The sequence below is a fragment of the Ruditapes philippinarum genome, unplaced genomic scaffold, assembly GCF_026571515.1.
Source record: "Ruditapes philippinarum isolate M1 unplaced genomic scaffold, ASM2657151v2 ctg292_1_1_1_1, whole genome shotgun sequence".
Taxonomy (NCBI): Eukaryota; Metazoa; Mollusca; class Bivalvia; order Venerida; family Veneridae; genus Ruditapes; species Ruditapes philippinarum.
The window spans coordinates 14,464-86,552 of record NW_026861516.1 but is presented as its reverse complement, the minus strand read 5'-3'; the positions used below and the strand labels follow the sequence as shown (position 1 = coordinate 86,552).

General features: G+C 31.6%; 3 protein-coding genes and 1 long non-coding RNA gene across 4 annotated transcripts; 2 read left to right on the top strand and 2 right to left on the bottom strand.

Annotated features, from left to right (window-relative positions):
* Positions 1–12,445: 12,445 nt before the first annotated feature.
* Positions 12,446–14,144, top strand: LOC132715901 (uncharacterized). Its single transcript, XM_060699010.1, has 2 exons — positions 12,446–12,704; positions 13,041–14,144. Exons 1-2 carry the CDS (start codon positions 12,607–12,609, stop codon positions 13,675–13,677), a joined length of 735 nt encoding a protein of 244 aa, XP_060554993.1. The 5' UTR covers positions 12,446–12,606; the 3' UTR covers positions 13,678–14,144.
* A 14,252-nt stretch (positions 14,145–28,396) lies between these two features.
* On the top strand, positions 28,397–30,107 carry LOC132715900 (uncharacterized). Its single transcript, XR_009623742.1, has 3 exons — positions 28,397–29,036; positions 29,533–29,609; positions 29,822–30,107. It is a non-coding gene; the product is annotated as an uncharacterized LOC132715900 (long non-coding RNA).
* Positions 30,108–35,330: 5,223 nt separating this feature from the next.
* LOC132715902 (uncharacterized) lies at positions 35,331–36,815 on the bottom strand. The gene is made up of 2 exons (XM_060699011.1): positions 36,080–36,815; positions 35,331–35,914 (listed from the first exon to the last, which is right to left on the bottom strand). Exons 1-2 carry the CDS (start codon positions 36,813–36,815, stop codon positions 35,331–35,333), a joined length of 1,320 nt encoding a protein of 439 aa, XP_060554994.1.
* A 10,855-nt stretch (positions 36,816–47,670) lies between these two features.
* LOC132715899 (U-Asilidin(12)-Dg3b-like) lies at positions 47,671–49,911 on the bottom strand. The gene is made up of 4 exons (XM_060699009.1): positions 49,828–49,911; positions 48,901–48,975; positions 47,993–48,132; positions 47,671–47,744 (listed from the first exon to the last, which is right to left on the bottom strand). Exons 2-4 carry the CDS (start codon positions 48,965–48,967, stop codon positions 47,727–47,729), a joined length of 225 nt encoding a protein of 74 aa, XP_060554992.1. The 5' UTR covers positions 48,968–48,975; positions 49,828–49,911; the 3' UTR covers positions 47,671–47,726.
* Positions 49,912–72,089: the final 22,178 nt, after the last annotated feature.

Sequence of the window (72,089 nt, the reverse complement as noted above, 5' to 3'; positions counted from 1 at the left end):
TTCTTTTATGATCCTTGAATAAATGTTTTCATTACAAAAACACAACATAGTTATTTGAATGTAAAAATAACCCGAATGAAAAACAACTTTAAAATGAATAACTGTACCAATCAATTTACGAGAGACTTTGTATATAAAATTATGACACATGCAAAGTTTCAATTACAACATTTATCTGACTCTATTTGTACTTCTACTTGAAATGCATATGATATTTACAGTTTAAGAAGCATCAAACATGAAAGGACTGGCGATATAAAAAAATATTATACATGTACTAAAGTAGTTTAATGCAGAGGCAAATATGATTTTTTAAATAGCAATGAATGAACGTATAAATATCAATGAAATATTTGTCAGATTTTGTTTACTCAGACAGATCGGGTCATTATTGACGCCTCATTCAGTAAATATTACACGCTGACAAGAAGAGGTAAGCAAACAAAAACCAACGTTTTCGCAATTCAAATTTTGACTTTTTTTATTTTTAACATCAAAACATACAAATGTTACATTATGTATTAATAAATGAATTTCGTATTAATATTTAGTGATACAATCTCAGAACCTGGTGATAGAGGTTTAATTCGTATCAGCAGTTTAAACATCAAAGACAACATGTACTCTATTAGGCAATGTAAACATTTCATTGAAGAAAATTGAATTGTTTATTGTTACTGAAAGTAATTATTAATATAATGCTTTGATAGTTTCCGTAGAAATTCAATTACATTTAGAAAAATAGCCAGAACTAATGATTTTGTTGTATCGATTCGAAACAGTGAAACAATGTTATAGCTATGTAACCAGTTTACAAATTTGTAAAGTTAAAATATTAAAGGAACAGGAACAACATTAACAACTTCATAATAAACATGAATTGCACTGAAAGCATGAACTTTCTTAGCACCGGTGCAAAAAGACATTGTCTCGCAATCGGTGGCAAACTCACAGTGACTCATGCAAATGTACCAGATGAGACATCACATTTTATCTGCTCTATGTGAAATGTCAATATATCACATCTTACTATGATGAGTGTTATAAATGTACAATTTTTATGAGTATTATTCCGGTATAATAATCAAGAGAAAACTGTTACAGCTAGAATATTGCCACAGTACACATTTTAAAGGATTTATCCTTCGAACGTCACAGTCATGACTTTTGTAAGACAAATTTTAATAAGAGCATGCAAATTAAGTCAACCATTTCAGACGTGACATTTTGGTGACAAGTAACTGATGAGTAAGTTCTAGTACAAGTAAAGGGTTTTTGCTATATTTTTATAGCACGTGTAGCTGTACAGTTTATGATAGTGAAAAAAATCAAACTTTAAAACAGTTTCAAGAGATAATTCTAATATTGTATTATTCGAATTGTTCGTGTCACCTTTCTACTATATAATACCTTTTACAATGAAAGTTGTTTTCCTATTCTCTTATTGAGGTTTCATAATTAACCGTCGTCTAAAGGTTAATTACACACATACATTTTTTCATGTATCGCAAATGTCATACTTTTTGTTGTCTCGGTTTCGTGATATTATACATCCATTTTTACATTAAATTTCTTACAAAAGGTTGAAAGTGAAAACTTTATTCACATTTTTTAATACTCCATAAATTATAATAATTTTCAATTCATTTGACGTATCATTTTTTCCTATTTTCATTTCATAATCAATTTGCAGCGTTTGTCGTATATACTACTTCACATATTTGTATAAAAAAGTTATCAAAATGAGTCGGATTTATGGCATTCTAAATTCACAACAGAATTATGCAAATGTTACTGTGGGGTTTAAATTGTAGTTTTAACTCCATATATAATAATGTATGCCACTTTGAATGAAAAGCAAAATCGCGCTGATATAGTGTAGAATATTGCATGTGATGATACCATTACAAATTATGAAAATTTTTGTCAAACATTTTGGTAAAAATATTGATAAAATCTCAGTAAAACAATTGGCAAATCAGCATTTTAACTGAAAACGTGTGAACAACATATCTCAGGATCAAAGATTTTTCCCTTTTAGTACAGAGATCTAGAGAAATAAAGAGATGAATTAAAAGTTTGATTTAACTATTATACACAGAAATGTCAGTTTGCAAGAACAAATATCGCAAGTTATCATAATCATCAGATAAACAATGCAAAAATATAATGATCATGATATACTCTGGGATAGTCGACACAGAAATGAAATATCAGCTTTGTAATTTAATAAAGCAAAAATAGCACCAATACATACGACCACAATTTTATTAATGAATGACATAACTAACAAGACAATAAACTAGACAATAAACTAGTTTATCTGTATGTTCTAAAATATCTATATTGTTTAACATTGTAGATGGTATTAACATTCTGCATGAATGCAGAAAGTTCTAGAAACTTCAAAGTACTTCCGCATTTATCTTTAGGGGTTGTTTAGGAAGAGTCTTCGTGTGAAAGTATTTTGGACATAATAGTTATAGATTGAACTTATTCCAGTGTTTATAACCAGAACTTTTCTAATCATATTAAATTTATAATGTGTGGAATTTATTCAACTTCTCAACAATTTTGGGAATAGTATACTAAAAGTTATTCTAAAGTTATTCTGGACACTTGTGAGGAATACTATCAACACGTGGACATTTATTAATTCATCAGGGTATCAGAACTTTTATTTTGAACCAAACTGTCATTATTGTAAACATTTTGTAATTTTTATATTGTAATTTTATGATTGGTTTTGGAGAACAGATTTTGTTATTATTTTTAAGTTTGTTACTGGTTTTTGTTCACTTTTGGATCGTAACAACTTTTAGTTCTATTTTACATTGTTCTGATAACTAAAAACTTTTAATAAACTTTTTTTCTTTTCCAGTCCATGAATTTTCATTGACAACTTATTTATATGAATGGTTTTGTACCATTTTCTTTGTAGGCAAGTAGGCTGCTGGAGACTGAGCAATGTGTCTTTTCCATTCACAGTTTATGTCATGTGACTTTATTCGCCGCTGCCTTTAATACCACTAAAGAAGTTCTAAAATTAGCAAAAAATATATTTATCACTGACATGGCATCAGTTTCACTTTTATATACGCTATTTACTACAGCTTCAAAATAATAAAATCAACGATTGTAAATGTTATAATTGATATTGATATCAGATATTTCATTTGATGATAATGATTTATGTAATTGTAAAGTACTTGGCATTGAAACTACTGTTAGATCATTGTCATTTATTATTTCCTTCGATTTACCCAGTAACATGTTTTTTAATTGATAATGGTATTGTTTTTGTTATTGGCACGAAGTCTGTCTGTGAAAATACGCCTTTACTGTAGTTGTACGAAAATATCAACATAAACAGAACCGTTTGTGCAACCCTTTTATAAATAAATCATGCCTTAGTTACTTTAAATATAAACCTTGGGAATTTTTGTGTAGTATGAACTAATTTACATTAAGTAATAACAAAATACTGATATAATTACCTAATTGCTTTAACAGAAGTAGAAGAAATAAAACATGTCATCACAAATAATGAGACTAAGACCGCAACGAATATATTTTCTGCCGATACATCAAGCGGCCATTTCATATTTCTAGAAATGCACAAGAAAAGACTTAATAAAAGTAGGATTTTCATTGGTAACATTTAACATTTCTCCAAACAAACGACCAAGTAAATTATTTACTATTACCAGAACAAAAACAAAATCGTATATTTTACTACCCCATGCGAACACCGGTTATGCAGTCAAATGAATGGGAAAAATACCTTCTCGGGTTGCGTTGTTTGAAAAAAAAAATGTTAAATTCAGCTTGTCAAAATTCTTTAATTTCTAATAATATACAGTTAGAGTAGTTATGTTTCTTACTTGTAATTATCAAATGTACAGAAAAGAGAAAATCTTGAAATTAACCTGAATATTGAGCTTCTTTATATTTATTGTTGCGATATTAAAAGATTAACTTTCAGTTATTTGTGGAAAAAAGCAATTTAAGTAGTGTTCACCTGTTAAGCGAAAATCAATCATATGCAAATTCGTTACTCCTGGGGCTTGCTCAGATGCTCAGAAATCGGCTTTTCAATTTAAAGGGTTTGCTAAAAATTAGAATGCTTAACAATGAGGTACAGGACACAGTCCTGTGAATGTTATCTTCAGATAATATATAGTTTGTACATGAAAATACAATTATACATAAAACTGTTGTAATCTTTCTATCATTGATAGGAAAAAACTGTTTAGGGGGCGGGGGTGAAACTGATTTTTGCGTTAAAAAAACACCCACACACATAAATCCAGGTATGTCAAATAGAACACTTGAAAATGAACATGATATATTGTGAGCTACTTATGTTAATGTTAAAATGTGAAATGCATATATTTCAGATGGTATGATTACATACTTGTGTATATGTGTGTGATTTTGAGTCAATGTCAGTTCTTTGTCGAGAAGCATTTGGAAAAAAAAAGTTTCCCTACACAGTCGCCATCTTTTCTCAGAAATGCTTAACGAAATAATTTTGTGACATGCATGTGGCTGAGTTGTATTTTGCTTAAATTTATGTCATGTTGAAAAAGTTGTATTAAAGCTCGAAATTTAGTAAAAAGAAATTGTGAAGATAATGAAGTGTTTTAATGTTATTGAGTTATTTCTTTTAACTGATAATCTAATTCTCCATTGAATTAGGTCAATCATTTAAACCATTTTACGCAGATAGTACATGGATGTAGTTGATTTATTTAGCTCTAGCTGGGGATTTGAAACACTTCTATATTTAAAGCAGTCTACTGTAAAACTTTCTTCAAGCATCAAATAGATGTATCGCTTATTTCATCAAAGATTCTATCGACAAAATTTATTAAGAAATCTTTTTAGATATGTAAGACAAAATTGATATAATTATAGACAATAGATCAGTACAACATCTCAACAACAATGCTGTTGGCAAACACGTTTTAATTTTCTTATTATAAGACTGAATTGTGTATATGATCTAAACATATTGGTTTTGATATGTGTCTTACATTAGCAAACAAATTTTTCAATTCTTTTAAAACAATATTTTAACGACGAATTTCATTATATTTCAGTTTCTGGTTTGAATTCAATCTCAAAATATTTGGAAAAAACAATGTTTTACAGTACGTAACCGATGATTACATAAAAACCTGAAAAATTTAAGGCAGCAGGTAGTATGTTAAAGATAAATGAGTTAAGTATCTTTTTGATTTGGTATAATGATCATATTTGAGCAGCAGATACAAATTTAGTTCTTGTTTTTAGTCTGAGAAATACTTTCTAAAAGCTATGAAACTGTTTAAATCAACAACAAGAACAATAACATCTATTAAGCATTAAATACACGAAAGGTGCAAAGTCAATATTTACAAACATATACTGATGTTGACTTGAAAAGAAGCTATACAAAGGACAAGACACAAAAAAGACAAAGCCCTTTACATGATCGTAAACAACCTTTATTTTAATTATTGGCAAAGTATATAAATTTTGCAACGTTAATTACTGTAATTTCTAATCAATAAAACTAAACCCGTGCATTAATAAAGATTGCATGATAAACATATTTTCTTTGAAAACAAAGTTTATTACAACAACACAATATTTTAATTAAATCTAAAAGAAACAACTATATCATAATTAACTTTACTAATCAATTTACGGAGGACTTTTCATAAAAAGAAGAAACGTGCAAAGTTTCAATTACAATATTTATCTTATTATATTTGTACTTTTACTTGAAATTCATAGAAACGATGCCAATCCTGAAAATACTGGCAATATAAAGTATTGATATACATGTCTTACACTTGTTAAATACAGGGGAAAATAATTTTTTTTCTGATAAATTGATCAATAGTAATGAATGAACGTATAAATATCGTCTGATTAATGAAATATTTATCCGACATTTTGTTTACTCAGACAGATAGGATTATTGTAAACATAGGACGCCTTCTTCAGTAAACATCACATACTGGCAACGAACACCAACGCTGTCGCAATTGAAATCTGTCTTTTTAGTTTAACAACAAAATATACAAATTGTGCGTTTTGTATAAATAAATAACTGTTATATCGTATAAGCATTAAATAATTAAATCTCAAATCTGGCTGGTGATAGAGGGTTCACTTGAATTAAACATCGAAGACTACTCTATTTGGCAGTGTTAACATTTCATTGAAGCATAATTGGATTGTTTATTGTGACTGACAGTAACTATGTATATGTAATGATAGTTCCGTAGAAATTCAATTACATTTATGAAAAATATCAATGAAAATTTATGATTTTATTGTAGAAAATCACCTTTGTACCGATTCGAAATAGTAAAACAATGATACAACTATGTTACCAAGAAACTTCCAAAAATATAAAAAAAAATAAAGAAACAAAAACAACATTAAAAACTTCTTTATATACATGAATTGTACTGAATTCATGAAATTTCTTAGCATCGTTGCAAAAAGACATTGTCTCGCAATCGATGTCAAAATCACAGTGACTCATGCAAAAAGTATTGTACGAGAAATTACATTTTGTCGTCTGCTTTATGTGAAATGTCAAAATGTTATGTTATGTGTTATGACTGTTCAATTTCTTGAGTATTATGCCGGTATAATAAGCAAGAGAAAACTGTTATAGCTGTATAATAATCAATAGAAAATTGTCACAGTAGATACATTTTATAGGGTTTTTATCCTTTAAATGATGTCACAGTCATACCTTTTGTAACGCAAATCTTAGTAAGACCATGCTTATAACGTCAAATGTTTCAGACGTAACATTTGGGCAACAAATTACTGATTTATAAGTCCTATAATAAGTTAACGTTTTTGGCTACATTTCTTATTGAATTTGTAGCTTTACATCGTGAAAAGGTCAAAATAATAGACAAATAACGCGGGAAATCTTTGAATACAACCATATCATTGACTTGTCAAATGTAGTTCTTTGTTAGCGGCCATGATGATTGAGTTTAAATTCTACATCGGAATTTATAATCTCCTTTTTATTGGCTTGCAGCCACGGCTGCAAGCCATTTCATTTGGAAAACTTGTTCCGGTTAGGTGGTTTCCTGCTTACATCTGTTGGTGCATGATTGAACGGGAAACCAGCTGCAATCGTGCCAATCGCAACTTTTCGACTTTTTCCGTCACTCTTCGGATTAATGATAATAGCCGATGTAGTTCCGATTGCAATCGTGACAATTCGGGCGATTCCGTCATACTGCGGAATCAGACGAAGTAATATTACGGAAATCTACGCTATTTTACTTACTTCGGTAATCCCAGTTTGTTTATAAAGCAAAGGAATGATTTCGCTGCGAAAAAGGGGAAATGAAATGTGCACACTTGTTTTCCTTCAGTATCACGTTAGTATTTTTTCGATTGATCATTTTCTTTATTAGTTTTATACAATAGAGAATAGATTTCAAATCGTTTTGACAAAAAATATTCGGTTTTCCAAAAAAAAACTACTAAATATAAACCCTTTATGATATTCAAAAAAATGTGATAATAAATTGAAATAAAAAAAAACAATTTTAAAGGGTTGGGATGAAGGCACAACTGTGCAAGCCTTGTCTTTTAAAAGGAAACTTTATTTTAGATTGAGCACAACTGTGAATTTTATAAAGATAGATGAAATATGCTTAGATTTCACAAAAATGACATCTCAGACAAAGAAAAATGAAGAAAGGCGACATTCGATGAACCTAGCCCCCAACGAACATAGACAAGAATGTACTACCGACACAGAACCCAGCAACAAACAAACACAAGAAACAGAACTGAATTGTCAAGTTAAACAAACTTCATAAATGATAAAAGAGCCAATTTGTATTGTGTTGGCTAAGCCTAAGTAAGGCTGACGTGTCACATATTAGAATTCAATGGTGATTAGAAGTGCATCTGCAAGCAATAATGAAACGAAACATAATTATACCTAAAAAAGATTTAAAAAAATAAAGATATATTTTAATGTCAGTTAGAAATTCTGTAGTTGAATAGTGTGTTTCTTAATTTAAGGGAAAAGAAAGATATCAATTTTGATTTCTTCTTAATTTGATAATGCAATAATAACTGTATAGTTTTAGTAGGACAAAATCCCTTTCTTATTACTATTAATATATGTCATTTAAATAACCTTTATTTATCTACATATAAATTGAAATCAAATGATATATTCGAACAATTAAACCGAGTCTGCAATTTTCGTGTAATTCTATTATGATTAATGCTTCCGACGGATCACCCTTCTTTAAGATTTTTCTCGCCGTTTCGTTTCTTAAATTTTAGATCAAAAGTAAAATATTTTTATAAATCAATACTTTCTCTAAAAAATGTGTACCATCTATCTATCAGAAGCTTAACTATCTGGTAAAATTTTAATTAATACATTGTAAATAACATCAATAAACTCTTGATGCGAACAAATTGATACCCAATTCTGAATAACTCAATCGAAACATCACACTGGCTTAAAACCAGACAATTTATTAACAAATTTTGGAAGTCTGGCTCCTTTTTATTGCTTTTCCGACACAGTTTATTTCAGCGTATATTACCTTCTCTTTCATCTTAGCTAGGAGTTTAATTCTTCAAATCAGGCGTGATTGTATTCGATACCATTGTGTAATGGAGGATCTCCTCCGTTGATCTTCAAGTTATAAATCTTGAAATTTTTCAAAGGTAACGGATTGTGATTGAATCGAACTGATTCATTGTTTCTTGGGTTTTTTTTTTTCAAAGAAGGTAACAGTATATTTAAAAAAATTACAATGAATGTTTGAAAGATTTGAATGGTGTTTGAAAACTATATTTCATAAAAAATGCGTTTTAATCTAAGCTTTACAAATATTGAATGTTTGAATGGTCAAATTGGTGTTTGAAAAATATATTTCAAAAATATGTGTTTTAAACTTAGCTTTACAAATATTTAAAAAGAATACATTGTAATGTGAATGTTCAAAGATCAGGACTTTCTTTTGAACAAAGAAATGTAATAGTTTCACGGAATGTTATTCAAACATTTAGATTATTGAAATTTAAAACCTTAACAGCCATGTATGATTTTATGTTTGAGGTGTCTTCCTCTAAACAAAGAAAGTGTAGGGAAAAGCATCATGTGATATCAGTCCTAAATTTTTACAAAAAATTATTTATATAAGTTACTAGAACTTGTTTAAGTGAATATGTGGAAACTAATTCAAAAGATAAACTTTTATTATTTCTCTGGCAAGCGTTTACAAGCCTTCGTTAGTGTCAACAAGGTTTCTGACAGACAAAGTGTACGACCGTTTTTGTCTGGACCTAGTGTGATTAATTTGACACTGGTATTTTATTTCATCACCATTATTGCTATGACTTCACATATACATAGATTTGTAAGTCTGGGAAAAGTTTTCATGTCTGGAAATAGCAACATATCAAAAATGATAGCAATGTATTAAAAGTGCTACTTTTTAATCAATTGGTATTGAATTTCTAGCTTTCTGAGATGTATTTTCATTAAATTAAGCGAGAGTGATATATTAAGCTTAAAGATGCGGATGCTTTTAACTGGCTTGTCCACCTTCATTTTTGTTTGAACTATTCATTATCAATTTGGGGATATCAAAATAAAAATGTAATGTTGATCATCTACACAGTACAAGTACAAATGCAGCAATTGAAAAGCTCCGCGCAAAAAAATGCTCTCATCACAGATACCTTACCAAATTAGTCCTTCGCACAGGTCATGTTATATTCAGATTAAGTACTATTGCAGATTTTTCCCGAATGTGTTGTAAACCATTTTTTTACATAATTATACTCATCTTATGCACTGTCCATAATTAAAAAGAGGGGCCAGATATTTAATTTTAAAAAAAATGCTTTCAGTGATGTCTTCCTGGTAAGGAAAGTAATTCCATTGAAAACAAACAAGGCTTACAAGACTTGTTAATGTTATGTGACATGAATGTAATGTGTTTTGGTTGTGTCACTACTGTAGTCAGTAACATAAGATGAAAAAAAATATCAAAGTCTGTTTTTTTATTATGATAATTGTAACAAATATACAAATAGTAACAAAAGGGACTAATATTATAATATAATAATATAACATGCATTGTTTTCATGTGTAATAAAAAAAATGGTTTCTTTCAATACTGAAAGTAGAACACACTCTGGAATGAAAAATTTGGATGATTTTCAAAAAGATCAAATTCAGGAATTTCTGTTTATTATACACGCGTTACATTGTGATAAAGTATTTATCAATATAATAGAAGACTGTTACCGGAATTTTAGGCAGATATAAGGAAATTCACTTCATGTTCGTGCAAGTCAAAGATATAAAAGCTACTTGACATTGGTGATATATAAAAAAAAAACTATTGTTAATTGATTTATTGGAAGATCGATATACTTTTTTGTTGAATTGCTTTAAAACCATTCATAAAAAACAACATTACATCTCATGTTCAAACTGCAGATCAAAGTTTCTGTTGTTACCAATGATGACCGCTATCTATAGTCTATGCTTAATGAGGGTCTATCCGACCGTAAGGGCACAAAATACAGCTTTCGCTGTAAGTACGGACCCCGGACATGTCACCGGTCATGCCCTTAAAGAATTAATTTTGATGAACAAAGTGTTTGTAATTTACCTCCATTGCAATAGCAATGATGCCAATGAAATGTAACCTTATATACTAAAGTAATAATTATTTCAAAACAACCAATATATCAACATGTTATTATTAAACATTTAGTGTCATAAATATAAATTAAGAATAATTATCAAAAGCAAAATTATTAAAGTCTTATGCCTGAAATCTTCTTTATATTGACAAATTCAAACACTAATAGTATACTTGATATGCTGTGTGTAAATGTAATTCAAAATGTAACAAATTATAATTTCATGTACTACTATATAAGGGAAATAACAAATTTATAACCCAAGTGTCAAAAATAAGAACATTTATTTATATACAAAGAAAGGAAAACAACCTGATATACTGCATAGCTATCTATAGCTTTCGAATTCATATACAGCAGAACTGCTTTCCGGTTTTCATTCAATAATATGACATGCTGCGAATCACCGAAGGGGAAACAAATATTATAGAAATAGTAAGGAGTTCTTGAATCCGAATTTTTTCTTAGTTGTAAATCGAAGGGATTAATTGATAAAATCCGGGCACATGGACAAAAAAAAGTAAACACAAATAGCTCCGCGCCTGTGGGCGCGGAGCAATAATGTCAGATCAGACTGTACACATACACGGACAGGTGTTACACTATACTGGTGGCCGAAGCTAAAGACATTTGGTTCGAGCAGGGAAATTTACACAGAAATGGAGATTGAAATCATGACAAATGCACAAGATATTTTAGGATGCAATAACGATTATACTCGATGAATGTCACATGGTAAGTTGTTCAATCACAGTTCAACCAAATGCTAGCTGTTTGTTAGATGTTATGAAAACTATCATATGCGTTCCTTATTTTGTCTATAATATATATTTCTCAAGTTATATAGTGGTAAATTTTATCGGACTTCGTTTTTGTCATTACATACTCTTCCATTAAATCTGTGAAAATAATGCGATAGTTTACTTTTGCCAATATTTATAGGATGCAACATGTTTAAAAGATGAAACTTTAGAATAACTATGTGTCTATTAGAAATAGTTATAATTACAAGTAGTCACCTTCGGCGAACTAGTCAGTATAAAGTAGCGCTTAGCTATTTAACTGGGATAAAAGTTACGTAAGGCAATTACTACTCCAAATTATAAATGGTAAAATTGCATCAATATCACTTTAAGCACAAGTCTTGTAAAACATGCTCAAAATATTGTGTTTAATTAGATTACTAAGGCTCTGTTTATTTATTTAAAAAAAAACTGAATTTACAGCTTCCCAGTAGTTTTCGATAATTAATTACATTTCATTAATGCTCCTATCCTGTGATGCCACCGGCTGATTATTCAGCAATAATTCTTTGTTTAACACGAATATGTGTCGCTAGTGGTGGGGTAATCGTACAGCGGCATGTGTATCTTAATTAGAAATGTTGTACCATCATATGTGATCAGTATCTGTCGCATACTGTTGGTTTAATATGACTGATAACCTAATGAAATATCAACAACAGCCAAGTCACTTCGGCGGATAAGCTTAATTAATTGTAGCATTCAAGAAACTTACATAGATAGTTTATTAATCAGCAATATCAATTTCGTCTGCAAGTTTTAATTTGTGTGTCTTTTGTTGAACTTGTGAATATAATCTATATAAATATTGTGCATCAATCAACAAGTTATTGGCATCAGCTTGATATACACGGAATATAGTTGAAATATTACATTGAAATCCCAAAACATTGTATCGTAAATATTATTTAATTTACTCTTTGTGTAATAAAATAGAGTCTTAACTTTACGGAAACTTATTAGAAAACAAAAAGAAATCAGCTATACGTTAGACATTCAATGCATACGTTATTTAGAGAAATTGCTTATTTGGAATAATAAATATCGGATGATAAATTAGATAACTAAAAGAAAGGCAAAGATGCCAGCTCTCGACGGATTAGCTGGTATTGTTATTCTTGCGATATTTGGATCAGCATTTGTTATCACATGTGGAATTTCTGCAATTAAAGCCATTAGGTAATTAAAATATCATATTATATAACAAATACAATGGATAAAGAAAAATATTATCTTAATTATAAAGCGATTTGGTAATAAAATGTAATAAGTTATATACATTGAGCCATTAGGATTTAAAATAAATATTATAAAATAAAGCTAATTGTATGTTTATTTTCATTTTGATCATCCTGTTTCTTTCAATTACATTTCTTGTGATCTTAAACGGATATTTTCATTTACACACTAGACTTAAGACATTTATGTGAGTATAATTATGTTCACAAAATATGGTAACCGTTTATATTTACTTCTTGAATTTCTCAAGTTAAAAAGTCATTTACTATATTTCAGGGACAGAACACGGTTGAAGAAACGAAAGAAACAAACATCTCGTCGGAAAAATGGAAAATACAAAACGGAAAATGAATGTAAGAAAACGGAATCACCCACCGAACAAGTCCAACAATCAAAGGTAGAATCTAATAAATGCCAGTCGCTTCAATCTAGTAATAAACGATTAAAAGATGCATCTGCTGGTGTAAAAGACTCATTTGAAAAAGTTGATTTGTCAGTGTACTCTATTAGTGAAGGAGTAGATAACTTAACTTTCAATCATAGTGACGCTGATATACAAATTATTGATGAAAATAATTGTTCATCAGAGAAATTGCAAACAGACAAGAATGTGAATGTGTCGACTTGTCAGAAAACAGGACCAAAGAAAGATTTATCATACGAGAAGACATTCGAGTCAGACATGGTTTCCAAACGTCTTTCTAACGACCGTTTTGTCATAAGGAAAATCATGCGAAGGCATTCATACGAGCTTGCAGTATGTGAAGATTCCTGGATGCCTTTAGACAGCCCTTGTTGTTCAAGGACTAAATTAGAAAACTCACACATTGAAGAAATTAAGAAGGATAAGAACACATTCAATGTTTCATTTGAAAACCAGGCTTACGATAAGGATGATTTGGAAAATACATAAACTAAACAACTTTTGGTATAGATTCACTCGTATACTTCAATGTTAACTTTCAAACGTTTGATGAATTAAACGGAGATTATTAAACGATATGAAACCTATCACAAAAAGAAAAACCGATAACAACCGATTGGTTTAGGAAATATGGCAAATGGAGTCAAACAGCGGGGCAGTTATATCATGTTTGATAATGTTGAATACCGACAATTGAAAGTATATAAAGTTTGCAGACTTTTTAAAAAGATTAAAAGACTTAAAAATGTTAATAAGACTATAAAAAATGCATAAATCAGTGTTTTGCAGGTTTACAACGTTGCAGGTTGACAGCGAAATGATATTATTCTTACTCCATACCTTATATTTACTTGGAAAAACAGTTACTTGAATGATAAGTCCTTTTTCACTCGTGATGAACTCGTCTGAATGACAGAAAGAACATGTTATACAATTGTACAGGAAACCGATTTACATGTCATTTAAAGTATAAAGTAAATCTTATATGAATCTATAATCATTTGTTTTAAAAAATGCATTTGTGCTCTTTTTATAATAATTCATTTACAAGTTTACAAGAATACCATAAAGATAGAGAAAGGGTTTAAAAATAGCAATTTAACGATAAAACTTAAACATGGATAAGTTTATCTTTCTATATGTTGTTTTATTTTTTAAGATTTCGTTGTTGTTTAAGAAATATTATGGTTTTAAGAATTCTCATTCTTAAATGATCATGATATTCACATAGAAAACAAAACAAGAACTCCTTTATAAAGAATGCCCAAAAAGCAGGATATTAAAACTGTTGCAGGCTCAGTTTTATTGAGCCTGTTTATAGGCGGTAGTGGTACGTACAAGCTATTATTGAAAATGCCCCTCACCACCGGCATAAGGAGTATTCAATTATTTGTAAACGACAATTGTGAAATTATTAATTGTTGCTATAAAAGCGTTATGTCGTAAGTTACAGATCTATAAAAGTATTTCAATAATAGATAATCAAAATTATTCAACATATTGAAGTTTTTGCTGGAAGTTTGATAAGTCTTAATATTCTGAAACAGGGTGCTTATTTTAGAGTTTGAATACATCAATAAAAGTGAAAGTTTTGTTAATGTTTTAATATTCTGAATTGTGCAATCCTTCCGATTAACGTAAGGACATAAAACCAAGTCATCTGGAAAAAGGAAGACCTTTGAGAGCTAATAAGTAATATGAAAACTGCGGACTAGTTCTGGTTGAGTATGTTTATGAGAGATCATGAAAGTGCAACACCTCCCATGCTCCCTGGCACCGACTTAAGCAGTATTTAATCTTTAGTTCTTCATATATATCAAACCAATAACTCAACGAAACTGATTGCTTAATAATGCATTTAATCACAGTCGTAACACGGTTGAAATCGTACTAAAATTTGGGTAAATGGTAATTTATATGGTTTAGTTATGAAATCAAAAAGTAACTTACATACATTGGCTTAAAATATTTGAAATAATTATTTTACTGCGTTTTTGTGTGTTTACGTCCTAAGCATTGACATTAATTGCTAATACCAGAACATTAAAAGTACTTTTCCATATGCCATACTGCACGACACATTCCCCCTTGACAATGTGTGGTGTTTCTATTCCTTTTAATAATTCATAGTATCCATTATTAACAATGGGTATAAAATATGTTGTTTTGATATAGCGATCCAGACACATCTCCCGAAATCCACTGGGGGAAACTGCATGCAATGAATTGGGGAGGAATTATCAAGACAAAAAATTTGTAACAACATTGTAATAATTCACTGGAAGAAGATGAATAAAATGAATAACATCAATAAAGCACAATTTTGAGGTTCTCACACTGGCAGGTATAATATAGGATAAGATTTTTATATAAAATGTGTAATTTAAATTGGCAAACAATATAATTTTGTATACCAAATGGTTAATTAATAAAAATATTGATATATTGTTAATACCGAAATCAGAGGGGTGCCATGCGAAAAAATTGTCTTATATTTTACTGTCTTCGATAATTACTTGTAAAAATTAGGTGAAGCAGAAAGCATTATTTAACACAATAATAAAACACAATAATAAAAACGCCGGAAAACAAAATGATAACGTGTGACAACGATATAATAAAAAAAAAAAAAAAAAAGAATAAAACTTTAACTCGATCGTAGTTTTTGATTTTATTCTAGAATATTCTAAACAAAAGGAGAGTAAGTGCGTTATTTTAAATCTTTTACCCTTCAGCCCCAGGGAAAAAAAAATTATGATATTTAAAAACAACATACGAAATGAATTAACACAAAACACGACACAAAGGGCAAACAATACCAAAATTTTTTTCAAGGATAAAAAAAAACATTTTTAGGTTAAAACAGAAAAAAAAACCCCCAAAACCCGAAACAGGGGAGAAAGGTTTTCCCCAATTTAAAACATTTATAAAAATCCAAAATATAAAAACACGAAATAAACAGCCCAGTAGGGAACACAAAAACCTTTTAAAAAAATGATTTTTAAAAATTTTAAAGTCTTTTTAATTTTAAAAACCGATATTCTTTCCGAATTCCACTTGGGTATAAATTAATTTTACAATAAGAAAATTTACAGTGGTTTTAGAACAAGATATCTAAGGTTCTTTTTATCTGAAAATAAATCATGTTGTGCTAAAGATAATGAACTACAAAATTACAAAGACAGTATCGAGTTTCATCTAAAATGTCATATTTGTCAAATCTAAAATATTTTGAATTTTGAGTAGGGCACATATTGTAAATTCCGAGTCAAATATAATATTATACCAATTTGAAATTTGTAGCCTGCTAACGAGTGACGACGTAAGGACATATTTACCTTAGTATATTTTCTTACAATACATCTTAATGCAGATTGATACAACTTTACGTTTAATGTTACTGTTAACTATAGACAAAACGTGCTATGTCTAAAGATTAATTTTGTAGCAGAAACAAATACACAATATGTTTAATGCAAAAAAAAATCATACATATTCTAGAAAGTTCATGTTCCTCAATATACAGGTAATGACAAACTGAAGAAAACTATTATGTTCTGGAAACTTTTTATAAAAATATCTGCATTCTCCTTGTCCCAGACAGCAGAGTATTATCTTTATTCCTCTTACCATTCAACTATCAATATAAATAGATACTTGTCTTCTAAAGCTTAATCAAATACATCGACGTTCGCCTACTACTATTTGTGTTTTTGTTTGCTTATTTTGTTAGCCATGACAAGTCTCTGTTATTTGCCAAACCTTCAGAAATGTCGCAGTACTGAAATAAATTATTAATTATAATAAAAATAATAAGGATTTTAAGTCCATCATTAAAAAAGTAAATGGTAGAATATGTGTCTAGTCAATGTAAAGAAAAATTGCAATTACATTTTCTACAGAATTGAAATGTAAATTCTCGGACATGAAGTATGATATATTTTTATTTGTACCACTGCTGTAATCCGATGCGTAATTGATTGGTTAATAATATTAAGTCATATTGAGAAACATGAAAGGTCATATTGATAAACATTAAAGGTCAATGAAAATCATAGATTCTCCAGGAAGTCTCATTTTCTCACTTATGATTGGCTAAAATAATATTTTTACGTCAAAGAACTTGATGCGATTTGAAAGAACGTAGTTTAATATACCTTAATCATTAGTAATAAAACAATGATATACGAGATAAGATATAGTTTAGTTCCATCCAATATTTGCTATCACGAGAGGCATGAACATTTGTTTTGAATATCTACTGGAATTAAATGTAACTTACAATGCACATATTATAATTTTAGTTTGATAAAAGATACGTTTCCATATGCTTGATAAAGTCCTTACATTTTCATCAAAATAAATGCACATTTCCCAGTCTAAGCTACGCGGTATAAGAAAAAAAAATACTCATAAGTATTTTCTGGAATTAGATGTATTGCATCATGTAGCAATTAATACCAGTCGGGCTGTGACCTTATTAATAACTTTAAGAGTTTTTACTTTTTAATGAATTTTCACGAGTGTTACGATTAAAATTAAATTGACATCACCGTTTCAAAGTTATCATCCAGTTGATATCCTGTATATGTCACTGTTTAGTTATTAAAATTGGATGCATGACATGTGTGTATGCGTGTGTGTTGGCATGTGTGTCTGTAGTTGTTGTTTTGGTTTGGTTTTACGTCACACCAATACAGTAGAGATCATATGGCGACTTTCCAGCTTTGCCTTTAAGAGGAAAACTGCACATGTCCATTGCACAAACGGGCACTATGAAGAACCAGAGACGTTCCGAAAGCTAGCTCTTAGTAAAAAAAATTCAAAATATATGTTGAATCTTCTTAAATGATATCAAGAGATTTTTTTAAAAAAATATAAACTGTATAAAGCTTGAGACAAATGCCAGAACGAATACACAAATTATAAAATATTAAAGAAAAATATTGAAGAAATCATAAAGCTTATATACTACAAGTACAAACGAACTGTACACGCTTTCAGAACATTTAACACAGCTCAATCTTAAGCGATGAACATTTCATTCGAGCGCAAATATTAAGTTCATAGAAAGTTCGATACACAGATAATTATTCAGTTATCTATCACGTAGCTTGACTTAAGACGGAAATTTAAGACAGAATATTCAAAACAGTTCAATGTACTGGAAATAAACCTAACTCAGTTACAACATTTGTGCTAGTAAATTTAGGCTAACGGATGCCACGGGATAATGTATCAAAAAGTAAAAACAGCTTTAAGTATTAGAACTAGCATGATAAAGTCTTGTTTTGCTGCAGTTGTTTTATATAGTTGTTTTGTTTTCAGATTGGTTTTTGTTCCTCTTTTTTACACGTATTTATATTAAAAGTGGACTGTGTATTTATATTTTAAAAATGGTTAAGACAATTTTATCATCTTGTTTTCGAGATATTAATAATTAAGATGCTTATACGTGTATATTAGAAGCTATAAAAATCGTAATAACAAACAATCAAATATTTTTTACGCAAATATCAAAATCCTACATGTTTTAATTTCAGATATTCCATTTTTAAGCAAAAACTGACACATTTTACAGTTACACAATTATAATTATACAAATATGTATTTTAACATTATTTTTTCAAATTTCATTAAAATGTAAACATTTTCTGAAAATCATAATACATTCCTTGATTAATGTAAGCTTATAAATCAGAACATAGCTTATTCTGAATCATTTTGTCTATATTTTTATACAAACAACCAGATCAAAATAACCTTAAAAACACAAACCGCCTTTTTACAAATATAATGCATTTTTTTAGTATTAGTAGTATATATATTTATACTTATTTTAAAGTATCATTTTGCAATTGCATTGAAGATGAGAACCGTCATATGGATGACAACGTTTTATTAACGTGATCAGAAAACAGGAAATTATACGAAAATATATCATGTTTCCTGTCTCCGATGTGGACATGTGCTGTCAATATATCTAGAGTACAGATTATATACGTGAGACATATAAGCCGATACATATAATACACATTATCAAAGTATAAGTAAAATATGTAATTTGTTTCATTTTTTGTTTTTACTTTTTGTAGTTTTTTTTTCTTGTTTTCTTTTTTTATAATATTCATCTGTACATGTATAAGATTCCTAGTATACCATAATTTAAATTGAAAGGCTATAATAAGTGTCATGTAAGGATAAAATAAGCAAGATGCATTTGATACAAATTTTATTGCAACGTTTGGTCACGGGGCAAGAACATTCATTAATACATTGTCCAGCACAATATTCTCATTAATATTGCATGTCAATGACTCAAGTACAAAGTTATCATATTCATCCCGTGGGTATTTGATATTACAGAAACATTGCATTATCCTGGAAACTTTACTGGCTAATATAGCAATCAAATGACAAAATTCTTGATAACATTCAACAGGCATCGCTTGATGTTCCCTGTAGTCTGAAAAGCTGAAGAATTACTGCATTGTTTCAAATGAAAACATTCTTCGTCAGAAAAAAACTGGCCGAGCTGTGCTGATGAATAATGAATATTTCAATTTCATTAGTTAAGTTAACTGAAAATAAGCATTTACATCTTTTCACTTGACGTTTGATAAAGAACCAATGTTTTATTTATTTTTACATCTTCACATAAACTTTTACGTTATTATTAGCTTTTATATATCTTATATTTCTTGGAAATATTCAGGGGAAATATTTGAAACAATATTTGAATGAATGCTTAATGGACGTACATATTGTCATTTTCTATCGACGTGGGTTTCTCGTCAGTAACCCGTTTACCTTTACTTGTATAATTTCTACACACAAAATGTAATTTTTTAACATAAAGGAAGTGGATTTGAAATTGACATGATGATATTTATCCGAAATGGGTAAGAAATTTTATTTATTTCTTATCAGGATCAAGTTTAGAAATTTAGCATCAATAAAATATTGTTTTCTTTAATAACATGGTCAAAGTATACATACTATACCAAGTATAGAATTAATAAATTTAACATAATACAAATATAAATTGAAGAGAGACTTTTATTTTGGTTCAGATGACGTTCATTTTTAGTTTGTTTGTTGTGTTAGACTTTCGGACACATTGTAACTGTAAATATAATATGACGACTTTCCAATTTTTATGTTGGTCGAAGACCTCAAGCGCCCCTCCATACATTATTATGGGTATGAGTTGGTCAGTCTTGAAAGCGGTTAAAATGATTTACTTTCTTAGGTTGTTTCACACAAAGAATGTACGTTTCATTTAAGACACCTTCATTTCAATTCACTTGATATAGAGATCAAACTGATATCCCCGAATTTTCTTTTAATGAGAACAAACCGCAGTAAAATTACTTAAGAAACGTAAGGTCTCTCTTTGATAAAATCTCGTCTTATTCAGTAATTGACGTATTTAAACTTTATTTCAGAAATTCAATTTCACTTTATCAACTATTTTTATATTGCTTGTCGTGAATAGCAAATACTCTATCATCGCTTATGGTAATAAATTAAAATATTTTGACAAGCAATGTCTTTTGGAAAAAGGTATGACTGCAACAACTGGTGTTTGTTGTTGTTGTTGCATACTTGTGACAAATTGCAGTGAAAACTAAACTCAACCCTATTATTTTCTTTAAAATGTAAAAGTATGCAAACTATATAAAATCATAGATTCTTAAGTACACACGTAAGCAAATGAGGTTCATAATTGTTGTTTGTTTGTAAGGGAACGATATAAAGTTTGAAACACATTGCATTTCATTAAAGTGATGTCCAAAAGTGATGTTAAAGACCTGATAAGCTTATACACTTTATAAAAAACCTACAAACGCTTTAAATTATGGAGTTTTTATTAAATCATAGTTCCATTAAATGAACAGAATAGATCAATAAGCTTTTGGGTAAATGATTACATGAAAGTGCGACAAGTCAAATAATAAGAAGCTTAAGCATTTACCTCACATTCTATTACCTCTATAGATAACAATTCATTACTTCAAGAGTGTTCGTGGCCTTATTATTACAGCTATAGCATAATATTATGTTAACATTGTTCTGTGTTACTTTTCAAAACCGGCAAATGTACAGATTGTCCAATCACATCAGCAATAATAGAAGCCGACAATTAACAGGTAAAAGCACACAAATATATATAGATGTTGTCTGCATCTGAATTCATGCATACCAGATATCTGACAAGATATCTGAAAATCAAGTGTTTTTTCACAATCATATTAAGTGTTGAAAAATAATCAAATATATACACGTATTTGTATAAATGTATATTGTTGTTTTTCTTTAGATTTTAGTGATGTCAATTACAAGAAAAATGTTTGTTCGTCCATCAGAACCAACCACAAGAAATCTACCACTGATTTCAAATACAAAAATGATTTTACTTTTAAAAATTTAACGTTGATTACAATATAACAGTAATGCAATTTTCTTCCATAAAATATGTTAAAGATAGACTTTTCAATAAGTGATGTATCAATAAGGTAAGTACTACTTACAATTCTCTTGTGCAGCATTTGCAATAATACACATTACATTTTCTGATCGTAATAAAAGAAACTACATAATTATTAAATGACCAGATGCTTTTAACTATCAAATTTATTCTAAAGACATTTGAAGACATTTTGCCAACTTATTGATTTCTACTTATTCTACTTCTGCAATCGTTGCACTTAGTTTGATAGATTTTGTCCCTCAAAATTAACATAAGCAGTATGCTATATGTCAAAGGTTTTTTTCCCCTGATTTTTTACAGTTTCTTATTAAGTTTTCACTGCTGTGAGTACCTTTACTTAACTCATACACATTTTGAGTCCTGTGTTTGATATAAGTGGTGCATACTGCAATTTACTTATGATATTTGGTTTCTTTATATCAGTATACATTTGCCACATTCTTAAGGTGCATCAAATATTGTTTTGTTGAAAATTTTAGGTCAAAAATTAAAACTTTCAACTGAAGTATTCTGAGGTACATTTGAAAAGGAAACTGTTGAGGCATTAACCCTTTACCTATAAAGAAGCTGTTACATTGCCTAAAAAAAGACAATTAAAATAAAAGCAAAAGCCTTACCTGAATCAGTTTGCAGCACATGTAACTTGTATGTCAAAATAAAGTTCCTTCCAATGAAAAATAAGTGATATGATGAATGAAAACTTTTAAAGTAACATCTATTTTAGTGACACTGAATCTCCATTACCTGAAAAAATTATTTATCAATTGAAAATTTATATTCAAATAAGGCCAGTAAACACAGCATTATCTAAGTTCAATGTTTACATAGCATGTACACAAAAGTAGTGCAAGGTTAAGAATGGTGTACTATTATGGACATGGCTTACTGATAAAAAATGTACAGAAATAGCAGGATAATATTTCTTCTTGTAATAATTCATTAAAATGAATTGAAACATGACCTTCTTGCAAAATTAATTAAACATAAAAAGCATAAATTCAGAAACTGTAAATTATTATATAGGATTAATTACATTCAAAGCTGTTGTAATATGATGTTAATATTTAAAAGATATTATGCATAATGTTATTTAAATATTTTTTAAAATCAATTTGTAAATATGAAAAAATTATACAGAACATGGTATAATGTAAATTGGAAGAGAAGTAAAGTATACCATTACAAATCTATGAAAGTTAAGGTGCCTTCATTATAGTCTTTGATCAAAGAATCTACTTCATATGACGCGTCTTCGCCTTCATATAGCACCTCATATACTGCATTAGGATTTCCGTCTTTTCCAGAAGAAACAGAAAGCACGATGCCTTTGTACCAATTCAGAGAGCCGTCTGATTCTGTCCACTGGTGGTTGATTCTCCTCCCAGGGAATTTCAATTTTCTCAAACGTGTTGATCTGCAAATTTGTATAAAAAATATTAACTATCCCTTTCAAATACATGTTGAAGGCACGTAAAATCTGAAATAAATATTTATAATTTTAGCCATTTTTAAAGTTGCAAGTTAAATTTGCTCATTTATTTGGATGTTATGCAAAATTAATGTTTAAAAATAGTAAACAAAAGTTAATTTGAGAACAATTTACAGTTGCTTATAGTGTATAAAGGCAATAATATAAGTTTATTACCATCATGATAGGAAAGGATTGCATGTAATGCACAATATTTTGTCAACATTTGTGTTACAGTACACAGTGAAAAAGTACATGAACATAAATTAACATAACAGCTTCATTAAAAAATTATAAAATTCAAATAAGGGTATATTGAAAATTCTAAACATCATTAAAAATTTAAAAATACTTCTTTATACATGTATACATTGCATCTAAACATTAATACTGCTAGATAACAACTGTACTTAAAAAGTACATTTCAACTGTCCCTTACCGTAATGTAAGAAACAAAATAACCTGTTACTTAAGACCACCTGCCTTTAAAGAACATTTTCATGTTTTCTCCATATTGGTATTTCCTAAACAAGTTAACAGCTGTTAAAAGAGTGCACATTGGTAATAACTAATATTTCCTATTTAACAGAATTCTTTAAATACCTTAACTATATATAGTTATATATACATTAAAATAAATCGCCTTTTACTTGATTGTGTTGGTGTTGGTATTAATGGGGTTGCAATGTAAATATCTTTGTCTGTCTTAATCTGAGTATGCAAGTCTTTTTGGTCTAATTTGTCACCTTCACTTCTCTTAGAGTTCTTTTTCTCTGATCTCTTGCATGACGTACCACAAAACTGTAAAATATAAAAATGAAGGATTAGGCAAAAGATACAGGTTACAATTAATATATAGTTATTATTATAAATGGTAAGTTAATACATAGGATGATATATATGCAAGCACATGTAAATATGGTGAAAGAAACCAAAACATTAATAGTATAAGAAATAAGTAGTACATTAATTGGGAACATACCCATGGCAATTCAGGTTTTCTTATTCCAGATAGAGTACCATGTCTTGGAACTGCTAATTCAGGTAGCATGTGGGTGAAATAGAAAGCCTTTAATTTGGGAATCATAACTTTTTTCCATAATTCTGTATCACAGTATATGCGTTGAATAAACATGTCATGTGGATTTATTCTTCTAATTATTAGATCACACCATTTGTAATTCATAACATTCATCTGACCTTGTATTTGGTAAAAATATTTATGATTATTTTTTTCAGTTGAATAATGCCATTTTGCACTGACAAACAAAACGCTTTATCATTTTCTGCAGATTCTTTGATCATTGTTTTTTTGTTCTGTAATAAAGTCTTAATTTCAATGAGACCTTCAGGACCTTTGGATCCAACCACTACACCATCGCTTGAGGCTGCTAAAAAAAGGATTATCTTTGTCAACAATTAAACCCGGAATATCAATTTTGTATTTAATATTTTCATCTTTCTCTTTCAAATTAATGTATTCAATTCTTGCATTATCCTCTTCACTTAAGCCTTTTAAAGTATACATGTTACCTTTAAAGTTGGAATAGAGAAGCCTTTTCACTAAATTGGGACTGTTATTATTTTGCGATCTTGACATCACTTCTCCAAATACGGAACTTGTGAGTCTGTTCTTTCTTTCAGCAAACCAGTTAAGGTTACTTGACTGACCACGTGTATGCTGTTCAATTAATTTCTATTGCATGTAGATATGCTGGATTTATAAAACATATCACATTCCTTTTTAATTGTGATGGACTGATATCGGCTTATCTTGCAGCACAGTTTCGCCGTATTCTTTTCTTGCTTTCTTACTGGTGCTTTCAAGAGATGATTTCATTTTCTTCAATTTCCTTTTGTTCCTGTTTATTTGACTACCTTTGGCACGTTTAGTACATCTGTAGCGTACAAACCTTTGTCTATAAGTACTGATAAAAAGTCTATCTGGGCGTTTATCTGTAAGCTGATTGTAAACTTGTGGTGACCATGCTGGACCTAGCAAAGACCTTAATGCTCTACCATAACATCTTGCGTAAAATGAACCACGGAAGCATTTGTTGAACATTTTACCCCCTTCAAATTTACATTTTATGCTCATCCATGACTCAGCTAAATTACTGGTAAAGTTACCAATCAGTCGGTTTGCCTTTTCCGATAGACGATTCAAAAATAGAAAAATGTCTCTTAACAACTCTTCAATATTAAAATCTTTCGGAGATATTGTCTTACCGCCCTTTCGTAACATTTCAATTTCAGTTTCAGAATATTTTTTTACCGAATCAGTCCAGTACTCGCATTGGCTTATTATAATATCTTCTTCATCATTATTGGTATTTTCCGTTTTGCTATCATCTGATTTTGTTATGTCTGTATTTTTTTCCTTATTTTTACAAAAATCTGTTGAACATAAATCATGTAAGCCAAGGACATGTCTCCCGGCATTTCTTATATCCTGTTTAAGTTTTTTAATTGCTGTCATTTTATTGGTTACAGCACTTCGCATTACATTAGCACATCTTACACCAGAACAAATTCTTCTAATGTTATTTCTTGTCAGTTTACTTTTTCCTTTATAATGGGGCTTCTAACATATTAAGCGTTCTAAATTGGATCTAAGGCATTTAGTGGCATGGTCAGCACATTCAATTTTTCTACATATTGCCCCCAAACAGGTACATTCTTTATTATATTTGCATAGACGGAACTGTCTCTATCAGCTATTACATGCATGTATCTTACTCCATGTTGTCTTTCACAATTCAAAAAACCTTCTAAAATGATATCACTTTCCATTGCCTGGGAAGATTTAGTCCAGTTTTTAAAACACTCATGCTGTACTGGTTCTTCATTTTCAGTTTCAGCACGGCTACATATATAACAAATTTTATTTCTGATACCTAGATGAAGAAGTTTATTTGTTCTTGCACCAAAGATGACAGCAACTCCAGCCATGGCATTGTAGCTATGTTTGTGAGTACGCTTACTCCACCCTCCATCACATATGACAGTTATTGCTGGAATACCTTGAAAATATTCGTCATTTTCCTCTGCCAATGCACGCTCGTCCCGACCTGCTTTCACAAGTTCTTCATCAAGAAGGGACTTCCACATACGCCCAATCTCTGTCTCAATTGACGAGTATTCTTTTTTGTAATGCCCGGAACACCTATAGTTCCAAAACATTCATTCAGGGAAGAACAACCTCCTCCTGTTACCATGCTACCCCAAACTGAACGAACATTTATATCCACCATATTTGTCGAACCAAACTTCTCACTGTTTTCCAGTTCAAAGGTCTTACCACATCCTTGGCATTTACAGGTGATGATGGTATAGAAACCATTCCTTTTTTCACTTTCACAATTACATTGTCATTTGAAAGGGCTTTTATGTGAGCTTCAGTACAAAGAGTGGCATGTGAAGATATTTCTAAAATGTGATCTTTCAGTTTATGCATGTTCATAACTCTATTACCTTCTAAATTATCTTTTAATGATGTTATATAAAGCCTTTTTTTTCTTTGTCAAGCAAACATTTAAATTTTCTGGCTTTCTGAATAATTATTTTACTTTATAGTATATATTTCAAACCTTGTTTTTTCTGCCTAATATAGAATGGGTCCACATGTTTAAGAATCCTCAGCTTATTTTTCTACTTTTCATCTTTCATCACAATTTTCCTTTTATAATTCAAGCTATGAATTTCAGTGGCCTTATTAAACACTTGTCTTTTCCCTCTCTTATTTCTTTCATTACCCATCCTGGTGGGGTAAAAATTACTGTTGCCACTACAATATTTCCTAAATTTCAAGCAATATGTTCACAACAAGTTATCACCACAAGTTATCCAAGAAATGTATATTTTCAAATTAATAAAAACATTGACACAACAATTGAAACAAATTCCATTAATAATATTTCCACATTAAATTCCATTAATTTTGAGCACATCAGTACACCATAGCGAGTTTCTTTTATATGCACTTTCATTCATGTCATTTCACGCTTCATGAGTTTCATAAATATTTTTCTAATACAATATAAAGGTCTTCAAAGCTGCATTATATTAATAAAGTTGCATAAATATTTCAAAGAAATAAAATAGAATTAATAAAATCGTTTTTACAGGCCATGTGAGAACCTCTTGTTTTTGTTTACATTTTGATGAATGAAAACGAAAGTTAATTATTTGTAAATGGTATGTCATCGTAGATCTACAACATGGCCGATCGGTTTGTTTATTTGTGGAATAAAGTAATTGAAGAAAGTACCAGTGTATGAATTATAATCAATACATCTGATCTTACCGTGAATAAGTTAAAAGCATTTGAAAAGAAACTTTTCCGCAGCAGCGTGTCTACATCTCCGCCATGTTTGATTACTTGGTACCCGTTGTAACAAACAATAATTTTATCACGCTTACGACAGGCGGGTAAGCATACGAAATGTATATCTGCCAAATTGTAAAATATTAAAAGAACTTACGCGATTGTTCATAGTTCCATAAAATATTACGTGTATTTGAAATATGTCGCTCATATATTTTTTTTAACAAGGACAAAAATAAAGTGATAAAAGAAATGTAACTTTCATTAAGATACGCCGAAATTACCCGATCTTTCAGGTGAGGTCTACTTCTGTGTATGAATATTTTTTACTTCCTTCCGTTATGCGGTCAACAGAAAGCCGACAAAATGTAAATAAATACAAGAAAGATATTACTATGTCAGGTATAAAGCAATCGAATTGAAATTCTTTGTATTTAGGTTTGTTCTATGAATATTTTTGTTCATGGGAATATGAATCTGTTTTAATTTATTTTACTAAGCGAAGCATAAACATGATATCCTTTGAGGAAAAACGACGTAAAAACAGAAGGATTTGATAAAATGGCGGGTCAAAAATGTATGCAGAAGCAGGTGAATAGTTCTGGATACGTTAAGGAGGTTATTTAACAAAACTTTATCATTCGGGTGCACTGCATTGATATATTGACTAAATGTTTATGAAAATATTTTAATTTAATTCCTAGTTTTTAAACAGAATTTTGACATAGCAGTATGTGGGTAATTTTCAGTTTCAAAATTATGCAACACTGCCATATTTTGATTTTGGAATCAATAAGTCACTCTAATGGTGATATATCCCTATATATTTATTAACTATTAACTTTTTTTTATAAAAACTCTTCTTTATTTTGTAATTCAGCAACTGCCATGTAATGTTGAGGAGTAGCAAATTCACAAGTTTGATCCCAGCAAACACATGACGTTAAAATAACGTCGGATTAATGTTAGATTTTGGTCACGACGTCGGCGACCAAAATACGACGTAAATCTGACGTTAAAATACCGATGTCTAATAGACGTTTCTTTTTGACGTCGTACTAACGTCAGGTTCTGGTCGGTGTCCTGACGGTAGGTAAAAAAATAACAAAAAATAATCCTTATTCGCTGTTGTAATCATTTAAACTTTTTTTCAAATGTTATTTGGATTACAAATGAAGTGTTCTTATATAAATACAGACCAAGATCGCGGCGCTGCAACCTAATAAAACATATAGGTGGCGCTGTATATAGGCAAGTTACATGTGTTATTGTTATGAAATCTATTTATAGCCACAGATCTGTTTACAAGTTCCAATCATTTAACGTTATAATATTATCATTTGCGGTACATTATATGTATCAAAATCACGAGGTTTTTAATGGTGCTTTAACATTTAATCATAGTGACAGAAAAGGGAAATAAAACATAATTAACCTATAATTCGAATCTAAAGTCACGTGGATGGAAATTCAAATTCGTAGGCGTTACGTTTTGGCTGTCGGTCAGGAATCGGGATGCATTGATAAAGTGAATATTATAGATTTTCTTGAACAAAAAGGTCAGTTCAATTTATTTAGATTTATTTCTACTTTGTATTTCATAAATAATTGCATGATTGCAAGCACTTTTAAATTTAATTATCATTATTTGAACAGCTGAAGTAAAATATCACACAAATTCGCGATAATGTCTAATAATAAATCTTTGTAAAATTGACATGTTTTAACTCTGCTTGTGAAGAGTTTATAATATGCCTTTCAGTACTACCAAAGAGAATGCTTAGTTTTCATATTTTTCTTAAACTGTGATGTTTTTGTCAGTTAAAATCTGAGAATTGAGAATGAATTTGTACGATTTCGAGCATTTCGGACCAAGACGTTTCGGTCCTAAATAACCCAAAACGTTCCGGTCCCAAATAACCCAAGACGTTTTGGTTCCAGACATTTCGGCATTAAATCTTCAATTTAAAAACTATGAAATATTTAAGACTTGCGTAACTGTTCTATTTCAAACGTAAAATATATACAGAAGTTAGAATATAATTTTCTTTTCAGGTAGTTAAAGTGTTGGACTAGCTCTCAAAGGTCGGAGGGACGGAAACACGTGAATATGTAAAAAGAAACATATGAAAGTAAGATTTTTGTAAATTCTATTACATACTTTAGTCCATACTAAACTGAAGTTTAAAAGCGGCTTTTTAAATGTTCAGTATTTATGTTTACTTTTAATTTTTGTTAAAGCTCTCTTATAAAAAGTTGGCAAAATTGTTTATTAAGTTTAGATAACCATGAAAACATTTTTGCTTGTTATTTTTACATGTTTCATAAATTTCTTTTTTTCCAGTGAAAATGATGTCACACACGCTATTGGACGCTACAAATGCTACATATCCTCCGGACAGACGAGGGGTGCTGAAAGAAGGTCATATCTTAAAGCATCACACCTCAAAATTCGTGCTAATTCTCATGGATATCTAAAAGTATAACTTTGTGAAGTAACTAAAAGGCAGCAATTTATACATTACTGACAATTATCAAAGGAGGTCAAAATATGCAAAATGGCACTAAATGTTTTAGAAATGCTGTAGAAATATAGTTAAAATACTGAAAATCTTTCATTAATTGTTTGAAATATTATTATCAGAATCTTTTAACTTTTCTTAAAATTATAATATTTTCGTTATTTTATTTGATAAGGCAAACTTTGATAGAAATATGCATACATTGTTTTGTTCTTTAATATTTGTACATGTTTTCTTAGTTTCATTTATGTCATTGTTTTTGTAATACTTTTTGTTTTGTAATTAACTTCTTTTATGTATTATTTTGTTTAATTTATGAAAATTATTTAACCTTGCAGAATTTACTAAAATTGTATGTATCAGCTTAAAATTGCAACTTTTATTTTAAATTAAAAAAGCATAAAACATATTTTTGCTTTTAGTTTTCTGTTATACATTTCATTGGAGGGAAAGTTACGTAATAGAATGAGTTACATTAAATTCGATCAAATTCGGATTAGCCAGAAAATATTTATGACGTGGTGAAACAAAAAAGATTAGGGGAATGATCAGATGAAGGTCAGAAAATGATCAGATTTAGGGCAGAAAAGGGTTAATATTTAGGTCGGAAAATGGTCAGATTGAGGTCGGAAAATGGTTAGAAACTGGTTAGATTTAGGTCGGAAAATGGTCAGATTGAGGTCGGAAAATGGTCAGATTGAGGTCGGAAAATGGTTAGATAATGGTCAGATTTTGGTCAGAAAAAGGTTAAATAATGGTTAGATTCTGACGTCTACCTGTCGTCAGATTATTACGTCAAAAAAACTTTCAAATCCAACCGTTTTTCCGACCGTCATCCGACGTCAGTACCTGACTTAAATCTGACGTCAGTATGACGTCTTGTGTTTGCTGGGATGTACCTTAATAAAATATTAATCGGTGGCGGAGACAATACAGTTTGCATCTTTGCAATGATATAATAATTATATCTCATCACCAAGGTTTCTATGTATTATAGGTTCAGTCGAACAATAAAAAATCCAATCAAATAGTTTATATTGAATAAATTAATGAATACTCAAAAATAGTAAATAGATAATACATCTGAAAACTGAAGCGCTCTCTTTGTCGTTGGAACATGTAAGCAAAGAAATATTATTATATTCTAAAACGTATTTTAGAATACGCATCATAAGATGAATGAAAATTATCTGCTTATTTGAGACTTGTAATATCAGTTATTCCAATCCATTAGATTAATTTTATCGCATTTCCTAAATATTTCCTGGTCTCTTTTTTAATGTCAAGGTAATCTAAATTTTCGTTGTAAATGCTGTAAGGGCGAGAATTACAACTTTTTTTAATGGTGAAAACGAGTTGTTTATCTTATCTTGTTTCTCCAATATTATCGAACAAATCAAGAAAATAACATCATGACAGCCAAAACTAAGCGTTCAAAGAAAGAAACCCCATAAAAATGAGGTGAAAAAACAAGTGATTTATTTATACATACACAGCAATTCTACTTTCAAACCTTAATGGGAATCAAGTACCTTTGGTGAAGTTGCTTAGCTCGAATTGATCATTGCTGAACTAAGAATCGGTTCAATGAGGTACATATCTTAGATATTAATGGTTAAATCTTTCTAAAGCAAGTGATTGAAAAGTGCAAAATCAAGTGATAAAAGCTACGTAACTGAAATGTGAATAATTCTCGGAAATGAAGTATCATATATTTTTGTTTGTACCACTACTGTAATCCGAGGCGTAATTGCTTGGTAAATAGTGAGAAACATGAAAGGTCATATTGATAAACATGAAAGGTCAGTGAAAAACATAGATTTTCCAGGGAGTTAATAGAGGAGAATCTCATTTTCTAACTTTATGATTGGCTGAAAGTATACGTCAAAGAATTTGATGCAATTTGGAAGACCTAGAAATTACGTATTTTTTAAATAAAAACCTTAAACATTAGTAATAAAACAATGAAATGCGAGATAAGATATAAACTAGTTTAATGTTCTACAATATATGCCATTACGAGAGGCATCAACATCTGTTTTGAATATCTTACTGGAGTTAAATGTAACTTACAATATACATATTATAATTTTAGTTTGATATAAGATACGTTTGCAAATGCTTGTTAAAGTACTGACATTTTCATCAAATATACATTTCCCAGTGTAAACTATGTCAAATCAACACTCATGAGTATTTTCTGTAATTCAATGCATTGAATAATGAAGAAATTAACACCAATCGGACTGTTGCCTTGTTAATTATTTTAAAAGTTAGTGTGACTCTTTTAATTGTTCTAATAATTATACAATAATTAGATCAGAAATAGCTTAAGACAAATGTCAGTACGAGTATACAAAATTTGATATTAACGATTATTATCAACTTATACTTGAACATCAAGTCATAAAGTTTATGGAGTACAAGCACAAACAAATTAACTATAAGCACGCTTTCTCTTCTAAATCTTAAGAGATGAACATTTCATTCGAACGCAATATTTAGTTCACAGAAAGTTCGACACGGATAATTATTCAGTTATCTATCACGTAGCTTGACTTAAGACGGAAATTTAAGATAGAATATTCTAAACAGTTCAATGTACTGGAAATAAACCTTTATCAGTTACAACATGTGTGCTAGTAAATTTAGGCTAAAGGATGACATGGGATGATGTATCAAAAAGAAAACAGCTTTTTAAGTGTTAGAACCGATATGACAAGTCTACTGATTATTGACACGATTTTGTTGTAGTTGTTGTTGTTTATGGGGTTCTTGTTGTTGTTTTTTTATTGTGTTTTTGTTGCTGTTGTTCTTATAGTTATTTCTGTTCTGTTGTTCTTTTCTATGATGATGATGATGATGATATACAAATTTATGACTGTACAAGTATTTCTATAAAATGCACTTTTAATTCATTTTCTACAGATGGTAATGAGAATTTTATCATCTTGTTTTCGAGATATTAAGATGCTTATGTATTAGAAGCTATTTAACAATTGTGATAACAATCATGCAAATATTCTGACATTTGTTTTCCTTTATATAAAAAGCCTTAACTCTTAGGTCCATAAACGATTCATGTTACATTTGTTCGTCTTATTCCTTAAGTCATACATATTTAGTTTAGATATTCTTTGTGTAAAAACATTTTTTAAAGAAAAAACTGACACACTTCACAGTCATACAAGTATACAAAAGTTATATATTTTAAGAGTGTCAATATCTTTTTTTTTAATGCACCATGAGCCAATATAACACACTGTTGTCCGATCATTTATAAAGAGTAGAATATATATCTATACTTATTTTAATAATAAATATATATATAATAATAATAATAAATACCATATTTATATAGCGCCCTTTTCATTAAAATGTTCAAAGGCGCTTTACATCAATGATATATGTCTAAAACAATATAAATGAACATGATTATGAACATTAAAAATATTTTGCATTAACTAATTAAAAGTATAAATTATGGAATTATTTTTTACATATTAATACAATAAAACTTAAAGATCCTTAAAACTCACTTTACAATATTATTGTCATACATTAAAATTGTCTTCAATATATAAATGTGTAAGAAATAATGTGCCTTTTAACATAAACTCATAAATAAATATTAAAAGCTACTTTAAATGCATATTGATGATTTTCATTGTTTTGTTGTCATACTTTACAACAGAAAATATATGAACGATTGATAAAAGAATGAATACAGCGACATCAGACTAAAAGAATATTGAACCTAACGAACCTGGATAGCATGAGTACTGCTACACCAAGGTCCAGTACCGAGGGAGTCAGATACCTCCCCACAGCGCATGCAGACCCCCAGGATGACATCACTACTATCACCACAGGAGGAAAGGGCCACGCCCCACACCTTAACACTAAATATTCTTGAAATCTGACCCCTCTGCATTCACGAGCCATATATTATATAACACACGTAAATTATTATGATAAATCAATGTTAATATTCTGTGCTTAAAAATGCTAGCAATGGATTTATAATAATAGATAAGATCTTGCTAAATCATCGTTATAAAACAATAGAAATACTAAATTGATTTAAAAAAATGTTTGTTTTTAAAAAAAACAAAACTTTTTAATAAAACTAATATTCAAATAACAGATACTTCGTATTCACTGTTTATAAAATTCATTCATAACAGTCACTGATTATTTTCCATAAGCTAAATTGAAGTAGTGTGTTTTAAGATGTTTTTTGAAACTTTCTACTGTGTTACAGTTTTTTAGATGACTTGGTAGTGAATTCCATAGCTTAGGAGCTGATGCCGAAAAACTCCTTTCACCAAATTTCAGTTTAGTTTTTGGTTGCACTAATCGTACAGGTGCATTTGAAGAGCGCAGATTTCGGGAAGTGGAATAAACTTGAATCATTTCCTGCATATATGATGGAGATTGTTGTTTCAGTGACTTGAAAGTATGTAATAAGATCTTGTAATTCACTCTATATTCGATTGGCAGCCAATGAAGATCTTTCATCACTGGTGTAATATGATCTTTCCTAGATGTACGTTTAATCACACGGGCTGAAGTATTTTGAACAAGTTGAAGTTTTTTCATGGTTTGTTGAGGTATACCATATAGAAGAGCATTGCAATAATCCAGTCTTGATGTCACGAGAGAGTTAACGAGTGTTTTTGTAGCTTCTTCGTTGATATATTTTCGAATACGTCCTATCTTACTTATTTGGGCATACGAAGATCTGCACACGGAGCTAACATGATGTTCCATATTAACCCTTGAATCAAGGAATGCACCCAAATTCCTTACACTTGATGACTGTTTGATTTCAGCTTGGTCCACATTGACAGTTATATTTTTCACTGAGTCTGTATTTCTACCCGACGAAAAAGACTATAAGTTCTGTTTTGTCTGAATTCAGTTTGAGAATGTTGCTGTTCATCCAGAATGTTATTTCTTTTAAGCAGTTTGAGACAGAATCAAGTACAAGTTCAGTTTTGGTGTTGTCCAACGGTTTGAAAGAAATGTATATTTGAGAATCGTCAGCATAGAAGTGACATTGCAGACCATGTTTTCGACAAATTTCGCCGACAGGTTTTGTGAAAAGTATGTAAAATTTTGGTCCTAATACAGAGCCCTGAGGGACACTGTATGTCATATGCACAGGGTCAGATAGTTCTCCATCAATACAAACAGTCTGATAGCGACCACTGAGATAAGATCTACACCAAGCGAGCACTTTTCCAGTAAAACCAAAGTCACATTCGAGTCGATTAAGAAGAGTGTTGTGGTCAATCGTGTCAAAGGCAGCAGATAAATCGAACATTACTAATATTGTAACTTCGCCTTTGTCAAGAGATTGGAGATGTCATTTTGCACTTTGATAAGTGCAGTTTTTGTGGAATGAAATTTCCTGTATGCAGATTGATTTGGTTCATGTAGATTGTTAGTGTTGAGAAACATATCAAACTGACAGTCAGCCGCAGATTCTAGAAGTTTTGAGTCATATGTTTCATTAGCAACTGGTCTAAAGTTTTTCATAATTTCTTGATCCAAATTGTCTTTCTTTAATAGTGGTCTGATTATCGAAGTCTTATTGCGTGGAGGTACGTCGGCGGTGTAAAATGATAAGTTGAACATGTGCGTTAGATATGGTGATACTTCAAGTTTGCATTCTTTTAGGAGCCAAGTCGGTATCGGATCTAGTTCACATGATTTAGTAGATGACTTTGATATGAGCTTAAGAACTTGCTCTTCTGTAATAACTTCAAATTCACTGAATGTTTCTTTAGGCTTTTGTATTTGAGTTGAATTAGATTCATTTGTTGTATTACATTCATTTTTAGATGCTATGTCAGATCTGATTTTTTCAATTTTGTTTTCAAAGAAATCACTAAAATCTTGAGCTAGTTCTTTAGCAGAAGTGTGTGATGGGAGCTTAACTTCAGGTTTGTTTCCGAGGAGATGATTTGTTACTTTGAAAATTTGTTTTTGATAATTACCACACGATTTTATTTTGTCTTTGTAATATGTTTCACGAGATCTTTCAATTACATCATTTACAACTAAGCACTGACTTCTGTATATTTCATGATCTACAGTTAATTTTGATTCCTGCCATTTTCTTTCAAGTTTACGTTTAATGTGTTTCTCGTCATGTATTTCTTGATTGAACCACGGGCATTGGGGTCTGAGAACAATTGTTTTTGTTTTCTCAGGTGCATGTTTGTCTAACAAAGATGAAAGGACAGTGTGATATTTCTCTGATGCTTCTGCCATGCTGTCTGGTTTAGGACCAAAAAGTTCAGATGATCTAATATCTGCTTTGAAATCTTCAATGTTTATATCACGAGATTTTCTGTATGTGACTGTTTTACGAATAGGTGGTGGTTTCGAAACATTAACTTTCATTAGGATAGCAAAATGGTCACGTGTTACTTTTCCGTTTGAAGTTTTAAATCCAGGATCAGTTATTTTAATATCAGATACTACATTTTCATTTTCTCTTGTTATGACTACATCTAAAATGTGTCCAGCTACATGTGTCGGTTCATTGACTAACTGTTTTAATCCAAATGTGTTCAGGATGGATAAGAAATTCTGCGCATCACGATTATCAAGTTTATCAATGTGAAAGTTTGTATCTCCTAGAAACACTGTGGTTTTGTCAGTTTCAGCATATTTCGACAGAAAATCAGGAAACTCATTGTTCAAGAATTTTGAAGTACTTAGGCCATTCGTTTTGGATGGAGGAGGTCTATATATTACAACAAGGCGGGTTGAAAAGTCACGAACACTAATGATACAGTCCATGAATTCGAATTGTTCAAAGTATTTTAAAGTATTATTTTGCCATTGCATTGGAGATGAGAACCGTCATATATATGACAACGTTTTATTAACATGATCAGAAAACAAGAAATTATACGAAAGTATATCATGTTTCTGGTCTCTAATCTGGACATGTGCTGTATTTGTTGGAATCTAGAGTATAGATTAAATGCGTTAGACATATAAGCCGAGACATATAATACACATTATCTATGTATATAAATGCATTTTTGTAAAAACTGTATGTTCTTTCATTTTTTTTTAATAATATTCATTTGTAAATGTATAAGACTCCTAATCGAACATTTAAATTGAAAGATTACTTTTTAAATGCCATCTAAAGATAATATTTTTTAAATAAATAGACAATATGCATTTGATACAAATTATTGCGACATTTTACTACTGTGCAAGGACATTTATTCATACATTGTCCAGAACAACATTCTCATTAATATTTCGTATCAATGACTGAAGGACAAAGTTATCATATTCATCCCGTGGGTATTTGATATTACATAAACATTGCATTGTCCTGGAAACTTTACTAACTAATATAGCAATGCACGGACAAAAATCTTGTTAACATTCAACAGGCATCGCTTGATGTTCCCTGTAGTCTGAAAAGCTGAAGAATCACTGCATTGTTTCAATGACAACATTCTTTGCCGAGCTGGGCTATTGAATAATGAATGTTTCAATTTCATTAGTTAAGTTAAACTTAAAATATGCATTTACAACTTTTCACTTGACGTTTGATAAAGAGCCACTGATGTTTTTCTTCACATCTTTACATAAACTTTTACCTTATAATTATTTTTTTTATACTTTTTGTATTTTATTAGAACTATTTGAAATAATATTTGAATGAATGCTTAATGGACGTTCATATTCTATCGGCGTGGGTTTCTCGTCAGTCACCCGTTTGACTTGTGTAATTACTAAAAACTCTGTCGTCGCAACTTGAGATAGATGTAATTTTTAACATAAAGGAAGTGAATTTGAATTTGACATTATGGCATAGGTCAGAAATTTTATTTGTTTCTTATCAAGATCAAGTTTGGAAATTTAGCTTCAATAAAATATTGTTTCCTTTAATGACTTGGTCAAAGTATACAAATTATACCAAATATAGAATTGATAATCATCATGAAAGCATATCAAAAAACTATTTTCCAACATAATACAAATAAAAGTAGAAGAAATTACAAGAACTTTATTTTGGTTCAGATGACATTCATTTTTAGTTTGTTTTGTTAGACTTTCGGACACATTGTAACTGTAGATATCATATCACGACTTCTCAATTTTACTGGGGGAGGAAGACCTTAAGCGCCTCTCCATATATTATAATGGGTACGAGCTGGGTTAAAACATATACATTGTAGAGTAAAGCCTCACTTGCTTTAAAACAATATTATTTCTTCTTATTATACCAAAACAGGTTAGTCTTGAAAGCGGTTGAAATGACTTACTTTCATAGGTTGTTTCACAAAAAGAAGGTACGTTTCATTTACGACACCTTCATTTGTCATTACTTGATACCGAGATCAAACTGATATCCCCTTTTAATAAGAACAAAACGCTGTAAAACTAATTAAGAAAAGTATGATAAACTGTGATAAAATGTCGTCTTATACAGTTATTGACGTTTTTCTACTTTATTTCAGAAATTCAATTTCATTTTATCAGTCATTTCGTGAAATTGATGTCAACAATATTTATATTGACTGGTATGACTAGTAAATACTCCGTCATCGCTTATGGAAATAAATTTAAACATTTCGACAAGCAATGTCTTTTAAGGAAGGGTATGACTGCAACAACTGGTGTTTGTTGTTGTCATGGTTGTTGTTGCATTTTGTGACAAATTGCTGTGAAAGGTTACTCACACCGTATTACCGGCGGCAGTGATGGCAGATATCTGAAAATTACCGATCGGTACAGGTAGGTTATAAATTTGGTTGGTTTAATTATATTACACAAATACGGCCCATATCATTGCTATAAAACTATTGTCCATTGAATGGAGATACTGTTAGGTAATTTTGGACTCGTTTTTTCCTGTTTTAAGACTATTTTGAGCAGGTTAAAAGTGAAAGTCTTGGGAAAAATCCGTGAAAATGTCTGTTTTCTGTTCAAAATATCTCAAGTTTTAAGTAAATGGCAGGATTTCCTGATATTAATATAGACGTTCATCCATTGGGGTCACGCAAGCCAAATATCTACCCCGTGAGTCTTTTCTTGAAAGTTTTACAGACGCTCAATCTTGTCCGGTCGAAGAAAAAATGCTGCCGTTGTAGGCAGATACATATTATAAATGCTGCCGTCGATGGCAGAAATACCACGAAAGTGGCTAACATTTTGACAGAAAATCAAGTTCAATCTTTTATCAATTCCTCTTTTCTTTGCGTCCTTTTAGTCGGAATTGAGACGTTAAACTATCATTTCTAATATTTTCTCAAGATAGAAAAGTTATTAATGCGGTGTGTGCATCGATAAAAGCTTTTTAGCAACATGCAGTTACAATACAAAAAGTGATGATTTAGTACGACAAAATTTCACTATAAATAGAGAAATGAACATGAAAAACTTCATTTTTCTATATTCATGCATGTGTGTTTGATCTGTTCATATGAATTGAAAGGTCAAAAAAGAGAAAAAGAATATAACAAATCAAAAAATTCTAGTTTTTTTTCCTATAAATACAGGATTTATTTTCATCTTGTGATATGAATCATCGAAAGGTTCATCTTTATAAGTTGTCATGGTTACAACTAAAATGAATGAAAAAATATATAGTTAAATGGGAGCACGTGATGTTAGAACTGTTGTTAATAGTTTAGCATAGTAAATGTAATTCAAAGGCAAACTACAACGCTATTACAAACATGAAAATTTAAAGAAATGAATCCACGTTGTCGTGTTTTTCAAGAACTTGATAATATAGGAAAATATTTGAACTGTCAATAATATTATCTTTCCATTTTACATTAACATACATTGTTTTATGATACACTGATGCCAGTTGCGAGGTTAATAGTCTCCCCTTTATTACATCAATTTAATAATTTATAATCTGCGCCGATTAAGTAAATTTCAGCCTTTATTTGTCATAAAGCATTGAACATTATTACCTCGAGAAAATAATGTCATATGCTAGCAAATGAATATCCACTTACAGAAGTTATTTGCTGTAATATGCAATTGGCGTTATGTCTTAAAAAGGGAGTGCGCTGCTAAACTTAAGATACATATAGTATTGTATGCATGTAACTGACAGACACAACAGATCAAGCACACATGCATGAATATAGAAAAATGAAGTTTTTCATGTTCATTTCTCTATTTATAGTGAAATTTTGTGGTACTAAATCATAAAGTTTTGTATTGTAACTGCATGTTGTTAATAAGCTTTTTTTCGATGAACATACCGCATTAATGAAAAAAATCAAAAAATCTGCAAAACAGCAATTTTTCTTCAAAATTATATGTGAGGCCATGTTTCAACATGGAAAAACGCGTTTTTGGGTAATTTCGTTTTTTTCATCATTTTCTGTTAACCCATTACCAGATTTATACGCCTTTCTACGCCTTTTTCACCCCCCCCCCCTCCTTTTTTGCTTTCTCAAATGGTGAAAAAATGCCTTATTTAGGCCCCAAACACTTGTTTTTATTTAATAAATGTTGTTTAAAATATTGACCACTTTTTCGGCGCCCCCCCAAAAAAGATACATCAGGGGGTTGCCAGAAGGGGGATGTCCCCCCTTCTGTTTGGGGGGGTTTGAAGGGGGGCTGAGTCCCCCTCATCGCCACGAAAACTTTGGACTTGTGGGAGGCTAAAAATGGCCCCAGGTCGATCATAAGGTAACGTGTTACCAATGCTGAAAAGCCTTTGACTCTATCTCAATCCATTGAGAAGTGGCAGCACTTTGAAATCAATTTTGATTGAAAAAATCAACGCAAAATAGTGATTTTTGGTAATTTTGAGATGTCCCCTAGTTGCTATGGTAACAGGAAATTTCAGACTGAACATGTTGTTACAAAGGCAATGGTCCAGTCAACATTTGTGCCAAGTTTGATTAGTATTGAAGCAGTTTTTATAGTTTTATAGCAACTTGAACTTGTAACGGGAGACCTTTCAATGAAAACAGCCATTTTTCACAAGATGCTCATGGGGTAATGGGTTAATAACTTTTTTTACCTTGAGAAAATATTAGAAATGATAGTTTAACGTCTCAATTCCGACTAAAAGGACGCAAAGAAAAGAGGAATTGATAAAAGATTGAACTTGATTTTCTGTCAGAATGTTAGCCACGTTCATGGTATTTCTGCCATCGACGGCAGCATTTATAATATGTATCTGCCTACAACGGCAGCATTTTTTCTTCGACCGGACAAGATTGAGCGTCTGTAAAACTTTCAAGAAAAGACTCACGGGGTAGATATTTGGCTTGCGTGACCCCAATGGATGAACGTCTATATTGATAACAGGAAGGCCTGCCATTTACTTAAAACTTGAGATATTTTGAACAGAAAACAGACATTTTCACTGATTTTTCTAAGGCTTTCTCTTTTAACCTGCTCAAAATAGTCTTAAAACAGGAAAAAACGAGTCCAAAATTACCTTACAGTATCTCCATTCAATGGACAATAGTTTTATAGCAATGAAATGGGCCGTATTTGTGTAATATAATTAAACCAACCAAATTTATAACCTACCTATTCCGATCGGTAATTTTCAGATATCTGCCATCACTGCAGTGATCTGCCATCACTGCAGCCGGTAATACGGTGTGTTACTTAACCCTATTATTTCCTTTAAAATGAAAAAAGTATGCAAACTATATAAAAACATAGATCCTTTTGTACACACGTAAATAAATTTAAAGCCAACTTTTTGTAAGAAAATGCCACCTACTCCGAAGTTGCAGCCTCATGTTCAGACCACTATCAAACTGAATTGTGAGTGTGTTCGTTGACATTTTCTAGACAGTATGTGTACGTTGACATTTCTGTAAGTTGGTCAATTTTTAAATAAATACAAAACATGACAGCAGGAAACCAGTTCTTTTCTCATTAAAACATTATCTTATATATTTTAAGACCTGAAATTTCACTTAGAACTGGTATCGTTTATTAAGTTTTCATCAACACTTTTACACAATAGTGTGTACGTTGTCATCGACAATTTGCAAATATTGTTTGAATGTTCTCATAAAAAACAAAACGTTAGACGAAACTAAATACATTTTTAGAAAGCATCGGGACTGCCGCGGTCGGTAGGCTATGTAGCATAATTTAAATCGGCTTGACAGAAAAATAATCACTAAAAAAATACCTCAGTCGAGCTATTTTGGCTTTGTACGTTGACTTTTGTGGTCACATGACCAAAGTTGCTTACCCACAGTGTTTACGAAGTGACTGGTACTAAGACAAATTTCGAAAGATGACTCGCCGTCGAGTTAAACGTCTAAACCCCACATTTCTCCATTTCTTTATAACGCCTTTCAAAAGCTTATACGTAATACGTTTTAAACATAAAAGCGCGTCACTCCATTTTCAAACCAAGCAAAACCTAAATATTTCCGATGTTCCGGAAAAATCATAAAGTGATGATAAGCTCCTCTTATGTCCAAAGAAAACAAATAGTCTCCCCTTTTTAATAAAGTCCTAGCAACTGAATGATCTTCGTAACATCATTTAAATTAAAATAGATCAAAACTGATATGCCTTCAATCAAGTACGGGTCTAGGCATCCTTGCTCTATTAATTACTACCGTTAAGGGACGTTAAGGGATTCAGACTGAAGGTGCGTATGTAACATCTCTTATACTCTTTTTGTCAGTACTTTGTTAATCTCAGTCGAAACAAGACCAGCGTTCTCTAAAGTGGACTTATTGGACTTTTTTTAGTGATTCTTATTTTCTCTATTTTATCGTCACATCAGCGATGTTTGTGACGTGTGGATGCTGTAAAAAGTCTCCCCGTACATTCAATCAGAGATGTTATAATTCCGATCGTTAAAGATCGTTTTACACTACATTATTGTTGTGTTTTGTGGTATTGTTTAGTTCAACTATTCGATTTGGGTAGTTCCAATATTCCTTAATCATTAGGAAATGTTGCCTGCTTTTTAACTTTGTCTTTTGATGTCTTATCTGTGATATGCAGGCTTGATAACCTCTAATCACCTTTCAAAATTCTAATTAATTTAGTTCCGCCCATTGTTTTCCCGTTTAGGGCACACGCTTTCTATTACTACGGGACCTTACGCCGCTTTTTATGGAATGTCACATTTAAGCTTGCATGATTACCGCCGTATAAACACATCTGCGGATGTTTCTAAAATCGAAATGTTGCCATTTAATGTTTAAATGTCAAATTCTGCATAAGCCGGTGCTAAGGTGCGTGTACGGTAGTTTGCACTTGACGGTACTGTCCATGAACTTTTTCAATCAAACTGAGCGTGCAACATTTTCGATATTGCTGTCTTGGTCTTTCCCAATGGATTCTTATTTTCTCTATTTTATTATTTTTTTAATTTGCACAAAATGGAATACTTTTAGGTCAATTTGAGTCTGCAATTCTCTTGTAATTTTGTTGTGATTAATGCTTCTGAGGGATCACTTTGTTTACAGATTTTTATACTTCACAACAGCAGGTGTCAAGTGCTGTGTGGCAGCTGTAAAAAGTTGCCCCGTACTTTACTTCAGTGTTATATTTTTCTTGTCCTTCGGGATCATTGATGCAAGCACTATTAAGTGTTGAGAATTGAGTACCGCTCCAGCCGGTGCTAGGGGGCGTGAGGGATGTTGCACTCAATCAATTTTCCTCATGTACAGACTCAGTCAAACCGAGTCTGCAATTTTCTTGTAATTTTGTTGTGATTAATGCTTCCGAGGGAGCACTTTTTTTTCCAGAAGCTTTGTTTCCAGATTTTTGTATTTATTTTTGTTACTTTCATCTATAAGATTCAGAATATGCTATCATTAGCGCCTGCCTCTTCCAGTGACTATAATTTTGGTTTAACATTCAGACCGGAGTTTCTACTGCCGAAACATTCGTATGACTACTTATTAGTAGAACCTTTCCGTCTGAGGTATTATCCACTACATGTGACTTTAGCTTAGTGATTAAATGCTTACACTCGTCATTTTTTAAAAGAAAATGTTACTTATGTTATTGAAACTCTCGCTCTGCACCGTCTCCACCCCAATTGCAGGTACTGCCCTGCATTCGGCATGCCCAGATTTGCCACATTTGAAGCATACATCATGTTTCCTGTGCCACGTTGGCCGGATCTGTAGCTGCGAAGTTTGCGCCCATGCCCGTCGGTCAATAATAGCAACGTCTGTTTCGATGGTTGCGTAAGTTAAAGCAATAGTAAATACACCACTAGGCAAATAGGTAGTATCGTTGGCATCTCCTTAGAAGCAGCTCATACTATTCTTAATCGCAATTTGAAAATTAGAAAGATCTGTGCTGGATGGATTTCCTATTTGCTGACATATGCGCAGAAAAAAGCTGACCTACTTTGCACTAAGTTGTTTCTTTTACAATACATCGTTTTTTATAAATGACGTCACTGGTGACCAAACATGGGTTTATTTGTATGAGCCAAACAAGATTAGGGCTATAAAGTCTTGCAAAATACCATGTATTGCAAAAAGGACCTTCAGTATTATAAAAGATAATGCATGGCTTTTTCTTTACAACTCAGGGTCACGCCATAAGGTTGCTGTTCCTAACGGCCAATCTGTTAAAAGAAGACAAAGACTCTTCAAAAACTAAACAAATACTTTCGAAAACGAAGACGCGCAACATGTTTGGTCAATGCCAGATTGCTGCATAACAACGCTTCCACTTTACTACACTAAAATGCAAGACCTACTGAAGCCGAAAAATGTTTTACTCCTTCATCCTCCGAATTTACCTGACCTTGTTTCTTGTGACTTCTTCTTGTTCCCAAAGCTAAAACAAAATACCTTTCATGGCGCAAGTATGTGCAGCGCAAACACCTCGGTTCTCCAATATTCCAGTTTCTTCATAGTATACATAAAAATGCTATGAAAATCCCTTCAATGATTGGATCCGGAGACTGAATCTTTGTATATCTGTTGAAGATGAATACTTTGAGGGAATCGAATTTTTGGTGATTAGATGCATAAATGTTTGGACACTTCTCGCACCATTAATGTTTGAAAATCACGACATGTATGTGAAAATGTGCCACAAATATGTAGTTGAAATATTTCGTTATGAAAGCTTTTCATTCACATAAAGCATATAATTTATGACATTTGGGTAGAAAGTCTAAACATGACTTTTGTGTCTAATTTTGATCTTGACTTATAAATTTGGCACGTGAAAAATACTGTAGATTGCCTAAGAGGTCAACCTAATGCAATAAAATCACTATGACTACTGGGATTATTTGGGGACCTTTTCCTTACCCCTTTGAAATTCTTCAGAATGGCGTCATTTTAACTTACAAGTGTAAGGATAAAGAATGTTGATGTACTGATATAAACACAATATAATCCGGTCTTATATGTACTTTTAGATTGACAGATATATTTCATACGATTTACCGATTACCAAACATCGTCTCTTTAATTTTTGGTTAGATTAAAAAAATTTGATAATAACACTTCCTTCTATATGCAAAATTGCTCTTAAAGACATTTCAGTATATTTAAGTATCTTATGAGCAGTATCTGTAATGTAGTGTGTACAAACAAGTCATTAGCCACAAAGATATGTAATAACCCAACGATCGTAAAACAGTCCTTAAAAGTATTCAAATACAGTCCTTAAAAATGTTCAATGTTTTACAAATTCCTAGTCTCTTCTTGATATACATTTGTATACACATCCGCCAACAAAATTATGACAATTTAATAAAATTTTAAAAATTCGACCATGACGGTCAATGTCAAATAAGTGTCAGTCTTTTTTTCTTTTATAATCATTTTTATTATGTTTTTACTGTCATAACTAAATTCAATATAATACCTTGATGGCTAAGGTAAATATAGATCAATGTAATATTTGAAGTACTAAGCCTATATAAACTTCACGATATAAACCCATCTCTTGATGTGTCACCATCTCTATCTCTGTCCTGATCAAACAGTTCTTCTTCGATGCCGAATTGGACACACTAAAATTACCCACTTTTATCTCCTCACGAATGATAAACTTGTATTCTAGGATCTAATTGGCTCATTTTTATTGTCATTTACAAAGTTTTACATAACATTTTAAGCCTATTATAGCATTCGGCACGATATGGCCAGTTATATGTTGACGTGCCGTAAAAATCCAAACAAACAAACAAAACCATATGGGTGCCTTTCCGACTGAATATTCAGGGTATACTTCGTGAACCCTTTTTTTTCACGTAGGGAAAGTGTTCCAGTATCGCGTTTTACGGTTACAGTATAGAATTTTCAAGATGGGGGACGATTTTCGGGAAGACAAATAGGTGATATTTTTTCAGTCAATACTACAAGCAGGTCAGTTTCTTTAAGATGTTTTTGTGTTTCGCTTGTAAGATTATATAAGCGGCGTCTAGAAGATATGCATTTATCCAAACAGCAATGGCTTGAGTGTGTGTATTTCTTTTTGTTTTAACAAAATCACACTGTTTTCAAATTTTCTAATAAAAATAGCTTTTCTGATGTATAACATGTCACAGATCTTTAAGGGATAAGAATAAACGTTTAACTGAAGTGATAGTGCTATGTTCTTTTTATCATTATCTAATTTTATCTACATTAAATTACGTGCCAATGAGCCAGTCTATAGTCGATCGTTCTAAAACTTAACTCTTGAGAGAGGTAACGACTTAGGCAGTGTCACTCACTTCACTTGATCCGCCTGTGTTGAAGTTCGGTTCCGCCTTAAATTGTCGCAAACTTTAATATGATGCTCCGTATGCTAGCATTTAGTCTTCGTTGACGGGGCGAAATGAAACCAGGACAACTTTGATCAATATCACTTGTACAATCAACAAAGTCTAAACTACGCCCGGGTTTCCCTTATCCTTTAAGAAAGTACGCCGGTTTCACTACGGCCAGTAAGGGGAGATCACTGCTGAATAGTATGCAACTCGAACCAATATTTAAATGGACATTTTCTCGGCACATATTGTCTTAAATTTATTATACCAATCATTTCAATTTTACTTGTTCTCCAATTTATTTTACTTCGACCAGACGTTTCAATCTTTGTTACAACAGACAAACATTTCAGAATTTCAGACATGGCATAACTTTGTGAATTTATGCATTAGGTTCTACTTTTTCACAAAAATATGCAACTTCATTATTTAACAACGAGCACATACCAAGAACATGGAGAAAAAATTGATTTGTGCTCCGGATATTCAACTTTAATAGAGAACGATTTTCAATGCTAATTGACTGTTTACATCATTTGGCGACGTCTTTGATGTGCAGCATCAACATTTAACTTGTAGATTTTAGGAGGATAGTGCAAGATACAGATACAGAAGATGCCTCGATTCCAGAAGCTTCTCCTGATTCCTTAGTGTGCCAAGGTGTTTAAGCACCCATACACGGGACCTTGATTTCAAGTCTCATCCGAAAGACTGATTAGTAAATTTAGTTGGCCAGCCATGGAATGTAACGCACAATGTCCAGATTACAAGTATCGCTCTTTAAACCGATTGAGCTATGCGACTGGGATTCACAATCCAACACTCTACCATTGAGCTAACTTGACGGCTGTAAAACATATAATAAACAATGGCAGTGTAATACTGTCATTAACAAAAGTAAAGGGGGGATAATGTATAAAAATAAATATGTATTTTTCTAATGTTTTTATTTTAGATTTCCATCTGACATTATGAATTTTAGAACATTAGGCAGTCTCCTCCTTCTGAAATATCAAATACAAAGTGTTAAAGTATGAAACATTAATATAATCAATATATTAAAACTAATTTATGGCAGAATTTCGGTCACGTTTTAGATTAACAAAGATTCACATAGTGCGGGAGAGGTAAAAGATAGCATTATATCTCATGCTAAAAAGACAGCTTATTAAATATGTTACCATGCATCAAAAAGGAAGTTGAATATAAAATATGTCTTTTAAAGATAATTAACGTTTTTTATCTGAATTACCTCCCTTTTCCCGAAAATGGTTTCCTTCTTGCAGTGACAGTAGTTTTTAGAGTCGCACCATCCACCAGTGTGGTTTAAAGCGATACAGTGTGTGGCACAACCAGCGCTTCCCCAGAATTCACAAGTTGTTCGCTTTGTAGCTAGGGAAAATAGTTTAACATATAAACAAGGATTTGCCAACAACTTTTTATTATTTAAAACAAATTTTGTTTATACTCGGTCTATCCACTCCATCTCGAACAAAATAACTTTTAATATAGAACATAACTGTATCATAAGTCGATAATATTTGAGTATTCCAAGTTAAGTAAAAGCACGGCATTAAATGCTATTCAGTGTATTCATTTGTTATTTAAGAAATAATATATCACAAACGATAATTTTATAGCGAAATAAAATCACTGTTTGGAGTTCGGATGCGAGGAATTATATCACGAGGGCGTAGCCCGATTGATATAATGGTGTGCTTTCGAACGACAAATAGTGATTGTATCAAGCGATAAAATCACCGATTTGGATATATTATTTCGAATCTAACACATCAACAAATAAATGCTGTCGTACCTGATATTAAGCGAAATTTTCAGCGCGTCGCACTTTTAGTGGTTATGTCACATGTCTTATGTCTAAATAAAGAACGTCAACAGTGATTTTATTGCTTAATAACACACACTTTCGGTCCTTCTATGTTCAATAGGAAAAAAATACGGGTCGTGTTAGAATAAATATTCAAAAGATTCCACTCGAGTGCCTTACCTTTTAATAACATTTATAGATTCATGAGTGATACAATTTCAAAAAGGAAATATTAAACAAAAAATTCGTTGTAATTGCTGATATATCTGAATGATTGTGATGTTTGGTAAGTTGTAGAACAAAAATCAAAAGTCGACCTCTCATTTACTCACGTTTAGCTGAAGCATTTCCAGCCATAATGCACACAAAGAACACAACAAGATACACTTTAGCAAACATTGTTGAACCTGCAAACAATTGATAAAATAAATTTTAATCATCACACAATAAATTATTTTGCATTTACATTATCACGTAATGAAATAACTTGGTGTATCAATAATATAAACATAATACGATTGTGTCTAAATCAACATGTAATAATAAATCATTTGTGACATTAACATGATTAACATTTATATTATTTTCTCTGTTGTTAAATTGTCCGTTAACGTGTAATTATTATTTATCTCCAATATTCATGTAAAAGCTACGAGTTTGCTTGTATATAAAACAACGCGAACAATACATTTTTCAGTTTTAATACAGTTTTTTTCTATTTATATTAACATCAACAAAAAATTACTAACCGGTTATGTTGCATCGCGGAAAACTGCGGCACCATCGCCGGTAATATTTTTTTTACACCTTGCCGTCTGACTTTTTCAATAATTCCGATTAGTTTTTGTCTTTCTTATCATTTATACAAGTATGATTATAACAAAGTTAACCAATGGAAATACATGTACAATATTTAAGCAAGAAATCATTAATTCAGCCAATTAAAATGCGTTCTTTGAATAATAAGATTAACGATGAACCCGATCAAAATGATTCTATTTAGACTAAGCTGGCTGCCAAAAGTTTTCCGCATGTTAATTCCTCTCTTAAATGAAAAAAAGGCATAACAATAATCTTTGTATTGTTATTCATTCATTTTTAATGCAATGATATAATCACCGTAATAAGTTTCCAAGAATAACGTACTCTCAGGCTACATTTCAGTACCAGTGATTACAAAAATGATTAACTCGTGCTTAACTTTAGACTTGTGTTTAACTCTTAAGAGGTTGGCAATAAAATCGTATATATGTACTTACTTGCTGGTACTTCTGGAATACGGATTATCTTAGTCTAATGAATGACTACAGTGCATTATGCCAAGTCTTAAATAGCATTTCCCTTGCTTATCGAACACGGAAAAGGTTGAGCAAATTACAGTCTTATCAGTCACGATCAACTAAACCTTTCGGTGCCTCATTGTTCGAATGTTAACTATCATAGTAACGGAAGTGTATTCACTGAGCTGAGTAGTAATTGGTTTGCAGGTCACATGTTTCAAATACTGTTAGTAAACTGCTAACAATATTATTTGTTTAGTCAAAAGTAATTTAATTTTCTTTTCTTTAGGTGAAAGCTTACTTAAGACAACTTTGAACTAAAATCTCATTATTTCTTTATTCTTCTATTACATTTTATATCAGAAATTATATTTAAGTTGGTTCTATTTCGGAAAATGTTCTGACTTAATAATTTACATATTTTCTTGGGTGAGATTTTATTCAAAGGAATTTTAAATAATTCTACATTATAAAAATTCAAAGTATAAAGACAGTTTAGATATACACAAGCGCCAGCCCCGACCTAAATTTTATCTTAATGATAAATATTACAAATATACGGTGGCACAAAGGTGACATGTGTGTGTGTTTTTATTTATCTCGTGGCCACGAGATACTATGTCGTGGCCACGAGTTACTAAGTCGTAGCCACGAGATAGCTTAGTCGTGGTCACGAGATACTATGTCGTGGCCACGAGTTACTAAGTCGTGGGCTGGCCACGAGATAGCTAAGTCGTGGCCACGAAATACTATGTCGTGGCCACGAGTAACTAAGTCGTGGCCACGAGATAGCTAAGTCGTGGCCACGAGACACTATGTCATGGCCACAAGTTACTAAGTCGTGGCCACGAGATAATTAGGTCGTGGCCACGAGATACTAAGTCGTGGCCACGAGTTTCTAAGTCGTGGCCACGAGTTTCTAAGTCGTGGCCACGACTTAGTATCTCGTGGCCACGACCTAATTATCTCGTGGCCACGACTTAGTAACTTGTGGCCATGACATAGTATCTAGTGGCCACGACTTAGCTATCTCGTGTACGGATTGTATTATTCTTTCACAGAAATATTCGTTTACATTTGTTTTACATTCAGCAGCCAGAACTAGAATGCAATACATGGGTTTAACTTTTGGCAACATAAATAAAGAGAAAAGTAAGTCAATGCCTTCTTTCTTTGAAGGACTATATTGGGTTGAAGAAAAACCCACATTTCTTACCAAGTGTATAACCACGGAACTATACAAAGTTTACTATTGATGATTCCGCGGTATACATGTTTGTAACCAAACACGTGTGAATTTGTCCAATTTTAATGTTAAAATAAATATTCAGTGTATCCTAGCATCTCTGTTTACATCCTCTGAGAGATATTTTGCGTCATAGGATGTGATTTATACGATGGCACAGAGGCGACATATATGTTTTTATTTATCTCGTGCGAACCAAATACTATGTCGTGGCAACGAGTTACTTAGTCGTGGCAACGAGTTACTTAGTCGTGACCACGAGATACTAAGTTGTGACCACAATAATTAAGTTGTACGCACGAGATAGTATATTGTGCGCACGAGATAAATAAAAACGCACAAATGTCACCTCTGTGCAACCGTAGATTTAGCCTTTTATAATTAAATAAATGTAAGCTGATGTAGCTTAAGGTCTTCAGCGAACCCCTTTTTTATGCATTTTACTTAATCAATGACAGCTTTAAGATCTGTGTATACATGCTGTCAATAGCTGTTACCTAGACTTGCTGATCAAAAGCAGATATCTATTTTTATATGCAAGAAATACTACACAGAATATTTATTAATTTTTGTAAGTGATGGCTTTCTTGGAGATGACATAAACAAGGTACTATACATAAATTGAAAATCGTTATACTTACCTTTGGTTTCAATTAAATACTGTTATTAAAAAATATCGTAAAAATTGTAAAACATATTTATACAGTATGGTAAAAATGAAGGGGTTTTCTTTTTATGGACTTTTCTTTTTATAGACTTTTCTTTTTTAGCTTTTCTTTTCACCTTTTACTAACAATCCGACGTGCACTAAATTCCTGCCTTTAACACTCGTAAGAGGGGTTGGCAGTATCCAGAGATAGATAGATAGATAGGGTATTTGCTACATACAGCTTTGGTTTTAATTTTACTTTTGATAAAAGTTCTTTCTTGTCAAGTCATACGCTAGTTTTAAGGTTACTGATGTAATTGTAAATGCTACTACTAGGAAAGCCAGCAGCCAGAATTTGGTCTGTATAAGTATCTGGTCCTAGCAAAATCTCTGAAAGAAGTTTACTTGAAAATTTGAAAGTGGTAAGATAACAGCTTCTAGATAACTGTCAATGTTACTCATTCCTATCCCTTCGTTGAAACTTTGTCTTTAAACAAAGCATGTTGAATATAGTCTTAACAATAATTTTAACCTCCTAGAAAACATTTACCCTCAAACAACCTCATTAAAAGCTGGATTGAGACAGGTACCTGGTGAGATTTTGTGTGGTTTTCTTTTTCAAGGAAATTGGGTTTCAAAACTTACAGGCCTATAATAATTAAGTTTGGTGAATAACTGTAATGATTTGCAAACACCTAAAAGGCTCCAAAATGTTTTTACCTTGAAAGGTGTGTTTAACGGAAACTACGCCGGTGCGTGTTCTTGCTTCTTTGCTTTAAGGAGAAATAGTCGCTGGCGGTAAATACCGAAATGGAGCAGATAAATACGTTTATAAACTTACGATGATGAAGTGTGCGGGGAAATGGGCGGAGATTATTTATCTCTTATTGCAAATGTGTACAACTGGATTATGCTGATCCGAATAATGATCGTATGACAATATCAAAGCTAAGAGAGAAACTTCTGTTTGTCGGCGTATGCACGAACAATGAGTATTATGTATGTTATGATGAACAGTTTGTATTGCTTCTCACAGAAAACCAATTAATATTTTGTCGTTTAACATGTAATTTGTCGAAAGACATGTTGAAAATGTTAAATCGGCAAACTCAATCAAAGAATGCAACATACAAAGAAATACAGTAAACAAACTGATCAAATCAGATCAACAAGGCTGGACTTTTGGCAACGAATAGCCTCCATAAAAATTGAGCATCGGTAAACATATATGTAAATTTCCGCTGATCCGGATGTGCACAATATCACATAAAAAAGAAAACATTTCTGTATGTTGAGTTTGTTTAGCAGTCACATTTTCTTTATACGCATTGCATGTTTTTGACGGGAAGAATATCTCTACTAAGACTGCATAGAAATCCAAAACGAAAATAGGTAAAAATAGGGGAAAGTCAGGAGAGTAGAATCACATTTTTCAAAAAGCTTTGAATTTTAAATACATCGTATATGTTTAAAAGTTGAAAACTTACCCTTTGGTCGACATGTATAGAATTTACCCACATTATTTGATACTGTAATTGCTTACTCTAATGCAGTTTCTTTTGATTTTGAACAATGCAGTTTCTTTTCATCTTGAAGCATTTTATTACTCATTATAACAATACTCTTTCTAAGCTATTATTGATATATCTTCTTAAGATTTCTTTTATTTAAATCACCTATTCAAAAGGTTTTTTTTTTCTGACTGCTTTGCCATGTAGTTAATACATACCATAAAATATAGATATTTCCGTCTTCTAATATAAGATCTGTAAACATGTATTTTTGTAAATAAAGCGTTTTTGCTTAATGTAACCATGTAACTTTGATTTCTTGTACGTGCAAATGAAATACACCTCAGAAATATAGTCGAACTCTTTCTAACATACTTAGATTTTCAACTTTGTGTTCGAATAAATTGTTTAGTCAGGAGGTAAATCAGCATTATTAGCTTTCTCTGCTTGTCGGCTGAGATGCTAACGAGATTGAAGAAAAGAAACTTATACGGGGAAACCCACATAGTGGCACTCAATACAAATGTTTGCAGGAGTTAAGTGGGAAAGTGCAACACCTCTCGCACCAGAAAAGGTGAATTTTGTTTTATTCGTGTTAACAGTTAGTTTCCAATGCTCGCAATAACTTAACAGTTTTGAAAATCAATAGCGTTATTCGAAAATATACGGTATCTTCCGCCAGAAAGAAAACAAAACGTTCGTGTAGTCGCTATATGTACACTATTTCAATACCGGCATCCCCGTTTGTCTCCAGATGTGATTGCAGATCGTTAAGATACATAGAAAAAGGTATCGAACTTAGGTTCTCATCCTGTCTTATATCATTTTATGATGGAAAAAGAATTCGGACACAATTGTTCAAACATGTTATTTTTTATGAATATATTCTTTTTTCTAAAAAGATTACCATTATGGTATAGTGAATTTGCACATATAATGTATGTTGTTAATTGTTTGTGGTTTACACGTGGTTTATGAAAATTGACAGATGGCAGTAAAGGAGGAAGCAACACAACCTAAGATAAGACTTATTATTAGTGACCTTTTCCTGGTAAGATAACCTCATGAAGATCAAATCAGTATTTAAGATAGGAAACTTAGCAGTTAAATCATTATTTGATACAAGTATCAAGAAGGATTAACAAGTAAGTAAATATATTTTTTAGTAACTAGTGTGATTACGAAAATGGTTTCCGACCATTTATTGAATAGCAATATAAGATAATTATTAAGTAATCCTGTCTGCGGGAAATATACGTATAAGTTCAACTAGCAAGCATTTTGTTAATTATGAATGAAAGTATCAATATTTTATGATATTTGATTAAAAAAAAGCCGAAAAGTATATGTACAATAGTGTAGGATAGATGTTGTTTAAGATGTGTAATAGCTTTAAGAGGAAATAAAGTGTTTATGGGATTTTGCCTTTGTAAATGATTGTATTATGTTTTGTAAGAAAATGTTGTATCGTTAACATTTTTTATCGATTGTTTGCAGTTAAAACTATGTTCGCAAGAGTTTGCATCGCTGTGCTTTTTGTGTTTCTCATAGTCGGTTACGCTTCTGCGAAACGTAAGTAAACAAAATACCTATAATTTCTTGCCAAATAGCAATAATAATTTCATGCATATATATCTTATTTTTTCTAGCGCTCATAATTAAAGCAAATGATTGTAAAAAATAAGAATCCATATCTTTTAAAAGTTACACATGGAAATATTACTAGCAAAAGTTTCTAGGCTTTATTCTAGCATAAAGTCAACATAAAAAATGAGTTAAAAAAAACCCTATAACATTAAATATATCAGATCTCTGTTTAATACGCTGGAACCAATTCACATCAGTGTATGTATACATGACGTCACGAACTTTGATCAAAGTGTGCAGGAAAATAAAAGATAAAAGATTTGTTTACTACATCTATTATATAATCAAGAAATGGGCACTGTTATAACTCAGTTGAGGTGAGAGGTGTCGTAAGAGTAAGCTTTCTGCAATTCAACCAAGGCATCGTTAATTCGAGCCCTACTTGGGTCACGACTAAGCTTATGTTTCCTCACGTGAAACTTGTACTGGTTAAACCCATGAAGGGCTGATATAACTCAGAATAAATCAATTTTTTCAACTTCTCTATAATATCCTGTTTTGGACAGTAAAAAGTAACCTGACATTCAAAAGTTTTATATCTTGGCTTTTTGTTACCTTTTCATGTAATAGGTAAAGAATCGAGATCAATGTTTAACTGTCCGAGAATCAATATACATGTATACTCGTGCAAGACTGTGTGACACCCTTAAAATGATTATCCTAACAGATGTCATTTTGGCTGAGTAAAAAGGCGAGATTGAAGCCGGAATACGGTATTTAATGCGGTTCTCCAAGATTTTTTTTCTGACTAATATTGTCTGATAACGGTTTGACTTCTGGTAAAATTTACAATGAAGAACTGAATTTAAGTAGGAATTGTTGTCATCGGCCATTCTTAAATAAGTAAAACAAGTATTAGCATTTCCAAAAATGCTTGAAATCGCCGTTCAGGCATGAATATAGGAATAATATTTCATTTCTTGCCAAATACCTTATTGTGTGTGGTCAACACATAAAGCAAACAAAAATACTTGATTTAAGTTAGATTCTGAGATATGATTTTGTTCTGGGTCAGAAAATAGGAGATATTGCCCATAATAAAAATAGCTCAAGAACTAAACGCGTAGTACAATTAGTTAGACTACATGCGCTATTTAATTAGTGCATCAATCGGCAAATATAATAAGCTTCTTGCGTAATTAACAACAGTTACTTTGATGTCTGTGAACATTCTATACATGGAATTTATGTACTGCTTTGCGATTTTTTTTCTGAAACGGACTATAACTGACCTGCTAAATTATAGGTGTGATGCAATAAAAACACTCATACCGGAAAAAAGCAGTTAAGAAGTTTTTTTTTCTTTAAGTAGATTTATGAAGACTACATTCTCTACGGTAGAGCATTAGTGCCAGGTGTATGTTTTTTAACTCGAAATTTCGAGTTACTAACTCGAAATTTCGAGTTACTTACTCGAAATTTCGACTTACTTTATGATTGATCTGGGGTCATTTTTAGCCTCTCAAAACGTCCAAAACTTTCTTGGCGATGAGGGGGACTACCGCCCACCCCCCTTCTTACCCCACAAACAGAAGGGGGCATAGCCCCCTTCTGGCAAGCCTCTGATGTATCTTTTGGGTTGGGGGGCCGCGCCGAAAAAGTGGTCACTTTTTTAACAACATTTCTGAAACAAAAACAAGCCAGTTATACACCACAAATACGGATTTAGACGGAAGTATTAGTAAAATAGTTCAGTAAAGATCAATCATTGAGAAAGTGTTTATTCGTATGAGTTGGACTTGCATGTTTACATGAAACCATTTTTTTGTGGCAAAACCTTATTTTTTTTTAATTTCTCAATTTGATTTCTAAAAAAAATGTCTTTTTTGTCGACTTCAAGCAACAATTTCGAAGTTTTATATAAATTATTCGTGAAACCCTCTTGACTCTTTGAAGAATACCTATTTAATTACAATAAAATGAAGGAATATTTGATAAACTAAACGGTTGCTCAAGCGAGTCGTCCGGTTTTTTGCGAAGTCACTGTATTTTCGTTTGCATTTCTGATAACTAGAATTGTTTGAAAGACTATTTGTAAATTATTATTATTATTATTATTATTATTATTATTATTAAAAATTGTCCCCATTCTAAAGATATTTTTCAAGAACACGTGAAGGTCCTTTGAAATAGTTATGATTTTGGAAAACGTGCGCCATATATTTTAAAGACCCTGTACAGATGTACATGTTCAAATCGTTAGTAATCGGAAAAGATGTTGAATTATTTTCTTTATGTGTGATTTTAGATCTTAAATTCAATTACAATAACTCAAAGAAATGAAATAATAATTAGCTCTCAGGCAACCGTGCATTGTTTTAATTTATTTTCCCAAGCAACCGTACAATGAGTTTGCAAGCAACCGTACAATTTGGAAACATCACTAATGACGATTTCTTTGTCACTTTTTCATGAACTACTATGTGAACACCAGATATTGTTTAATTGTCTTAAGCTCACATGATAATTTTTCAAAGTATCAAGAAGATATATATAAAGCTTGAAACCGGTGTTCGAAGGCAACAATTGTAACATTTTTTTAAGATCGTATTTTTTTCCGGAAAATATAGTTTTTACCGTAGGGCTTAACCAGAAATAATCAGTTTATGTAAATTTTAGTTATAAAGTAACATTTCATCATTGATTGGTCTTTATTAAACTTATTTATCAATTTTCAGTCCAAAATCGGCATTTTGTCGCGTTTAACTCGCTCGCAAGCGGAAGTTTTAGCATAACATGGAGTATACGTTGTGAACAATTTCATTATCAAAACATATACTGAAACAAAAAAGAAACTTTCTCCAAGTTTGAATGTAGATGTGTTATTTTCAGTTTTTCAATCCTTTTGAAACTCGATTTTTACCGTTGAATAAACATATCGGGCTTTTATACGGGGATTAGCTGACTGATTTTGCAAACAAAACGAGTTTTACAAGCTACTACATGTATATAAGTGTGTAAATCTAAGTGGTACCCTTGAACAACTGGCACATACTTTGCGAAAGTTTCTTTTTTGGTTCAGTATAGCTATCAAATACAAAATACCAGTTACACCTTTTCTGCCCTTCCGATAATCTTTGGATAAAAAAGGACCTCGAACCAATTAGTATGAACAGAACGGATATGGTATTTCTGCACAATTTAAACGTGTTAACAAATTGTAAGTAAATGCTCATATCTGGTTTATTATATTGTTAAAAGTCTTCCTAAGATAAGTAAGTTTATGTATATAAAAGTACAAAGTACATTATTTATATAATTTTTTTTTCAAATGTATACCTGCAGACACTATTTTGTATTTCATAATAAATGTCTGTCAATGGACATAGTTAGATAGATTCTAACATATTTTGCAATCATAATATTGCCGAAAAGGACTTTATTTCCCAATAGATGTAATGTAAATACATTCGTACTCATATTAGCCGTTATTGTTTAGAGTACCATATTGTTTCCAGAATGTTTATGGATAATCATCGAGGTTTACCGAATGACATAACACTTGCCCCTTAAAAAGAATTTAAAAACCGGTCTACTCTTTAAAATATATACGGAATCAAATGTATTAGGTTTCTATGCCATAATAACGCTATCCAGTGCACTTTTCTATGCATTTACATTTGCAGAAGCCCTCGGACTTTATTGAATCCCTTGCCCTGCGAGAAAAAGCTTTAATGGGTCCTTATTATGCTTCAGGTGTAAACTCACAAAAAGATGCATATACACTTACAATAACTTACTTTTAAGACATAAAGACAATAGATTTACCGGATTATTGACTTTTTAATGTAAAAAAACGGTTTTGATGAATCAAATTGATATGCTACACTATAGGCACTAAATTACATTGTAGCTGAGAAGCGATTGACATGCCAAATAAGCGAATCCGCCTGTTCTGCTCACTGCTACTGGTTGAATCACCCAGGTGGTTACTGCAACTCTCATGGTACCTGCATTTGCCACTCAGGCTCCATTTTCGGGAAAAGGGATGTGAGTCAATTTATATTTTCCTTTACCATTTATAATTTCTGATTCAAGAAAATATATTTGAAACAATTTTGTTATGCCTGCATTAAACATTACATTTTTTATGTTTTTAAACATAAGGGAATAGCATAAACCTATAGTGCTTGTTAAAATGCTGTACACGGCTTGAATAGATTTTATGTCATCATTAAAGAAATGTATCATTTTCATTTCAGAAGGAGTCAGAGTAATGTTTATGGAAACCAACAGTTCTGTTTCATTACTTTCATTGCTTTCTATATGAAATAAAGAGTTTTGCAAGTATATTGCTTTAAGTTTTGATATTTTATTTTATAAGAAAATAGGTCTGTTTCGTTTTCACAGAGAAATGCTTTGTGTGGTGAAAAATAAAACACACACAGGACGTACACTCGCACACACGCACGAACACCAACACTCACACGCACACACGCGCGCGCACGCACACACCCACACACTTTTAAAAGTGGCAATATATTCATTCTAAATGTCCAGTAAAGAAGAAAACACTAGTTGTTACACTGTAGAATTTAAGACCCATTCACTATATCCGGGGAATACGACTTTTTGTGGTGTTGTTAGTTGCAATAAAGCTATGAAAGTATTATTATCTATTTATTTGTATATTTTAAAAACTAAAAATAAAACACAAAAACAACACAAAGGCTAGAGCTTAGATAATTGGCATAAACATTGTCTAGTAGACCACTAACAATGTTGTTAATTTTATTCACGAGCAGACAAAGTTAGCCCCACCTGGATGTCATGGGTAATCTTTTATTTATCTTCTCCTCTGAATCCGCAGTCTTCCGCTGAAATTTTGTCTAATGGACAGCTAGAAAGTTTTTAAAGTAAGCCCTTGGTCAAAACTTAATAAACAACCAGCGAGTTCAAAAGCAACCATAAACTTTCCATAGCAACCAATGGTCTCCATTTGAGCTATTGTTTTTTTTGTGTGTTTTTTTGGTGACACCCAGTGATTTTCATAGCGACCCCTGACTTTCCAACCAGTGACTAACATAACAACCTTTGACTTCATTTAGCAGCTAGTCATTTTCAACCCAATCATTGAAAATTTCCTTTTTTTTTTTTTTTTTTATTTTTTTATTTTCAATGAATCGACGAATTACATGGTTATGGAGGCTAGTCGTTGCCAAAAATCCAGACATGTTGATCTGAGCTGAACAGTTTGTTTACGGACAGAATAAATTTGTATTTCTTTGTATTTAAACTCCAATGTTGCATTCTTTGATTGAGTTTGCCGATTTAACATTGTAAACATGTATTTCAACAAAACACATTTTGTTAACCGACAAAACATTAACTGTTTTTCTGATAGTAGCAATACCAATTGTTCATCATAACATGCGGCATACTCATTGTTAGTGTATACGCCAACAAAACAGAAGTTTCTTTCTTAGCCTTACATTGTCAAACCATCATGATTCGGATCAGCATAATCCAGCTTTACACGTTTTTCAACAGGATATAAAATAAGTTCCGCCCATTTTCCCCGCCCACTACATCATCGTAAATAAACGTATTTATCCGCTCATTTTCGATATTTACCGTCAGCGGCGACCACACCTTTTAGGTATTTAGTTATTCACCAAACATAATTCAATTGCCAGTCAACTCAACTCAACTATTTTATTAAAGTCTCATCTTTGTGCAATTTTACACATTAAATATATTAAAGAAATAAAACACAAATCTTTACACAACACAAAGCCACTCCTACATAAAGAGTTATAAGAGACTTAAATCTGAAGAGACTCAAAAATAATATCTAAAATATCTATGTTTTAATAAAAAAATCAATATTTAGACACACTCTAACATGAATTATATGACTAAAGAGGTCAAATTTTTGTCTATCCGTCTATTAATTATAATACTATGAGAAAATATACCATAATTGTCTGAGCTAACAAAGATCAAATAGATCCAACAGAACTCCGACACCCTATGTTAAAAAAGTGCTAGAACCAATCTGTTTGATTTCACAAGAATGACTGTACATTGTGATTGGCTGAGTATGTGATTGTACATTGTGATTGGTCCGGTGTGTGCCTGATTGTAAAGTGTGACTGGTCATGCGTGTATATGATTGTACATTCACTGGTCGTGTATGTACATGGTTGTACAGTGAAATTGGTCAATTATGTACATGATTGCACAGTATGACTGGTCGTGTGTGCACATGATTGTACAGTGTGACTTAGCATGTATGTACATGATTGTACCATGTGACTTGGCATGTGTGTATATGATTGTACAGTGTGACTTCGCATGTGTGTACATGATTGTACAGTGTGACTGGTTGATTGTGTACATGATTGTACGGTGTGACTTGGCATGTGTGCATATGATTGTACAGTGTGACTTAGCATGTATGTACATGATTGTACAGTGTAACTTGGCATGTGTGTACATGGTTGTACAGTGTGACTTGGCATGTGTGTACATGATTGTACAGTGTGACTGGGCATGTGTGTACATGATTGTACAGTGTGACTTGGCATGTGTGTGTACATGATTGTACAATGTGACTTGGCATGTGTGTACATGATTGTACAGTGTGACTGGTTGATTGTGTACATGATTGTACGGTGTGACTTGGCATGTGTGCATATGATTGTACAGTGTGACTTAGCATGTATGTACATGATTGTACAGTGTGACTTGGCATGTGTGTACACGGTTGTACAGTGTGACTTGGCATGTGTATACATGATTGTACAGTGTGACTTGGCATGTGTGTACATGATTGTACAGTGTGACTGGTTGATTGTGTACATGATTGTACAGTGTGATTGGTCGAGTATGTACATAATTGTTAACCAATTGTGTATTAGTTTGTTTTTTGTTGTTTTTAATAATGATGACCAAATGTGTATATAAATGTACAAAGTGTGAGTCTAAGTATAGATTTGTTGTCAGATTATAAACAATGTTGTATATAGGGATTACTCTCGATTGTAAGTGTCTGTACCGAATGAGTGTGCATGGTAATCATTTTGATATTGTTTGACCTAGTTTGTCGTTTTTTGATGTACCTGCTGGAAATTTGGACAAAGGGTTTAATTACTGATCCTGAATTGAATTTTGATATGAACTGGCCTACTTTTGATATATTTGATATCGCTTTATCTACATTTTTGGTCTTTTATGTACAGATATTCTATGTATGATTATCCCAAGCGAGTGACCAGGTAATTGCATGGTAATATGGGGAGGGGCAGCAAACTAGGAGTACCGAAGCATTGCACTTGACCCAGTCAGCAGAAAATCACATATATTCACATTTATTAGAGGACACCTAAAAGTGTCCATTTAGTAAGGATATAGGGTGATCACTTTCTCTCATAACACCCCTGTGTATTAATACTTTTTAATTCCGAAAATGATTTCGCTAGTACCATTAAAAGTTCAATATAAAATTCTTGATAATAGAATTTCTTTATGACAATACATTGTAGAAGTCTGTACACCTGAAAATTTCAGGCTGCTATCTAAATTGGCAAGATCAATATTATACCACATAGGTTTAATTTGTACAATTTTCATTCCTGTTTTCTATATCAATAGCAATATTCCTATTTTAACCTATTAATAAAAAATATCTTTATAAAAGCACTATAAAAGCACCACACTCAACTTAATTGTGTATTTATATACATGTATTTACAAAAAATTGGATTTGTAAAAAAGATGTAACATACCATAAAAATACAATTCAACCAATGACTAGATTAGTTTTAAAGTTTAAGTAAAATATTATCTTCTATACAGCATTTTACGTCTAAGTTGTAGTATTTGGTAGGAGGCTTTAGCAGAATATTTAACAATTTCAAAGTTGTTTAGTAAATTGCATATCTTTTCTGTGTCAGATAATGTATCAAATACATTATTAATGTGGCGTGTTTTCACCAACAAAACTTCTCTGATATCATTATATACTGGGCAGTGTAAAATTAAATGAACCTCATCCGCAACATTAAATTTTGTGGTACAATTGAAACATGTTCTATCATTTAAATGTAGATTCTTATAATTGCATGATTACCATTGTATGCCTTTATTCAATGAACATCACTGGATTAAATGATTAAAGGCATATAAGTTTTGAAACATTGTACATACCACATTTCCTAGAAAAAGAAACTAAACAAGAGGGCCATGATGGCCTATATCGCTCCCCTGACCCATCAACCGCATCCAAGCAATGTCTTAGACAAGCATCCTGGCCAAGTTTGATGACAATTGTGTAAAAAATGTGACCTCTAGTGTGTTAAAAAGGTGTTTCCATATTTGGGCAATGTGACCTAGTTTTTGACCGAAAACAATCCGTATTCAAATTTGACCTAGACATCATCAAAACAACCTTCTTGACCAATTTCCAAGAAATTTAGATCAAAAACTGCAGCCACTAGAGTAATAACTAGCTTTTTCTATTAAATCATCAAAAAAGCCTTCCTGACAAATTTCCAGAATATTCGAATCAAAACTGCAGCCACTAGAGTGTTATCAAGATTTTTTTATTTTTAGCTCCTGTGACCTAGTTTTTGAACGGAGATGACCCATCTTCAAATTTGACCTAGAAATCATCTGAACAACATATTTATATCAAAACTGCAGTCACTTGAGTGTTAACAAGCTCTTTCTATTTTAAAAAACAAAACAAGCTTTTTCTATTTTTAGCTCCTGTGACCTGGTTTTTAACCGGACATGACCCATCTTCGAACTTGACCTAAAATCATCAAAAGAACTTCCTGACAAATTTCCAGAATATTTGGATCAAAACTGCAGCCACTAGAGTGTTAACAAGCTTTTTCTATTTTTAGCTCCTGTGACCTAGTTTTTGATTGGACATGACTGATCTTCGAACTTGACCTAGAAATCATCAAAACAACCTTCCTGACAAATTTCGAGAATATTTGGAACAAAACTGCAGCCACTAGAGTGTTAACAAGCTCTTTGTTTTTTTCAAAAACAAAACAAGCTTTTTCTATTTTTAGCTCCTGTGACCTGGTTTTTGACCGGACATGACTAATCTTCGAACTTGACCTAGAAATCATCAAAAGAACTTCCTGACAAATTTCCAGAATATTTGGATCAAAACTGCAGCCAATAGAGTGTTAACAATCGTTTTCTATTTTTAATTCCTGTGACCTTGTTTTTATCCGGACATGACCCATCTTCAAACTTTACCTAGAAATCATCAAAACAACCTTCTTGAGAAATTTCTAGAATTTTTGGATCAAAACTGCAGTCACTAGAGTGTTAACATGCTTTTTCTATTTTTAAATCATGTGACCTAGTTTTTGACCGGACATGACTCATCTTCGAACTTGACCTAGAAATTGGCACATCAACCTTTCTGACAAATTTCCAGAATATTTGGACCAAAACTGCAACCACTAGAGTGTTAACAAGCTTTTCTATTTTAAGTTCCTGTGAGCTAGTTTTTGACCGGAGATGACCAATCTTCGAACTTGACTAAGAAATCATCAAACAAACCTTCCTGACAAATTTCCAGAATATTTTGACCAAAACTTCAGCCACTAGAGTGTTAACAAGCTTTTTCTATTTTAAGATCCTGTGAGCTTGTTTTTGATCGGACATGACTCATCTTCGAACTTGACCTAGAAATCATCAAAACAACCTTCCTGGCAAATTTCGAGAATATTTGGATCAAAACTGCAGCCACTAGAGTGTTAACAAGCTTTTTCTATTTTTTAAAAACAAAACAAGCTTTTTCTATTTTTATCTCATGTGACCTGGTTTGTGACCGGACATGACAAATCTTCAAACTTGACATAGAAATCATCAAAAGAACTTCCTGACAAATTTCCAGAATATTTGGATCAAAACTGCAGCTAATAGAGTGTTAACAAGCTTTTTCTATTTTTAGCTCCTGTGACCTAGTTTTTGACCGGACATGACCCATCTTCAAATTTGACCTAGAAATCATCAAAACAACCTTCCTGACAAAGTTCCAGAATATGTGGATCAAATTGCAGCCACTAGAGTGTTAACAAGCGTTTTCTATTTTTAAAACAAAACAAGTATGTTTTTTATATTTAGCTCCTGCGACCTGGTTTTTGGACGGGCATGACCCATCTTCGAACTTGACCTATAAATCATCGAAGCAACCTTCCTGACAAATTTCCAGAATATTTCGACCAAAACTGCAGCCACTAGAGTGTTAACAAGCTTTTTCTAATTTTTAGCTCCTGTGACCTAGTTTATAAACAGAGATGGCCCATCTTCAAACTTGACCTAGAAATCAACAAAACAACCTTTCTGACAAATTTCAAGAATATTTGGATCAAAACTGCAGCCACTAGAGTGTTAAAAAGTTTTTTTTCTATTTTTAGCTCCTGTGACCTAGTTTTTGACCGGCGATGACCCATCTTCGAACTTGACCTAGAAATCATCAAGGCAACCTTCCTGACAAATTTCCAGAATATTTTTACCAAAACTTCAGCCACGTACTAGAGTGTTAACAAGCTTTTTCTATTTTTAGCTCCTGTGACCTAGTTTTTAAACAGAGATGACCCATCTTCAAACGTGATCTAGAAATCAACAAAACAACCTTCCTGACCAATTTCGAGAACATTTGGATCAAAACTACAGCCACTAGAGTGTTAACAAGCTTTTTTTTTTTAGCTCCTGTGCCCTAGTTTTTGACCGGAGATGACCCATCTTCGAACTTGACCTAGAAATCACCAAAGCAACCTTCCAGACAAATTTCCAGAATCACGCCCGGCAAACTGTCGCTCCACTTCAAAATTGTGTTGTACGGTAAAACGAGCGAACGGCATTTCCGAGATAGAGCGGAAGGCCGATTTAAATGGACAATTGTCAGTGTTGTTTTCTGTTTTTGTCTTGTTATTCATTTAAGTTGTATTTTTTTTCGAAAAACGGAAAATGTAGTTCCGTGTAGGATTGTTTTAGGCTTTCAATGTATGTTGATTATCAATTTATGTATATACCTTGTTTATTTCATCTCTAAGAAAGCCATCACTTACAAAACTTAATAAATATTCTGTGTAGTATTTCATGTACATAAAAATAGTTCTGTGCTTTTGAACAGATAGACAGCTAGACTAGGTAACAGCTATCGACAGCATGTATACACAGATTTTAAACCTGTTATTGATTCAGTACAATGCATCAAAGAAGACCTTAACCTACGTCAGCTTACATATATTTTATAATAAAAGGCTAAATCACATCCTATGACTCAAAATACCTCCCAATGGAGGTAAACCGAGATGCTAGGATACACTGAATATTTATTTCAACATTAAAATGGGACAAATTCACAAGTTTTTGGTTATACAACGGAATTACCGATAGTAAATTTTGAAAAACACTTGGTCAAAAATTTGGATTTTCTACAAGCCAATAATTTAAAGAAAGAAGGCATATGCTTACTGTTCAGTTTTCTTTATTCGTGTTGCCAAAAGTGACTTCCATGTATCGCATTCTAGTACTGTTTGCTGAATGTAAAAGACATGCGATTGAGTACTACCGTTGTAACGTTTGAAGGCAAAAAAATCCTATTGATAACAAAAAAGTGGTTTGTGAAACTTTCCCTTATGTTAATTCAGTTGCATATTATTATACTCATTATCAGTATAAAAGTTGTTGCATTGTTACATTATATCTTAACCAATTTTGCATTGCATTACTTGAATATACTGTACTAGAATACGTTCTAACAAAATAAGAGGATATTCAAAGTCAATTGAAATGCAGTTGATGTATGTGCAATTTATAACAATTTATATAATTTGAAATATTTTTGTACCAGCAATAGTTATCTCTCTTTAGATTCTTTTATTAATTTTTGTCTTTTTCCGTTATAATTCCATATATGGAAGTTGTAAAATCGTTAACAAATGTTAATCGCGTTAGAATGTAAAAGGAAAGTGTGGTGTTGTCAACCTGAGAGTGTCAACTGACGCAGTTATTTTCTCAACGTCATGATGCACTGTGTACGTTCTATCCTTTAAATTTCTACATGTCGCAAATTTGAAGTTATACATTTCTAAATACAGTTTGCAATTTATCTATTAAAAGTGGCATGTTTACAGTTTCTATTTTATCAAATCGAAAATAATCAAAATGCTTAATACCAGTGCAGTATGTAACTCTCGGATCGACAATTAGATTTTTACTAATCTGTTTCGTAGAACCAAAGTATGCATTGTCAATTTTCAAAGGCTGGATTTTTAGCAACGAATAGCCTCCATACATGGTGGCTTTCGATGCATTTTTGTTGCATATTTAAAAAGAAAACAACATCTACTTGTTTCCAGAAAATACTCCCAAAATATTTCAGACCATAACCCATTCATGGCAATTAATTTGTAATAGTTATAGTACATGAAACGAGTGAGTTACGAGGATATAACACTGGCTGGGGCGACATCAAGGGGTGTTTCTGCTAAAAAAAATGTCGAGGCCGTCAGGACACAGGTTACTGTTCAATTGGAATTTTTAATTCATATGTGAAAGAAAAATGAATATCCTTTCATGCACACTGAAGTTTCACAGCCGACATAACCACCACCTTCTATATTTATATATTACATAAAAAATGACAAAATGAAGTTTTAACCCCCACAGTGACATTGACCTTAGTCGTAGAAAACCCCAGTCTTGTTCACGACACACTTTACATCTATACTAAATTAATATGTTAAAGAAAAAAAGTTTCAGAGCGGACACAACCACCACCTTCTAAATTTTTATAACATAAAAATGACAAAGTTTGAACGCCGACAGCTTGACCTAACTCGTAGAAACCCGAGTCTTGTTCGCGACACACCATATATTTATGGTTATTCCATATGTAAAAGAAAATTAAAATACTTTTATGCATACTGAAGTTTCAGAGCGGACACGACCACCACTGTCTATATGTATAAAGCCGGACGGACTGACAGACTGAGAGACAGACGGACGGTTCGATTTAAATATGCCACCTTTCATGGGCATAATAAAAACATATATAATATGGCACTTATTGTGGTCCAGGGACATTATGTTCATCCATGAGTATGAATAACTTTACTTTTTGTTCATACATGGGGATTTGTTCAACTTTGTAAAAAAAGTCAGCCTTGTAATCAATAACCTCCCTGACTCACATAAATATCTATAAATTTTCATTTGAAATTACCGATAATATCCAATTTATAAAAAAAAAGAGTGGGGTAGTTTTTATATATTTGAGGCATTTTTTTTTAAATTTAACCTAAATATTTGTAATTTTCAATTATTGTTCAATCGCCATTGATTGAAAACTCATTCATCATTATAAGAAAGCACGGCGATTACGAGAAAATGCCAAACAGAAATAATCGACGAAATTTCAGCAGAATAATTTTTAGAATCAGACATTTTGCCACTTATAATATTTCATGGAAATTGTTACATTATGTTCTAACAAGTTAAGCTTACAACATTCATTCCAGGGCAACACTTAATTCATTAATATATTAATATGTTTACAAACAGGAGTCCGTAAAGTAGCTGGAAAATCCGTAAAGTAGCTGGAAAAAGATTTACATGTATCTTTAAAGTGTTATATGATTGGGTTGTTTTTAAATTGCAAAGTTAATTAATAAAATTGTAAATAATTCAATATATATTATGAAAGGCAGGGTGATGAAGCGCCACATCTTCATATTGAAACGGAAAGAGCGGATTCTCCATTGAAGAAGTATGACACAAATTATGAAAAACGCTCCCAGGTCAGTACCGAAGTCCCCCTCCAAAGGGTAGACCATCAAGGTGGACGAAACATCAAGACAGACATAATGGACTTACCAGGAAAAGATTGGCAAGAGGATCGAATATTTAACTTAAATCATTTAGTGAGATAAACATTTTGAAGAATTCATAGATCGTTTTGAAATAGATGCTGAATTAGAATGCTGGGACTTTCATGCCTGAATTCAGTCTTAAGGTCCTATCTGACGGGAAAAATCCAATTTTTCATTTCAAGAATTCCTACTGACATTTAATCAAGCTATCGCAACCTCATTGAGGCATTGCAAAATAGATTTACTAACAAGTATGATCAACCAGTATGGGTATCTTTTCTGAAAGCAAACAAACCCAACAGAATCTATTGCATCTTTTGCCAATGCCCTCTTCGAACTTGCACGCAAAGCCTATTCTGATCTGAGTTTCAATGCACAAGAGCGAATTGCTTTAGGCCAATTGTACAGTAACCTGTGTCCTGATCTTCAGTACAAGTGCATCGAAAAAAACTGTAGGACTATAGATCATGCTGTAAGCATAATACAAACCTATGAAAGTGTTATAGGTAGTAGCAAATCTCACATTCGCATGGCTTCAAGCCAACTTAATGAGCCTTCCTCAAATCAAGCAGATCAAAATCCGACATTGAAAGATCTTGCTTCTCGACTTGACCGCCTGGAACGCCAATCGCATTATCAGCATCGTGAAAATCAAAGAAACTCTGGACCTAGACGCTGTTTCAAGTGCCGATCTCCAGATCATCTGATAAGAGAGTGTCCCTTTGTTGAATTTAACGGTGATAAAGTCTCAAAATATCCCAATGGTAATGGCTTTCGGTCACAAAGGCAAGAAAGTTCTGTAAATAGAACTAATGAGCAACTCATTGACACTACTACATGGAAGTCTACTCAGCTCTCGGAAAACGACAATCCGTTGGACCTCAAGGCCAAGACCCAACGGGCACCTGCAGTATAAGGCCTGAAAATAAAATCACCACAAATGAAATTAACAAAAGTGAACTTATAAGCAATATAGGTGTTTTATGGGACAATGGGTTATATGCTGGATGTGATGTGAATGGAATCAAAGGAAAATTTCTTATGGACACTAGTGCCACTACATGTTTAATAACGAATGGAGTCTTCTGTCAAGTACCTGAAAAAGGAACTGAAAAAAGACCTAAGGTAAATACCTTCTTAAGAGTCATGACTATTGTAAGGCATATCTTAGTAAGAGCATGCAAATTTATTCTATAATTTCAGATGTGACATTTTGGTAACAAATAACTGATGAGTAAGTTCTTGAACAAGTTAAGCTTTTTTGCTATATTTTTATTGAACTTGTAGCTATACAGCTTATGATAGGAATAAATTCAGAATTTAAAACAGTTTTAAGGGATAATTCTAATATTGTATTGTTCAAATTGTTCGTGTCATCTTTCTGCTATAATACTTTTTACAAAGAAAGTTGTATTTTCTATTCTCCCATTGAAGGTTTCATAATTAACCTTCGTCTAAAGGTTAATTACACATACACATTTTTTCATCATGTATCGCAAATGTCATACTTTTTATTACCTTGCACACTTTATATATCTCAATAAATTATAATTATTTTTCAATTCATTGACGTTTTAACTATTTTCATTTGATAATCAATTTACATCGTTTGTCTGATATATAATTTCACATCAATAGGAATCTCGCCTTATCCAAAATATATGTATAGAAAAATTATCAATGTATAAAAGAACACAATAAGAATGAGACGGATTTATGGCATTCTAAGTTCACAGAAGAATTATGCAAATTTTGCTATGAGATACAACATATATAGTGTAAACTTCATGGATAATGTATGCCACATTAGATAAGAACAAAATTAATATTCTGTAATTCATATTTGCACGCCGTGGAAGTAAACTCACGTTGGATATGCATTATGTAGACAAACTGAAAAAGTGTGTGCAACATATCTCAGGATCAAAGATTTGTCCCTTTTAGTACAGAGATCTAGAGAAATAAAGAGATGAATTTAAATAAATAGATTCAACAGAAATGTCAGCTTGCAAGAATTAATACTGTAAGTTGTCTTAATTACAGGCAGAAAATGCAAAAATATAACCGTAAAATATACCCTCTGATATTCAACACTGAAAAGAAATACAAGCTTTGAAATTCAATAACGCATAAATAGCACAAAGTCATATGACCACACTTTTATTAATGAATGACACAATAACTAAAAAACAAAAGATATAACTGCGTTTGAACCTTTCAAAAAATGTGATAACGTTTATTAAATGTCTAAATGTAGAGATGTTAGAAGTAGTATTATTATTTGTGAACCTCAATGATTGATGACATTCTTATACCTTTATTAGCTTGACATTTATAGAATATCATGACAGAAATGACACAAAAATGATTAATTACGTTTTAAAAGCAATTAGAAGGACTAACAAATACTCAAAAATATTAAAAATGAGATTCAAAATACCAAAGATATCCATTAGAACTTATAAGGGATTGATGATGTAAATTTATTTTATCTTTTTTCAATATGATTAAGTGTTCAACTTATTCGGCTTTTTATTATTGTTCAATCCCGAACATTGCCATATATATGGGACTTCAGTTAGAAAGTTTGGTAATTTTTTCCCTTAGAAACAAAGTTCTTTTCTAGTATTAAAGAATTTCTAGTTTCGGTTCCTGATTTATCACATTTTATAGCTACATTTAAAAAGATTAATTGCTTGTAAATGCTAAAAATCAATTCGATTCTTACTGATAGCAAAGTTTAAGAAATACCTAACTTAAATAATTTCAAGAATAAAATTTTCATACAAATGTAAATTGATTACTTAATAAATTAAACGCCTACTCCGTTTCAAAAATATATATCATTCTCTCAAAGTATAAATGTAACACAATTTAATCATATACGCTCAAAAAACATTTTCTCTGAGGGTATAAAAGTGATTGAATTTTTCCTTTTATTGTATTTCTGAAGTTCTTTAATGTATCCTCTAGTCAGAACTTTGAAGTTTTAATAGGGGAATAAATTGCATTAAAATGATACATGCTTTTCAAGAAAAGATAAATCGAATTAGTCAAGTGAAACGGTTCTGAGCATGGTTGATTTTTTTTAAATTACATTTTGCTAATTGTCTTACATGTTATATATCATTCAATATAAGAAATAGTTAATTGTAAATAAATCCTTTGGCCCAAAACACAGCGAATTTAATATAATATCATATATATAAGAGTGTGTCATTTTAAGACAATAAACTAGTTTATCTGTATGTTCTAAAATATCTATATTGTATAACATTGTAGATGGTATTAATATTCTGCATGAATTAGGAAAGTTCTAGAAACTTCAAATTACTTCC

Bases quoted from the DNA above. Each gene is read 5' to 3' on its own strand.
- LOC132715899 (XM_060699009.1), bottom strand. From the start codon at position 48,967: ATGTTTGCTAAAGTGTATCTTGTTGTGTTCTTTGTGTGCATTATGGCT. The intron at 48,133-48,900 runs GTGAGTAAATGA...TATTTTCCCTAG, and splicing joins TGGAAATGCTTCAGCTAAAC to CTACAAAGCGAACAACTTGT.
- LOC132715902 (XM_060699011.1), bottom strand. From the start codon at position 36,815: ATGGACTGTATCATTAGTGTTCGTGACTTTTCAACCCGCCTTGTTGTA. The intron at 35,915-36,079 runs GTCAGTGCTTAG...CTTCTGCTAAAG, and splicing joins AGATCATGAAATATACAGAA to AACTAGCTCAAGATTTTAGT.
- LOC132715901 (XM_060699010.1), top strand. From the start codon at position 12,607: ATGCCAGCTCTCGACGGATTAGCTGGTATTGTTATTCTTGCGATATTT. The intron at 12,705-13,040 runs GTAATTAAAATA...ACTATATTTCAG, and splicing joins TCTGCAATTAAAGCCATTAG to GGACAGAACACGGTTGAAGA.